Genomic DNA, 72,089 nt, shown 5'->3' with positions numbered 1-72,089 from the left:
ATAAATAGGGAAATGCATAAACAGAGAAATACATCAACTTTGTGTGTGCGTTCAGTATGGAATTCAGATTTGTATATGTTTGTGTGAGAAAGTGAGGTCAGCAGCTGTGGAGTTTCTAGCTTGGCAGGATGTCAGTGACATTCCTGTGTGTAAAAGTGTGCGTGTTTGCATGTATGTGTATGATTGCATGTGTGTATGGGTCTTTGTGTTGGAGGGAAGCCTGCAGACTTGAAGGAAATCAAACCAAGTGCCAAGATGGGCTAACAGAGATTCCCTCCCTGACCCTGAGTGAGGGGGAGGACAGACCGACATGGACACACACACACACACACACACACACACACACACACACACACACACACACACACACACACACACACACACACACACACACAAATTGGCTCGTCCTATGGGCTGAGGTGGAAGACTGGAGTTCGCTCCCTAGAGAGTGAACTTTTATAAAGGCCAAAATCTCACATGAAATGATGTGCAAAACTAAGTTAGCTGTACTATACATGCTGTATATGTCCCTAGCTCCATTAAAATACCATTAACTAGGGCACTACACTACATTGCAGTGCTTGAGGCGTCACTACAGACCTGGGTTCGATCCCAGGCTGTGTCACAACTGGCCGTGACGGGGTCGGCGCATAATTGGCCTGCTTCGTCCAGGTTAGGGGAGGGTTTGGCCGGGGGGGGGGCTTTACTTGACTCATTGTGCTCTAGTGACTCCTTGTGGCGGGCTGGGCGCCTGCAGGCTGACTTCGGTCGTCAGTTGAACGGTGTTTCCTCCGACACATTGGTGCGGCTGGCTTCCAGGTTAAGCGGGCAGGTGTTAAGGAGCGCGGTTAGGCGGGTCATGTTTTGGAGGACGCGTGACTCGACCTTCGCCTCTCCCGAGCCCGTTGGGGAGTTGCAGTGATGAGACAAGTTTGAAATTGGGTCGCAATTGGATATCACGAAATTGGGGCGAAAAAGGGGGGTAAAATACAACAACTCAAAAAATAGGCTATTTAACTGTTTCGGCTCTCTAAATCATTTATCAAACTTTCTCACTCTGTGGTTAACAGGGACATTCCAGCTACATCACACATCTTGACTGGTCCCCCGACAACAAGTTCATCATGTCCAACTCAGGAGACTACGAGATCCTCTACTGTGAGTAGACACACCTTCGAATGATTGTCATGCTTAAGTGAGACTACAGCGTCATTGATGGAACCTCATGCTATGATACTGATCCATGAAGGAATATTTATCCTTTTTCTTTTTATAAACTTTTTTAAATAATCGGGCTTAACCAACGTACAGTACAGCTCATGAAAGTCATACTTTTTGCATTACACTTGTATTGTGCAGTATCCCCTTAAACTATTCCCTGACTTGGTTCTATCCTCTTTGCAGGGGACATTCCAAATGGCTGCAAGTACATCCGTAACCGCTCTGAGTGTAAGGACATTGACTGGGCCACCTACACCTGTGTGCTGGGCTACCATGTCTTCGGTCAGTACCTGGGTTATATGGATATGGTGGGATTGGTTCTTCTTTTCGGTGTGATTCATCCTCAAACACTTTGTCACTGTTCTTGGCTGTGCTATGCTAGATTTCTGTGTTTTTTATTTTCACTGATGTGGGTTTATAAGCTTCTGTGGTTGCGTGGCTGCAATTTATGTTTCTATGAGTCCTACTACTGAACAGAGTGTGGTTTGGGAGTTTGCACATCAGCAATTTATCGCACGCACTCTCAGACGTTCTGCCTATTGCCCCTGTTTGCCCCTCTATTCTTTCTTATTCAATTTTTTTTTAGATGTCGTACCCAAGTTTGTAGCAGTGAAAGGAAATCAAGAGCTCTAATTTGAATAACAGAAATTTAATGTCCTTCCATTCCAACTCTGGTTCTGCTACCAGAATTGTCCCTGCTGTGCTTTCACTACTGGTTTTGTTCCACTGCAGCATGGTGTGGTATCTCTCTATCTCTCAATCTTTCTTTATTTCTCTGTTCCTCTTTTTTTGTCTCTGTCTATCACTTTTTCTCTGTCCATCTCGTTCTCTCTCTCACTCACTCACTCACTCACCCCCCCCCGTTTTTTCTTTCTCTCTATCGGAGGGACTCAGGCCCAGAATAATAGCCCCACATTAACCCCCCCACTCCATATATTTCAGTACTTTATGAGGCTATAAATATAGTTAACTCTTGACTTTCAGATTTCCCAGTTCTCAGCCAGTAGATTGTCTGAGGCTGCGACCAGGGGTGTAATGATCCGGCCCCAAAATTAAAGTAGGCAACAAGCCTTGTTGTAATCTGATAGCCAGGGGTTAATTGAATCGGAATTGGGAGGTGGGGAGCCCTCCTTTTTGCTGACCATTCGAAACCAAAAGCTGTTTTATTGCTATTAAAGTATAGGTTGTGAATGTCTTATTGTTATTTTCATTAATTCACCCAGTATGCCAGTGCAATTTTGGTTTCATGTAGGCTTATTGGTATGAAAATAAACACAACTGAACAACTTGCTATTTACATGTCCTGTTTTTGGCTTCAAAGCCAATAACAATTGTAGGCTATAGCAAATGTGCATTTTAATGCAGTGACAGAATAATAATTGAGATAATGCAAATAATGAATGATTACTTAGTTGGGCTAACTTTGTTTAGCTTCTTGCTGTAGGTCTACTTCATCATTCTCTGCTTGCATCCCTACCCGTAGCCTACCTGCCTCTGCTGTAATATTCTAACAGGTCAATCTTGCTGGCCAAACATCATTAAATATTGCTAAGTTATTTAGCTATAGTGTGGATAAAGGGCTGTTTTTATTTTTATTTAACGAGCACCCAAATGGTGCAACTGCTGCGTAGGCAACACAATAATCCGACAGAGACGAGCTTCCTCAGGGAAACATTTGCACGAGCCACCTTGTGGTTGGCTACTATGTTGCAATATCAATATTCTCGGAGCCTCCTTGTTGATACAAAATGGTTCAATAGTCTCCGAGCCGCCTTGTTCTTTAATGCGATGTTTCAATATTCTCAGAGCCGCCTTGTTGATACAATGCTTCAATATTCACCCAATTTTTCCCTTCCCTGGTGAATAATGCCGAAAGGCGAATGCGAAAATGAGCTGGGCACACACATTATGAGGAACATCTCTGAATGCATCGCAACAAGACAAGGGTGGTGGGAAGGGCACGAGACGATGACACTGTCATAATACACTGTATGCGCCATTCAACAAAGGTGGCTTTAAATAGCCTATAACAGGGGGTCGGCAACCTTTTTCATGTGGAGTGCCAATTTACAATTGATCCAGTGGAGGTCCCTCAGAGGAAGGGGAGGACCGTTCTCCTCAATGAATTTCATAAAAATAGTGAAACGTTAAAGTTATCCTTTTTAGATCAAACTATACTAGATATATTCACATCACCAAATAACTGATTAAAACACACTGTTTTGCAATGAAGGTCTGCAGTAGCCTCAGCGGCACCATGTTGTAGCCGGAGGACAGCTAGTTTCCGTCCTCGTCTGGGTACATTGACTTCAATACAAAACCTAGGAGGCTTATGGTTCTCACCCCCTTTCGTAGACTAACACCGGAATTATGACAACTTCCGGAGGACATCCTCCAGCCTCCAGCCTATCAGAGCTCTTGCAGCATTAACTGACATCTTGTCCACCCAATCAAAGGATCAGACAATGAGTCTAGTACTGAAAACATAAGCTACAGCTAGCTAGCACTGCAGTGCATAAAATCTGGTGATTAGTTAACTCAGAGAGAAAGACAATAGTTGAACAGTTTTGAGCAAATGAATTTCTTAAATGAAGGAGAAGCAAGAGAGGGAGTGAGGGCGAGCTATATTTCATTGTATTTTTTAGCTTTCGGTTTTATTAATTTGTTGTCACCGAGGCCCGTCGGTGTAAATGCTAAACTGCTTGCTGTACACTACTGCATGATTGTAGTGGGTTTACTAACGCGTTAGTTCTAGTAGCTATGTTCACTATGATGTTAGCTAATATGGTGACAACTATGTAGGCTGTATGTAGCAGTTGTGATATGAAGGTTTGGCTTGGAAAGGTTTTTTTCGCCTGGTCACAGAATAGCGCATAGATGTGAGAAGGAATTATACAACGAGCAAAGAGATCATGCCGTTTGTATGTGGTTGCTGTGTAAGTTAACTGTGTTTGGGGGTGTATTTATTCAGCTGATTCTGTTAAAACGTTTCTTAAACGGTTGCAAACTAAACTGGGACAAACATACCTGAATTTGTCCAATAGAAACTCTTGTTTGCAACTGTTTGGACTAATGATTCCACCCTAGATCAGCTAAATGCAGGCAAGAGTGTGCAAGGTGGTATTGAATGCGTCAATGTCTGTCACCTTGATTACACATTTTTTTTATTTCGACCTGTGCACTTATGTTGTAAACTTTCATTCATAGGCTATTCATCATGATGGGTATAAGGACAATTTGAATGTCATGTAGTAGCCTAAACCTGTCAATATCTGGAATGGCGGTATTGAATGTGTCACTGTTTGTCAGCTTGATTACAACATTTTTCTCTCGACCTGTGCACCTACGTTGTAAACTTTCATTTGTAGGCTAGGTTGTAGCAACCTCATGGTGGGTATAGGGAAAAGTCAATAATAGCTTAAACCTATCGATGTAACATTGAGCTGGGTGAAAGGAATATGAATGACAGTCATACAATATTCTGTAATGGAAATAAGGCCATGTTCATGAAAAAAACATTTGTTCTCCCTAATCTTAAATGGCACAGAATTGATCCTTCCATTTCTAAAGATCTGAGTGCCAGTTATGAGCTTCATATAAGCGTTGTAGGCTTCCTAACTGTGCCCAAAAAATGTCTAAATGCCCACAAGCGGAATAATTCTAGCTGGCTACTAGACAGAGGCGCTGTCCATTCAGCACCTTGCCATGGTGCTCCACTATGCCTACGCGTTGTACCGAGGCGCTGTCCATTCAGCACCATGCCATGGTGCTCCACTATGCCTACGTGTTGTACCGAGGCGCTGTCCATTCAGCACCATGCCATGGTGCTCCACTATGCCTACGCGTTGTACCGAGGCGCTGTCCATTCAGCACCATGCCATGGTGCTCCACTATGCCTACGCGTTGTACCGAGGCGCTGTCCATTCAGCCCATGCCATGGTGCTCCACTATGCCTACGTGTTGTACCGAGGCGCTGTCCATTCTTTGGTCAATTTGTTTTTTGTCTTCATGCGTCCTTGTCGATTGTAATCCTAAGTAAGTCCTTTTTATTTCAATGCATGTGTAGGATTTATCTGGCAAAGTTTGCATTTGTGGTCAGCTGTTTTATGCTCCGGTTACTTTTACATCGATGTCGGCATTTGAAGTCGGCCTTGTTGTGACCTGATGGCATGTATTATGCATATTTTTCATGTGGCACTGTATGGGGTGTTCCACAAGTAAATTATTACATTTGAGGATGAGTTGTGGTTGACATTGTATATGCCGTCCCACAGACATTCTAACCGAATATTGCTGTGATAATTAATGGCTGGGGTAATTTTTGCTCTCCAAATAGCATTTTAGAGTTTTTAGTTATTAGCTTAATTTACTAAAATGACGGCGGTTGGTGGTGGGAGTATTCCTACAGATTTTTTTAATTTTTTTTATCATCTTTATTGAATAAATTACATGAATACAAGAAAGGTGGCATCCTAAATGGTGCCACGTTGAAAGTTACTGAGCTTTTCAGTAAGACCATTCTACCGCCATTGTTGTCTTTGGAAATTGCATGGCTGTGTGCTCGATTTTATACACCTGTCAGCAACATGTGGCTGAAATAGCCTGTCAGCGACATATGGCTGATACACTAATTTGAAGGAGTGTCCACATACTTTTGTTTATATATATATATATATATATATATATATATATATATATATATATATATATATATATAGTGTACAATTATCTGTAAGGTTCTTCAGTTGAGCAGTGAATTTGAGAAACAGATTCAACCGCAAAGACCAGGGAGGTTTTCCAATGCCCCTCAAAGAAGGGCACCTATTGGTAGATGGGTAAAAAATAAAGCAGACATTGAATATCCCTTTGAGCATTGTGAATTTATTAATTCCACTTTGTATAGTGTATCAAGACACCCAGTCACTGAAAGCATACAGGCTTCCTTCCTAACTCAGTTGCCGGAAAGGAAGGAGAAACTGCTCAGGAATTTCACCATGAGGTTAATGGGGACTTCAAAACAGTTAGTTTAATGGCTGTGATAGAAGATATACAACAACATTGCATTTACTCCACAATACCAACCTAATTGACAGAGTGAAAAGAAAGAAGCCTGTACATAATAAAAATAATATTCCAAGGCACTAAAATAAAAATGTGGCAAATATATAACCTTTGTCCTGAATACAAAGCACATGGGGCAAATCCAGCACATCACTGAGTACCACTCTTCATATGTTAAATCATGGTGGTGGCTGCATCATGTTATGGGTGTGCTTTCATCTGCTTTTTTTGGATTAAAAAAAACTAACAAAATAGAGCTAAGCACATGTAAAATCCTAGAGGAAAACCTAGTTCACTCTGCTTTCCAACAGACACTGGGAGACATTCACCTTTCAGCAGGACAATAGCCTAAAACACAAGGACAAATATACACTGGAGTTGGTTACCAAAACGACATTGAATGTTCCTGAGTGGCCCACTTACAGTTTTGACTTAAATTAGCTTAATTCGATGGCAAATACTTGGAAATGTATTTTTTATTTTATTTTCTATTTAGCAATGCTCAACAACCAGCTTGACAGCGCTTGAAGAGTTTAAAAAATAATAATGTGCCTATATTTTTTAATCCAGGTGTGCAAAGCGCATAGAGATTTAACCAGAAAGACTCACAGCTGTAATCGCTGCCAAAGGCCTTTCTAACATGTATTGAATCAGGGGGTTGAATACTTATCTAATCAAGATATATTAGTGTTTTTTTTTTTACTTACTTTTACAAATGTTCTAATTTTTCTTCCAATTTGGCATTACAAAGTATTTTGTGTAGATCGTTGACAAAAAAATGACAATTAAATACATTTTTAATCCCACTTTGTAACACAAGTGGAAAAAGTAAAGAGGTGTGAATACTTTCTGAAGACACGACATCAAACCCGATACTTCTTTAGTTCTGTAGTATTTCACTGAAAGGGGTTCTAAATTCTCTTCATGACAATTAGGCATAGGATACAATTTTACTTTTGACAAAACAAATTCACTTTACTACAGTACGGTGTCACGCCCTGACCTGAGAGAGACATTTTGTTTCTCTATTTTGGTTAGGTCATGGTGTGATTTGGGTGGGCATTTGAGATTTGTAGTTCTTTGTTCTATTCTATGTTTTCTACTTCTATGTTGTCAGGTTCTAGTTTTGTATTTCAATGTTGGGTTTTGTTTGGGATGATCTCCAATTAGAGGCAGCTGGTCCTCGTCTCTAATTGGAGATCATAGTTAAGTAGGGTTTTTTTCATTTTTTTTTCATTCAGTTTATTTTATGTATGTATTGCAGAGTTTTACAGTGAAAATAAAATGTGGAACGACACACGCTGAACTTCGGTCCGCTCCTCCTTTCGACAATCGTGACATACGTACACTTTCTGACAGTTGTGCACAGAGTAGATTTTTTTTTTTAATACAGTGTTTAGTTTCTCCATGGGTCAGGTTCACCACCGTATAATTAATCAGATATCACTTCATAAAAAGACTGTTCCAGTTAATATTTAGATGTCCGAAATTGTCTGATACCCGATCATTAGGTTCCGTCACCGTATATTAAAATCCCCACATACACTACCGGTCAAAAGTTTTTGAACACCTACTCATTCAAGAGTTTTTCTTTATTTTTACTATTTTCTACGTTGTAGAAATGAAATAAAACGTATGGAATCATGTAGTAACCAAAAAAGTGTTAAATAAATCCATATATATTTAATATTTGAGATTGTTGAAATATCCACCCTTTGCCTTGACGACAGCTTTGCACACTCTTGGCATTCTCTCAACCAGCTTCATGAGGTAGTCACCTGGAATGTATTTCAATTAACAGGTGTGCCTTAAAAGTTAATTTGTGGAATTTCTTTCCTTAATGCATTTGAGCCAATCAGTTGTTGTGACAAGGTAGCGATGGTATATAGAAGATACCCCTATTTGGGTCCATATTATGGCAAGAAAAGCTCAAATAAGCAAAAATAAATGATAGTTCATCATTACTTTAAGACATGAAGGTCAGTCAATGCGGTGTGGGTGAACAGATGATCTCTGCATGGGTTTTTCCCACCGTAAAGCATGGAGGAGATGTGATGGTGTGTGGGTGCTTGGCTGGTGACACTGTCTGTGATTAATTTTGAAATCAAGGCACACTTAACCGGCATGGCTACCACAGCATTCTGCAGCGATACACCATCCCATCTGGTTTGGGCTTAGTGGGACTATCATTTGTTTTTCAACAGGACAATGACCCAACACACCTCCAGGCTGTGTAAGGGCTATTTTACCAAGAATTGGAGTGATGGAGTGCTGCATCAGATGACCTAGCATCCACAATCCCCCGACCTCAACCAAATTGAGATGGTTTTGGATGAGTCGGACTGCAGAGTGAAGGAAAATCGGCCAACAAGTGCTCAGTATATGTGGGAACTCCTTCAACGCTGTTGGAAAGTGTTCCAGATGAAGCTGGTTGAGAGAATGCCAAGAGTGTGAAAAGCTTTCATCAAGGCAAGGAGGGGCTATTTGAAGAATCTGAAATATAAAATATATTTTGATTTTGATAACCACTTTTGGTTATTGTATTATTCTACAATTAAAAAAAATAAGGAAAAACCCTTGGAGTAGGTGTTCCAAAACTAATGACCGGTAGTGTATAAATACTGAATATCTCACACATACATATCCCGTTAGTTTAATAAATGATAGCTTTTTCTTACTTGCCACACATTTTGAGTAAACTGTACATTTATCACCTTTTTTTGTCCAATAATAATTAATTGATTTCTGCAAAGTCATTATTGTCTGCAAAGTTATTGTAAGCTTTTTTAAAAAGATTATTTGCCTAACTTCATCTTTTTATCTTGGTTTTGGATTGGGAAGTGTGAACAGCGTTTCACTCCACCTGCTTTGGGGGGTGGGGTATTACCACACACCCCACTTTGCCATACCCTAGGTTTAGCTGAACTGACACCATTGGCTGTAACTGATATGCAATCTCCATTCTCAGGGGTCCTATGTGTGTGTGAAGTGATCACTATTTCTGTATGTGCATGCATATGTTTTTGTACAGACCCGTGAGAGAGGGAAAGTAGGATAGGGAGTGTATTGAGCATGTTAGTGTGCATGGAGAGGTGTATGAAGTCTCTCTTATAGTGTTGGGCTGCCCCCTGGTGGTATGCTTTTGACATGACTTCATGTACGCGCACATATGGGAAGTACACACAGGTTCACTGCTCAGACTCCATATTTGATCTGTGATAGTGGGGCAAAACCACCAATATGTGTGTATTTGTGTCTTCCAGGAGTGTGGCCTGAGGGTTCCGATGGCACAGACATCAACGCCCTGATCAGATCCCACAACAGGAAGGTGATTGCTCTGGCTGATGACTTCTGCAAAGTGCACCTCTTCCAGTACCCCTGCGCCAGACCCAAGGTAAGCAAGCCCTGCCCCTGAGCACCAGCCCCTTACTGAACACTGCTCAGTGCTACCCTCCTTGTACTATGCATATACTGTATATAGTATAACATACTGTAATATTAGCTTCAAATCATAATATAATGTGCTGGCATGCGTCTCCTCCCTCCGCAGGCACCGAGCCACAAATATAGCGCCCACAGCAGTCACGTGACTAATGTGACCTTCATGCACAACGACAGTCACTTGGTGTCCACGGGTGGGAAGGATACCAGTGTCATGCAGTGGCGTCTGGTGGAGAAGACCCCCTCATTGGTCCCCAGCGACTCTTCCCTCTCTCTGGGGGGAGGGGCTCCTGCATAACTCCAACCCCCGCGCCACCATCTCAGCGGTGCCCCTGACGCCCACCCCCACCGAGCCGGCCGTAACGCCAATCGCAACTCCAACTCCGCCCTCCGTCCTCGACCTGACCTCTGACCCCCCAGCAGCCATCGTCACGCCTCCCCCACCACCCACCGAGCCCACGACCAATGGACGGCAGGAGAGCTCCCCTGGAACCCCTCCCCCTCCGGGCTGACCCCACCCCACTCAGAGTCTACCCCGCCGCCCTCCCACAGCACGCTGAGCCCCAAGGACAGCCTGGACCCCAGCGACGACACGGCCACTCCTAGCGACGAGGGCCGCCCTTTCACCCCACCCTCGTAAAGAGCGTCACTTGTGATGCAGCCAAGTGCGCTCTCCTGCTCAGCACTCCCCCCTGGAGGCACCTCGATGTCACTGCGTCTCTCAGGAGGAGCGCAGCAGGGTTCAGTATTTGCTGTTCAGGTTTCCTTTGTTTTTCTTTTTGGTTTCTTTTCATGCTCTTCTTTTTGTTTTGTTTTGAAGTCTGTGTTTAATTGGATAAGAATGGAGGGTGTAAGTGAGACAAGCAGTGATATTGGTGGCTGATGTTTTTTTTTTTTTACGCTGCCACTCGGCCTTGTGTGAGGAGAGAATGTTGTGTTTGTTCGTAGTCATACGGTTAAGTCAAGTCTGCAGATGAAAGCTCTGTGAGAGAGGGACACACAAGCACACAGACGTGCAAACGCTAGCACTAATACACAAAGGCACACAAAATCACACTCCAACATCACTCCTTGATCAGACAAACAGATGCAGGATCATTTACGCAGTTCTATTATCAGTGTAATGTTGCTATCATAGATACTCATATAGTACTTGATACCAAGTATTACTTATGTCTTTATACACAATGCTACAAGAGCCTAGTGCCTCTTCCCTGAGCCTAGCTAATGCCAGGCAGGTACCCCTGGCTAATGCTCACTCCTCAGTCCAGCCCTTTGTCAATACTCATCATATGAGGCTATGTTGCCATAGGAACTTAAACCTAATCCTAGCTCAATAATGCAACAACCTGCAATAACACACCATAGCATACTGTGTGACCACACACAACCAGTTATATACATGCAGCTAATGGCACACACACTCTATCACTCTGGACTTTCAATCAGGTGTGTGTGTGTGTGTGTGTGTGTGCGCGGGCGCCTGCAGACTGCTTCATGGCAATAAGCTGTTCTCTCTGGTAGAGTCCCTGCAGGAAACTCATCCATCCAGCCTCGCTGTAAAGGCAACAAAAGGACTCTGATGAATAATGGTCCATAGGATATCCTGTGGCCATGGACATTATGACCACACTGAACCACCAGCGACACACGTACCCCGGTGACTCTCTCACCTGCTCGCCCTACCTTAACATGATACCATTTTTTTAGCGTTTCTCTTCATTTTCATTTAGGATTTAGACCTTTTTAAAAGCTCATTCTGGGGAGTGTTCCTTCTCTGCTCTATGGACTGAGATGTTTTTAAGAAAAAAGAAAGACGTTTTTTTTAAGTCTTAAATGCGTGCGAGCCGCCGTTTACACGTTTGTGTCATTCCGGAGGAGGGTGTGCCCAGCTTCCCCCCCCCCCCATTCTGCAGCAATTCAGGACGGGATCACGCTCACAGGAATACACAGCCGAAAGTGAGAGAGACTCTTCTCTTCTACACAGTCTTATCTTTATCCCCTCAGTGGGAATGCGCTGGTACATTTCCACAGAGAGGGAGAGAGACTGAGAGAGGGAGAGAGACTGAGAGAGGGAGAGAGACTGAGAGAGGGAGAGGGACTGAGAGAGGGAGAGGGACTGAGAGAGGGAGAGGGACTGAGAGAGGGAGAGGGACTGAGAGAGGGAGAGGGACTGAGAGAGGGAGAGGGACTGAGAGGGGGAGAGGGACTGAGGGGGAGAGGGACTGAGAGAGGGAGAGGGACTGAGAGGGGGAGAGGGACTGAGAGGGAGAGGGACTGAGAGAGGGAGAGGGACTGAGAGAGGGAGAGGGACTGAGAGACTGGGAGAGGGACTGAGAGACTGGGAGAGGGACTGAGAGACTGGGAGAGGGACTGGGAGAGGGACTGGGAGAGGGACTGGGAGAGGGACTGGGAGAGTCTGAGTCTGAGTGAGAGTCTGAGTCTGAGTGAGAGTCTGAGTCTGAGTGAGAGTCTGAGTCTGAGTGAGAGTCTGAGTCTGAGTGAGACTGAGAGACTGAGACTGAGACTCTTCTGTTTTTCAGCTGGGAATAGAGGGTAGAGAATGTTGTTTTTTTTTATATTTTTTTTTAAATGCCTGTCTATGACTAGGGCGAGAGAGTCCAAGGCTTTCTATGACAAGGAAGACTGAAGAAAGGTGGAAGGGATATGTACTAAGGAATACTGTATGTGTTGCAATGCACAGTAAAGGTTTAGCTAGTTATACAGGATTGAATGATGGAAGTATTTTAACAGGTTTGTCACTATCAGAAGGAAGAGTGAGGACTGTATAAAAGGCATGTGGTGTAGATTAATCATTTTTTTATATCCTCTCTGTCAGAGAGAGAGATGAGTGAGGGACTGTAAGTAAAATGCATGTCAGTGACAGGTTGGTAGGTGGCATTGACAGGGTTGTAGTGAAGAGGTAAAGACATTGGTAATCTTAGTGAAAAACTGCATGAGGGCATGGTTGTATCAATGTTGTGCTAATGTTTTTTAACGTTGTCCTCAAAGATGTAGACTTCCAGCTGGTCCACAAAGAACCTCTTTCTCTTTTTAGAATATCATTTTCAGATTTTTTTGTTGTGTTTTTTGCAAATCAACAGCTTGTGCAACTGGGAATTCTTTAATGTAGGTCGATTTAATGTAGGTAGATTTTATCTGTAGTTTGTCCTGTAGTTCTGTAGTTGTAGTGAACATGGGATTGCCTTCCCGGAATGCTCTGCTTCTTTGAGTGCATAGAACGTGAACACGCTTGTTTAACCCCGTACAATATCTCATGACCTCAGAATACGCCTCTTACAATGACAGGTGTCAATGCATAACTCATACCCTAGGACAGGGTTGTATAACTCATTCCATGGAGGGCCTAGTGTCATCAGGTTTTTGTTTTTTCCTTTCAATTAAGACCTAGACAACCAGGTGAGGGGGAGTTCCTTACGGGTAATCAGTGACCTTAATTCACCAATCAAGTAAAAGGGCGGAGCGAAAACCCACGCCCTCGGCTCTCAGTGGAAGGAGTTTGACACGCGTCCTAGGATATCTAGAGTCTCTCCAGAACGCTAACACACCTGTTTTCAGGCCGCCATGTGGTCTTGCTAGATCTTCCCATCCAATACTCATCCAATTTGTACATTCAGGTGTGGCTACTTTATGTATATAATGGTATGCCTGTGTGTATGTATGTGGTTTATTCATCTTGAGATATACAGGTAACTGCCAAAATAAATGAAACGCCAGCATAAAGTGTCTTAATAGGATGTTGGGCCACCACGAGCCAGAACAGCTTCGATGCACCTTGGCATAGATTCTACAAGTGTCTGGAACTCTATTGGAGGGATGCGACACCGTTCTTCCACAAGAAATTCCATAATTTGGTGTTTTGTTGATGGTGGTGGAAAACACTGTCTCGGGCGCCACTACAGAATCTCCCATAAGTGTTCAATTGGGTTGAGATCTGGTGACTGAGACGGCCATGGCATAGGATTTGCATTGTTTTCGTGCTCATCAAACCATTCAGTGACCACTCGTGCCCTGTGTATAGGGGCATTGTCATCCTATGGGGGGCATAGCCATGGTAGCCAAAATAATGGCCTGACCAGCATTTCAATATACTTTGTATCCCTCAATTACTCAGGTGTTTCCTTTATTATGGCAGCTACCTGTAGAGCCACTGAACCATTACTCAATACTTTCTTTCACCACTAGGAGGCACCATGCAGCTCACCCACAGGCCAAGCATGTACATACATGCAGTACAGTGTGGAATAATGGCTCTTTGAGTCCTCATAAACCATGGTCCCAAATGTGCTCGTCTTCCCATGGCAGGTGTTATGGTGGGACAGTGAACTGGCTTTGAGAGTGCCTCCGCCCACAGTCTTTCTGGGGACGTCGCTCCTCTTGTTATTCCAGGATATTCATGGCCAACTCACCTCACCCCATTTAGGCTCGGTAGTGGTCTGCCTACCAGAGTCCTACATCAGATATGTCCTTTGAATGTTGCTCTGACGAATTGCCTTGCCATAATGACGGGGGTGGGGGTGAGGCGTGTTTTGCCTGTGTTGGTTAAGGGGAGGGAAATATTTTCGTTAAGGTAGGGAGGGTTAGTAAGGTGTGGGAGATATGGACACCAGGGCATCCTATGTACTGGGCCCTGAAAAGGATCTGATATTTTTGAGAGACAGAGCGGTCCATTTATGTCTATTCAACCATTCATCTTTTGAGGGGAATTTTTCAGAAGGGCTTGTACAGAATCATGTTTTCAAGTTAGATGGGCTAGTATCCAAAACACACAAAGGAAAAAGGGGAGCAGAGAAGTGAGTTTAAACACAAAACTCCTTGACTGGTCTGAAACCTCATCCCTGTGAATGTATGTCTAAGTGTCCTGGGGGGGGATGTGGTGAGGAAGGGAGATTGGTACACAGGGGGTTGTCTTCCCCCAACACTCCTCTGCAAAACGGCTGGCACACCCATGCCAACCATCCTAGGGAGCATTGAGTGGGCATATATGTGTGCCCACTCTGTGATTATCAAGTCTTTGGGTTGGGGGAGGGCAAAGACAAGTGCAACCTTTTTGTGATATTCAGAATAAACGGTCATCGCCATCCGTGATGATGGTGATACTGATAATGTTGAAATTATATAATGTTGGTAAGATATGACTGACAAATGTTTCACATGACAATGTTTGAGCCAATCCGTCTCTCATGCATTCCTGTCAATAGACAGAAAAATACTGAAGATTTCAAAAAAAATGTAAATAAACATTTTAAAAAAGAAAAGCTTTTATGTTTGAGTATTTTCCCCACTCAATTTCCACTGATTTCTATGTTGATCTTGGTCTGGATGTTTTGTGTTACAAAAGGGGTAACTACAGTAAATAATTCCAGTTTACTCATTGTATAACATTCGTCACTATCATCTGAGTTTGACAAAGTTCAAGTTGAATCCTTCCCCAAACGTCTGGTGTTCTGTATCGATCTGAACCCTATGATACCTATCCTGGTGTGTGTGCGTGCATGCATGCGTATCCGTGTGTTTGTATAGTGAAGAGGTTATTCAGCTCACTGTCTACCCTAGTCGATTCTGGATGTGTCTGTCTATAGTTTGTTCCATAGAGTGAACAGAGGTCTCTGGCCGTGGGATTAGACTGGGGGTAAACAGTGGACATAGCAGAGGTCTCTGGCCGTGGTATTCGACTGTGTGGGTAAATCGAGGACTAGTGCCATGCTGATTTAGCATGTCAGGAGGTTCTTGCTGACTGACACATAGATAAACAGACCCACAGACTGCCAGGCAGCCCACACAGAGGAGCAAAGACTGCGTGTCTACCGCAGTGGATGGAAGGATGTCCCTTTTTAGCATCTTGATTCAGAACAACACATTTGCAAGAATGGCTTAGCATGACACCTCATGAATAAAGTGACTGTGCGTGCCTACATAATAAAACACTGATGAAATGACTCCTTTCATAACTGCATTTCAGACCAGAGATTAGTGGATAAAAACTGTCCCATGACTTTATTTCATGTGACTTTACATCATCGAAGTTGTGTATATTGCACTTTACGAACACATTAATGAATCACCAAACGCTAAACAGCAGATCGGACCACAAGCCCTCAAGTTACTGTCGGCTGATTTCACAGATCCTTTCTCCATCTGTCTTGCTCTCCTTCCTCCGCCTGCCTGCCGTGGAGTTATTGGTCCCTGGAGTCAGTTCTAGGCATTGCAGCGGTCATGATAGCAACACGTCCAGCCCGGTCGAGAGCAGAACTCAAGCCTAGCACAGCCCTTCTCCCCAGAACCTGTAGAGGAGACACAGAACTTAAAAAGATACAGTAGGATCTAGGATTTTATCAGAATATGCAGCAGGATCACGGCCTTAAAGGCCCAGTGCAATCAAAAATGTGATTTCCTCCTGTGTTATATATACTGCATATTTCCACACTGAGGTTGGAATAGTACTGTGATAATGACCTTTTAGTGTAAGAGCTGTTTGAAAAGACTGGCAGAAATTTCAGCCTGTTTTGGTTGGATGGCGTTTTGGAATGCCTGGTGTCATCACCAGGCAGTAAATTAGTTAATAGACCAATCCTCTCTGCCATTAACAGCTAGTTTTCAGTTTTCCCCTCCCAACTCAGACCACTCCCAGACAGTACTAGCAAAATTCTTGCTTGAGAAAGTGCTCTTTGGTAAGAAGCTATTTTTGTTTCTTTTTGACCATTTGAATCAATCGGTTAATTGTTACCCAGAAATAATTTGACATTGAGATAAAAACGGCTGCATTGGACCTTTTTAATCAGAAGATGTAGTAGGATCAAGGACTTTATTATCACGAACACAGTTTGATTCAATAAGACTTATTGTTAGGTTAAAGGTGCACTATGCAGAAATCGCTCCCCCGTTTCCTGGTTGCTAAAATTCTAATGGTTCGAGCTAATTTTAGTTTGTGACAAAACAAGCAAGTATAGTGTTGAGAATCATTGTACCATTCAAACTGCTGTGAAATATATTTTCCATAATCCCCCAAAAAGTATTTTCTTTCAGCTGTTTGAAGCTAGTGGAAAAAAACGAAAGTAAGTAAAAGACGCAAAAACGAAACTTAAGAACGGGAAGCATAGAAATAGCGCACAAAGAACATTTCTATATGATTTTGGTCGGGTCGGCCAAAAAGTTCCATATTGCAGCTTTAAATATTTTATCACTCATGTTTTCATATCCCCAATTCAATAACTCATTATTATGTCGCTGATTTTGTTTGATCAAAAGTCCATGCTAATTGGATGTTACCCTTTTGAAGGTCCAAATGTTGTATTTACTCTGTATTATGCAAGCCAATGGCATGATGGGCATATCTTACAGTTATTGTCATCAATTGATCAAAAGAGCCAGCCTTGGCTCTAACAAGCAATATTGCTCAGTCCTGGGCTGTTTCTGAAACGTCACTAGCTGTCAAATCCTTGCTTCCCCTGTCCTTGTTTCCTCAATTCCTTGCCTCCCTCTCAAAAACGCCAATGAGCTTATGGGAAAAAGAGATGAGGAATTGAGCAAACAAAGATGAAGGTTTGACAGCTAGTAACATTTTCAGACACAGCCCTGGTATTGCAGGGCCAAATGAAGGACTACGGTGGTGATACTCACTCCTGATGTAGCAGGCCTGCTGTGTTTTGCTTGAGCACTGTAGGAGCTGGTTCCTCAGCATCAGGAAGTCCTCACCGTAACACTCAATGTTGTAGTCCGCTATGGGAAGGGAGAGAGGTTCAGAGTTCTTTCTCATTAGTGAATACAGTATGTTTAGGCTCGTTCAAAGATCACAAGAGACATGGTTACATCACAACCTACATAAGGACTCGAATTTGATCTGAGAAAGTACTACAATCTCATGCCAGCACTGTTATGAATGATGCAGAGCAGGAATTCAGTAATGTGAGTGTGCATGCGCATGTCTGTACTTACATTTGTGTGTGCGAGCTGCTGTGTGTATGTGAGCTTTTGGGTCATGTGTTTGACCTCAAAATACCCAAGAAAGGAGATCTAAGGGAGTGTAAAAACTACCTCAGGATAATGTTGGTCAACACCAGTGAAAGTGTTCAATCACATCCTATATAAGTTCAGGAGTAAAAAAATGTCTTTAACAAGTCACATAATAAGTTGCATGGACTCACTCTGTGCGCAATAAGAGTTTAACATGATTTTTGAATGACTACCTCCTCTCTGTACCCCACATATACAATTATCTGTAAGATCCCTCAGTTGAGCAGTGAATTTGAAACACCGATTCAACCACAATGGTCAGGGAGGTTTTCCAATGCCTTGCAAAGAAGGGCACCTAAAATAATGTAGACATTGAATATCCCTTTGAGCATTGTGTTAAATAAAAGTTTAAATTCAACAAAAGAAGTCCTTAATTACACTTTGGATGGTGTATCAATATACTCAGTCACAACAAAGATACAGGCGTCCTTCCTAACTCAGTTGCCGGAGAGGAAGGAAACCACTCAGGGATTTCACCATGAGACCAATGGTTCCTGAGTGACGTATTACAGTTTTGACTTAAATCGTCTTAAAAATCTATGGCAAGACTTGAAAATGGCTGTCAAGCAATGATAAACAACCAACTTGACCAGAGTTTTAAGAATTCTTAAATGAATAATGCAAATAATGTACAATCCAGGTATGCAAAGATTTACTCAGAAAATCAAAAGGTATGAATACTTTCTGAAGGCACTGTAGGTCCGACAGGCATGCTTACCGGATCATTCAAGAAACAAACCCAAAAAACAACAGGCATGCAGTGAACCGGAAGATCTGGACTTTGCGGATGACCGTGCTCCACTGTCTCACAAACACAAAAAAATGCAGGACAAGGCTCGCCTCTTGCAAGCAACATCAGCTTAGATCGGACTTCAAATCAACATCAACCGATGAAGTATGTGAAAGCAGGATTCGGTAAAGCCAGAACAGCATAAAACCTAAACCAACGACTGAGATTTCTAATCAATGTGAAGGCCATCTTCCTTAACAGGTCTAAGACATGAAGAACCACCAGCAAGCAGCATGCTCTGTTAAAAATTACAAACATTCATCAGCCAATGTCTCAGAAGCTTACTTGGAATTCATTGGACATATACCATCAGAAACATCTGACTGTGGGAGAACACAAAACAAGTACCTATTGAAGCACAAACAAAGAGGAGGAAGTGGTGCTGGTTAGGCCACACTGGTTAGGCCACACTGGTTAGGCCACACTGGTTAGGCCACACTGGTTAGGCTACACTAAGAAGAAACGTGCATCACCAAACTAGACTCTTACCTTTAGCCCACAAGTTAAATGCAAGAGAGAAAGGCCCATGACCACTTTCATCTACACCTCCACCTGCATCTTCACAGAGCAAGAAATTAAGACTGAGCGACTGATATGGCAACAACAACTGGCAAAGGACAGAAGGGGTTGGAAGCAGTTCGGCAATGACCTATGTTCAGCAAGGAACTTAAAAGCACTAGCTAAGTGAAGTAAGTGTGACTTACCTGTGCACAGAGGGAGCAGCAGAAGCAGGACCAGGTAGGCTCTCATTGTTGGTCTCAGCAGAGGAGTTCTCTTAGCAATAGAGAAGTCTGAGGTTGAAAGTCTATGACAGGTTGAGTGCACCTCTGCTTTTATACTGTGTCGTGTGCTCAGACAGGAACACATACACCCACGCAGTCACATGCACTCAAACAGATGCGGCGTACACACATTGTATGTCAAGGGTTGGATAAGGGGGGTGGATTTCAGGATTAAAGAATGGTGTCTAAAATGTGTTCCATGTAAGGACATGGTATCTTATTTCATCACATGACTGTTGCATTATCCGTTGGAGGCTTGGAGCACTATTATAAGACTTCACCGCTGTTGGTTGGCCTAGCTCATTGTCGACAAGCAACACTTTATTAATAACTTTCATGAATTAACATTAAGTACGTATAGATCATGAATATAACTATTTATAAATGTTGATAATACGTTGTAGGACATACTGTATGGATATTTGTAATACATTAGCAGATATGTTTCAGTAGAATTACCAGTGGTAATCTACGAAAATTCATCACCCACAGCATTAACTAAGGGGTGGCAGGTAGCCTAGTGGTTAAGAGTGTTGGGCCAGTAACCGAAAGGTCGCTGGTTCGAATCCCAGAGCCAGCAAGGTGAAAAAATCTGCCCGTTCTGCCCTTGAGCAAGGCAGTTAACCCCCAACAACAACTGCTCCCGGGGCACCTCTCTGATTGAGTGGTTGGGTTAAATGCGGAAGACACATTTCAGTTGAATGCATTCAGATGTGCAACTGAGTTGGTTTTCCCTTCCACTGACCCTTTGGTAGGGCATATCTTCAGCAGCTCAGTATTTTGACCACTGTCACTCACACACGGATAAAAATAGGGCAACAATGGCTCTTTAAATATGTCACTGAATGTATAGATTTTATGGGGTCATAGAAGGTCACCTCTCCCACGTCATAGTCCAGACACATGCTCCCCCTCCTGAGTGTCCTCTTCAGAGTGAGGCGGGTCCAGGGCATGGTACAGGCGCTGTACTGGCCCCCATCCCTCAGGGCCATGGAGCCAGAACCCATTTGAGAGAGAGAGCCATGGGGACGCCGTGTTGAGGTTCAGAGTCACTGGGGCTGGATGGAAACACAAACAGGTATGCTATACAATTTATATTTTAATGTGTGGTACTCGAAAACGTCTATTGATCCGGTCTAGTACTCACTGTATTTCACCTTCTCTCATATCTTGAACCTCAGGTTGCCCAGGTGTTGGGCCACGTCTATCAGTGCCCCTAATACAGGCTTTGAATCCTGCTGGGTACAATTGGCCCTGAAGCAATTATAACGTGGACATAAATAACCGTTCCTATAGCCGATACTGCGCCACCTTTTTTATACGTGAGGTGAGGTCCTCAGGACTAATCTAAAACCCACACAGGTTCTTTAAAAGGTTCTTTAAAAGTGGGGCATGAGAACAAACAGGCCAGGTATAACACAAACATATAATTTATTCACAAGGACTAGTAGAAAGCTTTGATGCATATTTAACCCCTTATTTTTGTTGGCACAAAACTACCTACATACTTCCATTCATTTGTATGGGTTACCTTCAGACGAGTCCCGTGACACTTGTGGGGAGAACACCATCGTGTTCATGAGAGTCATCTTTCCATATAGTGGTCATATTAGTTTGTAGGTCAAACCGTTCGGACGCTACAGACGTTTTCGGTATGTCTCATGGTCTGACAAACACCGCTATAGCTCGGCCGCCTTCCGCCACAGATGTGGAAGGTGGCCAACATAGGAAAAATAGCATCTCTAGCTTAAACGTTCTTCTTTTGCTCTATAAATGCCAATGCAGAATTCAACTGTCTCGTCTCCGCTGACCTCCTGAAATCCTTTCTTGCTGGACCATCTCTCGCTCTCTCTCATCGTTGCAGACCTCCAACCAGAATAGAAGAGCTGCTGTTTTGCTCGGCCTTCCACACTTCCTGAGGGAGGATCCATCCAACTTCATCAAGATCTGTCAGGTGTGTGTGTGTAACTACTATAAGTTATGAGTTCTCTGTTTAGGCACACACAGCCCTGATTTTTCCCTCTCATAAGTGAATAAGCTTTATATCAACATTGGTATATCATTTAGCTTATTCTAACATTACCATATGTATTGGAACTAATCCACTCAGGGCTATGTGTACATTAGTAATTGGTTATTTTTGTGTCACGCTGTAGCCCACTGATCCAGGAGAGCAGAACACAAAGGGGGTTGAACATCGGTGTACTAGTCAGGACTGAAGATGGTGGAGAAGATGCGTTTTTGATCAGAACGTAAGTGCTTCTCTCACCCTTTCCCTCTTCTTCTCACACACTCTCTCACACAGTCACTCTCTCGCACTAATAGGCACTATCTCTCTCATCCTCTCTCTCTCTCTCTCTGTCTTTCTCACTTCTAACCAGAATAGAAGAGCTGCTGTTTTACTCGGCCGTCCACACTTCCTGGCGCAGGATCCATCCAATTTATTCATGACCTGTCAAGTGTGTAATCTGTATCTGTTTCTCTCTCCCTATCACTCTCCCAGGCTCTCTCTCTAACCCTAACCCTCTATCTTTCATTCCATTTCTGTGTCTTTCTGTTATAATGTGATTATATGAATTAATTATATTTTGAAGTCAATCATGTTGCTTCGAGTCAAACTTGTGATTGATGGCATCAGGAGAGTCTGCCAGAGACTGTGGAAGAACTGCAGTCAATACTGAAGAGCAAGCTCGATTTGGAAGGTGACGTCGTACTTCAATTCGAAGATCCATTATTTGAAAATGAGCAACCCTGAAGGTAATGCTTAAGACACCACCTGACTCTGAGCTTTCAGACAGTGGCACGTTGGACACTGGCAGTATTTTGTCCTTATCAGACTCTCTCTCATCTTCCGACCGTGCACAGCAGTGGCCTGAGCCATGCATCTTCCGACCGTGCACAGCAGTGGCCTGAGCCATGCATCTTCCGACCGTGCACAGCAGTGGCCTGAGCCATGCATCTTCCGACCGTGCACAGCAGTGGCCTGAGCCATGCATCTTCCCCACCTTTAACTATGACTTTGAATTGAAGCTCAGACATGGAAATTAGGATTATGGAATGGATACCTTTTGCCAGTCTCCAAGAATATGAAGACAGAAATTCTTGACAAAGTAGCAGGTGTTATGTTTGACGTCAACCCATACCCATCACAAAAACAAGTAGAAGCTGTTGCCAAAGCTCTGGTGGAGAAACACCCATGCCTGAAAAAGTCAGGACCATTTATGAGGATGGTCTGCCTGGAAATTCAGCCTGAACTTCAATATGGGAACTATCGTCAGAAGTTGCACATAACAGGATGTCCTGAGCTTATGGTGAATTGTAACAAGAGGTCAAGGGTTGAGGGCAAAGACAAAAGAAAGTAAAAAATAAAAAATAAACAAGCGATCAGAGGTGAATTTCTTGCCAGATATTCCTCAAGCAAAAACAACAAACACTCTTGAAGAGGAGAGAAACAGTTTGCTAGAGAAAAAGAAAAAGCGGATGAGCTGCTGATGGGAAACACGTTTGCCCTACTGAGAAAGGACATCATTCAGGATGAGCCACTTGTATCTGATGTGAAAACCAGATGGCCAGCTTTGTTTACAGAGAGAAAGGTAGGCTAGTGTCCCCCTTTTCAAACTGCCTGCTGTGTTACAATCCCTTCCCAACAATTTGTACAGTTTGTTGCATATATAGTATGATAACTATTTCTTCATATTTTGCTCTATAAGTGTCAATGCAGAATTCAACTGCCTTGTCTCCGCTGACCTCAATAAATCCTTCCTTGCTGTACATGCCCAGATTTCCTGGAGTTGTACAGAGCACAGGCTCCAACAAAGGCCGAACTTCATAGTCTTATACGTTCTCTTGATCAGAACGTAAGTGTGTCTCTACCCCAACCCCTCTCTCTCTCGCTCTCTCACACTCTATCTCTCTCGCTAATACACACACACACTTTCTTTCTCTCTCATGCTGTCTCTCTCACTAACACCCTCTCTCTCACTAACACCCACTCTCTCACTAACACCCTCTCTCTCATCATTGCAGAACTCCAACCAGAATAGAAGAGCTGCTGTTTTGCTTGGCCTTCCACACTTCCTGAGGGAGGATCCATCCAACTTCATCAAGATCTGTCAGGTTTTTGTGTAACTTCTATAAGTCCTTGGTTTTCTCTTTGGGCACACACAGCCCTGATTTTGCAATCTCATACTCCTTGCTTGCTGTCCAATACATAAGGTAATTCATAAGTTAATAAGCTTCATTTCCACATTGGTAAGTCATTTAGCGTATTCTAACAACACTATAAGTGTTGTGACTAATCTACTCAGGGCTATGTGTACACTAGTAATTGGTTATTTTGTGTTGTCCTGTAGCCCACTGATTCAGAAGAGCAGACCACAAAGGGGGTGAACATCAGAATACTAATTGTGACTGAAAATGGTGGAGAAGATGCATTCTTCAAGGAAATCATCTACGTTGTAGTGACCTTAGAAGAGCATATCGTCCTCCATGAGCTGCGGGTCGTCCCCAACGCCTTTGCCGTTATGATGGGTCTTCTCTATGCCCTATACCATAAAGTATACCTTCAGATGCCATCATGAGCCTCGGTATAGACAGCTGCTCTGCAAGGGTTCATGGCCTGTGGAACAAGTTGTGCAAGTGTACTGTCTTTGGGATAGGGGGCGGTATTTTCACGTCCGGATGAAAAGCATGCCGAAAGTAAACTGCCTGCTACTCAGGCCCAGAAGCTAGGATATGCATATAACTGGTAGATTTGGATAGAAAGCACTCTAAAGTTTCTAAAACTGTTAAAATAATGTCTGTGAGTATAACAGAACTTATTTGGCAGGCGAAATCCCGTGGACAAACCATCCGGAACTCGCTCCACATTCATTTTATCCGTTATTGAACACATTTTATCCGTTATTGATTATTTACATTTTAGGATACCTAAGGATGGATTAGGAAAGTTGTTTGAAATGTTTGGACAAAGTTTACAGGTAACTTATTAGACAATTTGTCGTCATGTTGGGCGAGTTGGAACCGGTGTTTTTCTGAATCAAACGCGCCAAATAAATGGACATTTTGGGGATATAAGAAAGGAGTTTATCGAACAAAAGGACCATTTGTGATGTTTCTGGGACATATTGGAGTGCCAACAGAAGAAGATCTTCAAAGGTAAGGCATGAACTATATCGTTATTTCTGACTTTCGTGTCGCACCTGCTTGGTTGAAATATGATTTTCATGTGTTTGTATGGTGGGGTGCTGTCCTCAGATAATCGCATGGTTTGCTTTCGCCGTAAAGCCTTTTTGAAATCTGACATGGTGGCTGGATTAACCATTATTTTGACATATTGCATGTGTATTTTCAAGAATGTTAAATATTTCTAATAATTTAATTTGAATTTCGCGCTCTGCAATTTCACCGGATGTTCCGCTAGCGGAACGTCTAGCCATAACAAGGACTCCTTATTGAACAGAAAGACTATAGTTACACACACCTGACAGATATTGATGTAGTTGAATGGATCCTAAAAACGGACTAATCGTTTTTTGACCATCCACAGCATTATGGAGCATTATGGAGAACTTCACTGCATGTTTAAACTGAGCGCATTCTTGTTCATACTCCTTATTTTGAAAATGGTTAGAGTTCCAAAAGTGCAAACGCTATCAACAATCTTTTTACAAGCTAAGTTGAGTCTGTTGTGTCAACGTTGGTTTGGTGTTTGTAGCTGTAACGGTCAAAGAGCATTGGCATATCCAAATATCACCCATTGAAATTGAACTTTTGTGGAAATGTATTTATAGTTTTCTATTTTTTGCTTTTATGCTAACTTAAAAACGGTTTCAGTTCAAAAACTATACATTATATTGTATGTGGACACCCCTTCAACTTAGTGGATTCGGCTATTTCAGCCACACCCGTTACTGACAGCTGTATAAAATCGAGCATACAGCCATGCAATCTCCATAGACAAACATTGGCAGTAGAATGGCCTTACTGAAGATCTCAGTGACTTTCAATGTGGCACCGTCATAGCATGCCACCTTTCCAACAACTCAGTTCGTCAAATCTCTGCCCTGCTAGAGCAGCCCTGGGCAACTGTAAGTGCTGTTATTGTGAAGCGGAAATGTCTAGGAGCAAGAACGGCTCAGCCGCAAAGTGGTAGGCCACGTAAGCTCACAGAATGGGACTGCAGAGTGCTGAAGCGCATAATGCGTAAAAATTGTCTGTCCTTGGTTGCAACACTCACGACCGAGTTCCTAACTGTCCCTGGAAGAAACGTCAGCACAATAACTGTTCATTGGGAGCTTCATGAAATGGTTTTCCATGGCCGAGCAGCCACACACAAGGTCCCCGATTTGGTGGAGGAATAATGGTCTGGGGCTGTTTTTCATGGTTCGGGCTAGGCCCCTTGTTAAGGGAAATCTTAACGCTACAGCATACAATGACATTCTAGACAATTCTGTGCTTCCAACTTTTTGGCAATTGTTTGGGGAAGGCCCTTTCCTGTTTCAGCATGACAATGCCCCTGTGCACAAAGCGAGGTCAATACAGAAATGGCTTGTCGAGATCGGTGTGGAAAAACTTGACTGGCCTGCACAGAGCCCTGACCTCAACCCCATGGAACACCTTTGGATGAATTGCTGACCTCACTAAAGCTCTTATTCCAACATCTAGTGGAAAGCCTTCCAAGAAGAGTGGAGGCTGTTTTTGCAGCAAAAGGGGGACCAACTCCATATTAATGCCCATGATTTTGAAATTAGATGTTCGACGAGCAGGTGTCCACATACTTTTGGTCATGTAATGCAGTATCAAAAAGGTCTATACCAGCACACTATTCCAGACCGTACTGTTTAATCAGAACAGACCGATTTTATTGGATCATCCACATACCTGCTGTTCCCAAGAATTTCACTAACGTTTAAATTGAGATGATCCAGCCGATCCACCCCCTTTGTTTATTCTCCTTATATTCTCTTTTGTAGCTGCGCTCTCTAGCAAGTAACAGAAGTGCATGTTGAACTGTGAATTACTGAATAAGATATCATGCTTGTAACGTTTTTAAAAGTAACATGTTTAATTTGGAACGATGTACTCTCAGTGGTCAGTTTACGAGGTACACCCATCTATTACCGGGTCGGACCCCCCTTTGCCTCCAGAACAGAGTTCTTCGGGGAATGGATTCTTCAAGGTGTGGCATTGAAACGTTGCTCAATTGGTATCAAGAGACCTAACGTGTACCAGGAAAACATTCCCCACACCAGTACACCACCAGCCTGTACCTTTGACACCATGCAGGATGGGGCCATGGACTCATGCTGCTAACACCAAATCCTGACTCTGCCATCAACAAGAACGTCAGACCAGGCAATGTTTTTTCCCCTACTAAATTGTCCAGAGTTGGTGATCATGTGCCCACTGGAGCCGCTTCTTCTTGTTTTTAGCTGATACTAGTGGAACCCGGTGTGGTCATCTGTTGGATGTTTTTTGTTTGTCGCACCATTCTTGGTAAACCGTAGACATTGTTGTGCATGAAAGGCCCAGGAGGCCGGCCGTTTCTGAGCTACTGGAACTGGCATGCCTGGCACCGACGATCATATCACGCTCAAAGTCGCTTAGGTCACTCGTTTTGCCCATTCTAACATTCAATCGAACAGTAACGGAATACCTCAATGCCTGTCTGCCAGCTTTATATAGCCACATGACTCACAACCTGTAGGAGTGAACCATTTTCATGAACTGGGTGGTGCACCTAATAAACTGGCCATTGATTTACAATATAGAACATTTTGTTGGTAGTAAGAATTTTGTATAATAATTTAAAATGGAAAAACTTGAATTGTGGAATCAATCGTTGTTTTGTATATCAGTTCATAAACCAAGTGCCATGGGATTGGACAATCGAAGATGTCTTCCCAACTTTTTGTAACCTGTGTGGCGCAGCATATTCGTCCTCAAATGGAACTGGTACATGTTTTTATTCATGCCAATTTTAACCATAGTCTTTATTGTAATATGTTGGTCAATTCAGTCTTATGTAGCAACATTTGAAATGGTGTTTTTTACATTGAATAAAAGTAGTCTTCAGACCCTTTTCCACATTTTTGCTATGTTATTATTCTAAAATGGGTTATATTATTTCCCCCCATCAATCTACACACAATACCTTATTATGACAAAGCAAAAACAGGTTTATAGAAATTTGTGCAAATTTATAAAAAAATAATAAAACCGAAATATAACATTTACATAATTATTCAGAACCTTTACTCAGTCTTTTTTTGAAGCACCTTTGGCAGCGACTACAGCCTTGAGTCTTCTTGGGTATGATGCTACAAGCTTGGTACACCTCTCAAACTCTGTCAGTTTAGATGGGGAGCATCACTGCACAGCTATTTTCAGGTCTCTCCAGAGATGTTCAAGTACAGGTTGTGGCTGGGCAATTCAAGGACATTCAGAGACTTGTCCCGAAGCCACTCCTGAGATGTCATGGCTGTGTGCCAAGGGCTGTTATCCTGTTGGAAGGTGAACCTTCGCCCCAGTCTGAGGTCCTGAGCGCTCTGGAGCAGGTTTTCATCAAGGATCTCTGTGTACTTCTGCTTCGTTCATCTTACCCTCAATCCTGAATAGTCTCCCAGTCACTGCCGCTGAAAAACATCCCCACAGCATGATGCTGCCACCACCATGCTTCACCATAGCGGTGGTGCCAGGTTTCATCCAGACGTGACGCTTGGTATTAAGGCCAAAGAGCTCAATCTTGGTTTCATCAGACCAGAGGATCTTGTTTCTCATGGTCTGAGAGTCTTTTAGGTGCCTTTCGGCAAACTCCAACTCCAACTCTGGTCACTGTCCCATAAAGGCCTGATTGGTGGAGTGCTGCAGAGATGGTTGTCCATCTGGAAGTTTCTCCCATCTCCATAGAGGAACTGTGGAGCTCTGTCAGAGTGACCATCGGGTTCTTGATCACCTCCGTGACCAAGGCCCTTCTCCCCCGATTGCTCAGTTTGGCTGGGCGGCCAGCTCTAGGAAGAGACCTGGTGGTTCCAAACTTCTTCCATTTAAGAATGATGGAGGCCACTGTGTTCTTGGGGACCTTCAATGCTGCAGACATTTTTTGGTACCCTTCCCCAGATCTGTACCTTGACACAATCCTGTCTTGGCGTTCTACAGACAATTCCTTTGACCTCATCTCTTGGGTTTTGCTCTGACATGCACTGTCAACTGTGGGACCTTATATAGACAGGTGTGTGCCTTTCCAAATAATGTCCAATCAATTGAATTTACCATAGCTGCTCCAATCAAGTTGTAGAAACATCTCAAGTATGATAAATGGAAGCAGGATGCACCTTAGCTCAGTTTCGAGTCTCATAGGAAAGGGTCTGAATACTTATGTAAAAAACTGTCATTGTGGGGTATGTGTGTAGATTGATGACATTCTTTTCATCAATTTTAGAATAAGGACTTAACGTAGCAAAATGTAGAAAAAGTCAAGGGGTTTGAACATTTGCCGAATGCACTGTATCATACACTACAGTTGAGGAACAATGGGAAAGTAATTGTGCTTTGAAAGTTCTTAAATTTGTAATCCCACTTTTGAGAAAACGGCCCTTGAATATACCAAACAAACAAAGATTTCAAGACTAAAGGCTGGTTTAGTCTATCGACATGTCTGTAGACAGTTGTCGCAGTGACATCAAGAACATACTATTCTCATCCGACATCAAACATCATTGTCGTTATGAAATAGTATAAACACAAAAACAATATTATATATTGTGTATTTTCTGAAGGCTGAAATTGAAATTGTAACCAGCTTTATATTGCTTGTTTGAGAAAGGGTGATACTTTGAACAAGGTTTAATTTTCATTTAACCAAAAATGAGAGGTTGTAATCTGAATGAAGGCAAACGGGCAATTTCTTAACATAGGATGAGCCTTCATTAATAATCTGCGGAAGAACCATTAAGTATAACTTTTGTCTTAGTGAAGCTTTTAGTGAGGTTCAATGCTTTAATATTTGATCATTTTAGCCCCCCAAAATCATATTCATTATATAAATAGGCATGTTTAATTTTGTCTGGTTTACCATTCCAAATCAAATGAAATATGTGTTGCTCATATAATTTTATCAAACTTATCTGGAGTAGACAGTGCCATAAGTAAATACGTGATTAAAGACATGATTAAAGAGTTAATCAGTGTGATTTACCTATAAATAGACAAGTATTTAACTCTCCATGGTTGCAAGATCTTGTCTGTTTTGCCTAACTTTCTATTGAAAGGATCTTTAGGTATATAAATACCAAATATGTCTACTTCACCATCAGCCCATTTTATTGGTAAACTACAGGGTAATGTGAATGTTGTCTTTTAATGATTCTATACGTAACATGGTACTGTTAATTAGGTTTTAGTCCAGAGAGGCTAGAGAAGTTATCTAGATCCTCAGAGACTGTGCAGTGATTGTAACGGTCATCGTATGTAGTGGACCAAGGTGCAGTGGGTTGAGTGCTCATTTTAACGTTTATTGAACACTTAAATGACAAAACAAGAGAACGAACGAACGCACAGTATTGCAGGCTAACACAGCAGTGCAAAAACAACTTTCCACAAAAGACAGGTGAAAACAGGGCTACCTAAGTATGACTCCCAATCAGCAACAACGATGTACAGCTGTTCCTGATTGAGACCCATACCAGGCCAACAAAGAAATACACAACATAGAATAATCCCCCAAAACCCCAGAACACATAAAACAAACACCCCTCTTACATAAATACATAAATGCATAACACAACAAACCCCGAACCACATAAAACAAACACCCCCTGCCATGTCCAGGTACCATTTGGAACTCCAATTTGAGCAGCAGCAGCTGAAAAATGAGCTCCTACAAATATTGAAATTTACATGGTTTTTAGAGTGAAGTACATCGGAAAAAAGCAAAAGAAAACTGCAAGACTGAATAGGAGAAAAAACAAGCAACAAACAAAGAAGATAGGCTTTTGAAAATAACTATTTTTCATAAAATTGTAGTTATCTTAGCTAGCTGAATTGTTTACCAGTTGCTAAGCAGTTGCTAGGGACTCTTTTGGAAGAAGCTAGCTAGCTAACGAAGAACAACAAAGAATATCTAGTTAACAGAAGAAAAGAAAGAGAAAATCAGGACAGAAGAAAAAGGATATCAAAGTGAAACAGTTCTCTAAAGACACAAGAGCCAATAATACAAGAAACAACACTTCTGTAGCTTGTCAACTATGTGTCTGTCTATCCCTGTTCTCTCCCCTCTGCACAGGCCATACAAACGCTTCACACCGCGTGGCCGCTGCCACTCTAACCTGGTGGTCCCAGCGCGCACGACCCACGTGGAGTTCCAGGTCTCCGGCAGCCTCTGGAACTGCCGGTCTGCGGCCAACAAGGCTGAGTTCATCTCAGCCTATGCTACCCTCCAGTCCCTAGACTTCCTGGCGCTGACGGAAACATGGATTACCACAGATAACACTGCTACTCCTACTGCTCTCTCTTCGTCTGCCCACGTGTTCTCGCATACCCTAGAGCATCGAGCCAGCGGGGTGGTGGCACTGGAATCCTCATCTCTCCCAAGTGGACATTCTCTCTTTCTCCCCTGACCCATCTGTCTATCTCCTCATTTGAATTCCATGCTGTCACAGTTACCAGCCCTTTCAAGCTTAACATCCTTATCATTTATCGCCCTCCAGGTTCCCTTGGAGAGTTCATCAATGAGCTTGACGCCTTGATAAGTTCCTTTCCTGAGGATGGCTCACCTCTCACAGTTCTGGGTGACTTTAACCTCCCCACGTCTACCTTTGACTCATTCCTCTCTGCCTCCTTCTTTCCACTCCTCTCCTCTTTTGACCTCACCCTCTCACCTTCCCCCCTACTCACAAGGCAGGCAATACGCTTGACCTCATCTTTACTAGATGCTGTTCTTCCACTAATCTCATTGCAACTCCCCTCCAAATCTCCGACCACTACCTTGTATCCTTTTCCCTCTTGCACTCATCCAACACTTCTCACTCTGCCCCTACTCGGATGGTATTGCGCCGTCCCAACCTTCGCTCTCTCTCTCCCGCTACTCTCTCCTCTTCCATCCTATCATCTCTTCCCTCTGCTCAAACCTTCTCCAACCTATCTCCTGATTCTGCCTCCTCAACCCTCCTCTCCTCCCTTTCTGCATCCTTTGATTTTCTCTGTCCCCTATCCTCCAGGCCGGCTCAGTCCTCCCCTCCTGCTCCGTGGCTCGACGACTCACTACGAGCTCACAGAACAGGGCTCCGGGAAGCCGAGCGGAAATGGAGGAAAACTCGCCTCCCTGCGGACCTGGCATCCTTTCACTCCCTCCTCTCTACATTCTCCTCTTCTGTCTCTGCTGCTAAAGCCACTTTCTACCACTCTAAATTCCAAGCATCTGCCTCTAACCCTAGGAAGCTCTTTGCTACCTTCTTCTCCCTCCTGAATCCTCCTCCCCCCTCCTCCCTCTCTGCGGATGACTTCGTCAACCATTTTGAAAAGAAGGTTGAATATATCCGATCCTCGTTTGCTAAGTCAAACGACACCGCTGGTCCTGCTCACACTGCCCTACCCTGTGCTTTGACCTCTTTCTCCCCTCTCTCTCCAGATGAAATCTCGCGTCTTGTGACGGCCGGCCGCCCAACAACCTGCCCACTTGACCCTATCCCCTCCTCTCTTCTCCAGACCTTTTCCGGAGACCTTCTCCCCTTCCTCACCTCGCTCATCAACTCATCCTTGACCGCTGGCTACGTCCCTTCCGTCTTCAAGAGAGCGAGAGTTGCACCCCTTCTAAAAAAAACTACACTCGATCCCTCTGATGTCAACAACTACAGACCAGTATCCCTTCTTTCTTTTCTCTCCAAAACTCTTGAATGTGCCGTCCTTGGCCAGCTCTCCTGCTATCTCTCTCAGAATGACCTTCTTGATCCTAATCAGTCAGGTTTCAAGACTGGGCATTCAACTGAGACTGCTCTTCTCTGTGTCACGGAGGCTCTCCGCACTGCTAAAGCTAACTCTCACTCCTCTGCTCTCATCCTTCTAGACCTATCTGCTGCCTTTGATACTGTGAACCATCAGATCCTCCTCTCCACCCTCTCCGAGTTGGGCATCTCCGGCGCGGCCCACGCTTGGATTGCGTCCTACCTGACAGGTCTCTCATACCAGGTGGCGTGGCGAGAATCTGTCTCCGCACCATGCGCTCTCACCACTGGTGTCCCCCAGGGCTCTGTTCTAGGCCCTCTCCTATTCTCGCTATACACCAAGTCACTTGGCTCTCTCATATCCTCACATGGTCTCTCCTATCATTGCTATGCAGACGACACACAATTAATCTTCTCCTTTCCCCCTTCTGATAACCAGGCAGCGAATCGCATCTCTGCATGTCTGTCAGACATATCAGTGTGGATGACGGATCACCACCTCAAGCTGAACCTCGGCAAGACGGAGCTGCTCTTCCTCCCGGGGAAGGACTGCCCGTTCCATGATCTCGCCATCACGGTTGACAACTCCCTTGTGTCCTCCTCCCAGAGTGCTAAGAACCTTGGCGTGATCCTGGACAACACCCTGTCGTTCTCCACTAACATCAAGGCGGTGACCCGATCCTGTAGGTTCATGCTCTACAACATTTGCAGAGTACGACCCTGCCTCACACAGGAAGCGGCGCAGGTCCTAATCCAGGCACTTGTCATCTCCCGTCTGGATTACTGCAACTCGCTGTTGGCTGGGCTCCCTGCCTGTGCCATTAAACCCCTACAACTCATCCAGAACGGCGCAGCCCGTCTGGTGTTCAACCTTCCCAAGTTCTCTCACGTCACCCCGCTCCTCCGCTCTCTCCACTGGCTTCCAGTTGAAGCTCGCATCCGCTACAAGACCATGGTGATTGCCTACGGAGCTGTGAAGGGAACGGCACCTCCATACCTTCAGGCTCTGATCAGGCCCTACACCCAAACAAGGGCACTGCGTTCATCCACCTCTGGCCTGCTGGCCCCCCTACCTCTGAGGAAGCACAGTTCCCGCTCAGCCCAGTCAAAACTGTTCGCTGCTCTGGCACCCCAATGGTGGAACAAGCTCCCTCACAACGCCAGGACAGCGGAGTCAATCACCACCTTCCGGAGACTCCTGAAACCCCACCTCTTTAAGGAATACCTAGGATAGGATAAAGTAATCCTTCTAACCCCCCCCCTTAAAAGATTTAGATGCACTATTGTAAAGTGGTTGTTCCACTGGATATCATAAGGTGAATGCACCAATTTGTAAGTCGCTCTGGATAAGAGCGTCTGCTAAATGACTTAAATGTAATGTAAATGTAATGTCCTGTCCAAACTACAATAACAAATAACCCCTTTACTGGTCAGGACGTGACAGTGATCCAGATTATGGATTTAAGAGAACTTGATTCATCGGCATACATTTAAGCAGTGGATTTCCAAACCCTATAGTAATAATAATGATAAAATACAGATTAACCTGATTATTGTTTGATATGATTTTAAGAGATAATTTTGATGGCCATAACAAATAAATATAGTGGACATCCTTGTTTAACTCCTCTGGACAATTCAATACTTTCTGAGAAGTAACCATTATTTACTATTTTACATCTGTGGTCGCTATATATAACTATAATCCATTGTACAAGAGATTCTCCTAAATTAAAATATCAAATTAAAATGTATATATAAATTCTACTTTAACTGTATCAAAAGCCCTTTCGAAGTCTCTTATGAAGACCTGGATTCTTTGATGTTTCATAGTTATCTACTCTTACAATTTATTGCCGTATGTTATCTCCAATGTATTATCCATTTAAAAGCTTGTCTGATAAGGATTAATAATATCCGGTAAAACCTTTTTAACTCTTAACCGGCCTTGTAAGTGTTAACCTGTTTAAAAGTCTTACCCACATCGGACACGGAGAGCAAGTCATCCGGAACAGCGGAGGCTTTCCTGAATGACTCTGTTGTTTTCCTCGAAGCGAGCAAAAAAGGCATTTAGCTTGTTTGGGATTTCTGAGTCACTGGGCAACTCACAGCTGGGATTCCCTTTGTAATCCGTTATCATCTGCAAGCCCTGCCACATTCGATAAGCGTCGGACCCGTAGTAATAGGATTCCACTTGTCTCCTACATTGTCCTTTTTCATGTTTGAAGGCTAATCGGAGGTCATAGCAGGAATTCTTGTATGCCTTGATGTCCATGTCCCATTCCTTGTAACCAGTATCTCTCTAACCTTTAACCCCAAACCTAAAGGGAGGGTGAAAAAATGTCTATGGCGGCGGCTCTGGTTCCGGGTGTAGTACCCCCACCGCCCACTGATCCTCCCACTTCTGTTTGTCCGGAGGAACCAGACCATGGATCATCTTCGGAGGCTTTGGACCGCCAACCGCCGCCGAAGACTCTGGGCTGCAGACCACCGCTGAAGACTCTGGGCTGCAGACCACCGCTGAAGACTCTGGGCTGCAGACCACCGCTGAAGGCCAAGTGCTCACAGCAGGCACTGGCTGTACCGGGTTATGGCTGCGCACTGGGGGGCGAGTGCGGGAAGCAGGAACAGGATGTACTGGACTGGGCAGGCGCACTGGAGGCCTGGTGCATGGGGCTGGCTTAGGAGGCGCCAGACTAATAACACGCACCTCAGGGCAAGTGCGGGGAGCAGGAACAGGAAGTACTGGACTGGGCAGGCGCACTAGAGGCCTGATGCGTGAAGCTGGCTTTGGAGGCGCCAGACTAGTAACACGCACCTCAGGGCTAATGCGGGGAGCAGGAAAAGGACGTACTAATGGCCGAGTGCTCACAGCAGGCACTGGCTGTACCGGGTTATGGCTGCGCACTGAAAGGAGAGTGCGAGGTGCAGGTACAGGACTTACTGGACTATGGAGGCGCACTAGAGGCCTGATGCATGGGGCTGGCTTTGGATGCGCCAGACTAGTAACATGCACCTCAGGGCTAGTGTGGGGAGCAGGAACAGGACGTACTGGATTATGGAGGCGTACCGGAGAGAGAGTGCAAGAGGCAGGCACATGCTCACCACAATAAGCACGGGGAGTTGGCTCAGGGCTCACCCCTGGCCCAGCCAAACTACCCGTGTGCCCCCCCAAAAAAATGTTTGGGGCTGCCTCTCGTTCTTCCCCGGTAGGCTCCGATATCTTTCAATAACTTGCCCCCAAGTCCAGTTTCTCCTCTCCATCCATTCCATGTATCACCAGGTGTCCATCTCTGCCTGGGCACGCCGCTTAAACCAGTCATGGTGGGTAGTTCTGTAACGCGGGTCGTACAAAGGGGACCAAGGCGCGGCGTGTGAAGTGCTCATATTTAACTTTTAATGAAACACTAACAAAATAACAAAAACGACCATCAACAGTTCTGTCAGGTGAACATACAGGAAACAACTACCCACAAACAACAGGAAAAAACACCCTTACTAAATATGACCTCCAATTAGAGGCAACGAGGAACAGCTGCCTCCAATTGAAGGTCAACCCAATAAACCCCAACCTAGATATAGACAAACTAGAAATACAACATAGAAATAGAGAACATAGAACAAACACAAAACACCCCCTGTCACGCCCTGACCACTCTACCATAGAAAATAACAACTTATATTGGTCAGGACGTGAAACTTTCGGAGGAGACTCTCAAACAAAGCTTATCAATCTTATTCTCGAGTGACTGGACATTTGCACATTAAAATGGAGGGTGCCAGTTGATTTTCTCTTTATCTCAGTCTCACCGGGACACCAGCCCTTCTTCCACGTCTACGCCTGCGGCACTTTGGTGGCTCAAACAAAGGAATAGCTGGTGTAAACAAGGGAACAGCCGAGTCGGATTTGAAGTCAAATTCGAGGTTAGTAACTGTCGTTCTGATGTCCAAAAGTGCTTGGCGGTCATATGGGATAATAGTATTCATTTTCTGTACAAAATCAGCAAAGACAAACAGTAAATAGCAAAGTCGAGTTGGAGCTTGTAAGATGTTGAATTTCTCAGTCGGCGCCATTTTTGTGTTGTTCTGAGCTGGTGTACCTACCATAAGGTAGCTGGGTTAGGGACTGAATGTGGCATCTGACTTTCACTTTGTCTGTCTTATTGATGATGCTGTTTGGAATGTTGGTAAACCAAACTGTACCAGTGTTTGGGTGTTGACATGCTCCACTTAAATATTAAGGGTTGGATTATAAATAAACAAAATGTACATTCTTCGAAAAAATTTGTTATCTAGAACCAAAAAGGGTTATTCAGCTGTTCCTGTAATATTGCCTGTGTGTAGCTGGTGTAGAGGAGTCAGGCGCAGGATAGCAGATATGAGTAATAAACGTAATTTACTCAAATATTTACAAAGACAACGCAATAATTAGAGCCCACAATAACGGACCGTATTACAAACAATCACTCACAAACAAACATGGGGGAGGGTTAAATAATGAACAAGTAATTGGGGATATGAAACCAGGTGTGTAAGACAAAGACAAAACAAATGAAAAGAGGATCGGCGATGGCTTTAAGGCTGGTGACATCGAACGCCGCCCGAACAAGGAGAGGGACCGACTTCGGCGGAAGTCGTGACAGTCCCCATAGGAAAACCCTTTGAATAACCTCTTTTGGTTCCAGGTACAACCCTTTTAGATTTAATCTAGAACCCTTTCCACAGAAGGTTCTACATGGAACCCGAAATAGTTCTATCTGGAACCAAAAATGGAACCCTTTTGGAACTCTTTTCTAAGAGTGTAATTTTATTGAACATAACACCAAGAAGTAGGGAATTCATGAAACATTCTCTCAATAAATTAATTAACAGGAAAGTGCCCCAGACAAAGTTTCGGGAATACACATTGGTGTCACAGACATCACTGTCACCACTAGAGTCACTGTGACAGACTTTACCAAGACAGACACTTTGGTGCGTGATCGTAAAGTAGTATCACCAGATAATATCCTTAGTGAGCAGGTGTCACAGTCACAAACACCTTCTCAGGGCAGATTCTCAGTACTCCAGGGTTAGTGCCATCGGAGTTAAGACAGGGAGAGAAGTAGGGGAACAGTCTCTCTGTGAACCTCTGTTTGAACATATAGATGAGTGACATGTCACTGGAGTCATAGAAGGACAGCTCTCCTTTCTCATAGTCCAACTTGACCCTGACGTTCTGGGGTTTCCTACTGAGGACCAAAGGGGTACCCAGGGGGGCGGTTCTGGCGCTATACTCCTCCCCGTTCCACAGCCCCATCGCCCAGATCCCACCCTCTGGGCTGACCATCACATTGCCCTTCCTGGCCACACCCTCTTTGGCCACTCCCAGGGTCCAGGCCTTCTTAGGCCCCACCTCCACCTCCCAGCTGTGAATGTCTGAGTAGAAGCCTTCAGAGCCCAGCACGCTCACTGAGCTGTCGAAACGCTCCACGTTATCAGGCACAGGCTGGGACGATCGTCTGTCGCTCACCTCCAGGAGTACCTCAGAGATCAGTAGATCAGGGTGGGCTGAATTCACATCCAGGGTCACAGGGGCTGGGACAGAGGGAGTGGCTACGTTAGTTGGACACCAGCTCAGATACATGGATGTTAGTTTACTGTATTTCTGGCTGTATGAACAGAACATGAGTCAGCAGTTTGTCATTCAGGAATCAGAACATTCATCAGTTTTTTTTCTTTGTCAGTAGCAGACTAGCTCAGAAAGCTGACATTTTATTGTTACTTCAGTCGTGATTCATGGCTATGAATGACTGACACTGGAGCCTGGATATTGTACTATAATGTTTAGTAACTGATCATTTTGCCGCGTCATTGAAGCAAGTCAATGACCTCAAAGACGTGGACTGTTGCTTATAAAACTTTGTACTCACTGTATTGCACCATCTCTTGCATCTTCTTCCACACCTTGAACCTCAGGTTTCCCAAGTGTTGGGCCACGTCTATCAGTGCCCCCGATACAGGCTCTGGATCCTGCAATGTATACTTGGCCCTGAAATGACAGACAGTACAGACATTGTATGATAATAGTGTTGGTGACTGATCAGATACTTGACTATTGATGATTATTCTAATGTTGCATACCTGTCTTTCAAGTCCTTGTACATCTGAAACAAGAACACATGTGGACCTCAGTACAGAATAATATCTTTGTTTGAGAAAGCCTCAGTACAGAATAATATATTTGATTGAACAGTTGTGACATGCAAAATAAAGTGTGACCTGTAGAAACGAGATGTTGTCTGTATTCATCTTGGTCTGTATGTCTGAGATCCTCCCGGAGAGTGAGGCCATGTTGCTGGCAAGACGGGTGATCCTCTCGGTCAGTAACCCTGTCTTCATCCCTTCCTCCTGTTTCAAAGCTGCCAGTCTGGCGGCTTCCTCATCTCTCAGGAACTGGTGGAGGTTCGCAAACTCACTCTTGATCTGTCCTGCTGTGGTTTGGGCCTGGGTCTGGAAGATGGAACGGTACAGTAAGATATATATTACATAGATACATGTCTATGTAATATCTTTGTAGTAGGCCTATCTTTGTAATATTGTGTCATTTAGCTAGCGACATACCTTGATGTATTGGGCTGCACGCTTTCTTGAGGCTCTCGCTTGCTTTATGTCCAGTTCCAGTTTCTCAGGAAGGTTGTAGAGCAATGAAGTGATTTCCCTCTGGGTTGATAATGGAAGTGGGGATAGTGGTAGAGAGGTAGGGAGGGGTAACAGTAGAAAAAGGATGGATTCGAAGTAAAAATACTTTAGACTTTTCTCAGCTATTCTGTACAGGTACTTTTATCTAATACCAAATGCAACTCGGTTAGCAAGAGGAAAAGACTGCAAGTAGATCTGTATTCCAGCTATAGCACAGTACCTTACGCCATTGCGCTTCCTCCTTCACTGGCTGGTGTTTATGCTTGGCATGCTGCTCGGTCTCCACACACACAGCACAGACAAGTTCCTCACATTCCTCACAGAAAAACCTGAGCTTCTTATTATGTCTGGCGCACACCACAAGACCCACTGCTCTCCCCCCACTCCCCTTCTTCTCTGCTCTCTGCAGGTAGGCCTCCACTATGTTCCTCAGTTTCATATTGGACATGGCGGGCTGGATATTGTCTATGGAATTCCTTCCCCTGCAGACTGGGCACTCACGCTGCTTTTGTTGAATCCATGTTGGTGTTTCCAGGCAGCTGCGGCAGAAGCTGTGTTGACATTTCAGACTCACTGGGTCCTGGAAGAACTCAAAGCAGATAGGACAGCTGAGATTTTCCTCCATAGCTGCTGTAGGTCCCTGCTGGGTCATCCTCTTCCTCAGATACAGTTAGGAAAAGGCCATACTCTTCAGAATACAGTATGAAATAGCCACTGTCATTACAGCCGTGTCCTTTATCCCTTTCTATTCCTCTTCACCAACCCACTACAGGGAAGTTAGGTTTATAATGCTATCTAATACCATTTAGGCCCTACCTGTGATCAAAGTTTATCCTGCTTATCCGGTTCATTCCAGGACAGAGGTCATGTAAGATAGCAATTAAATAATTCCTTTGGCACATGTTGTTGTATCTCAAGTACTGTTAATATCTCAGCCTTTCAACAACAAAAACCCAACAAACAGCCAAGCTGTCATATATAAAAGATACAAAGTACACCGCAGTTTAGATGCAGTCTTGTAGGAACGTTTGATGAAAATAAGGTTTTAGGACTTATTATGTTATGAGACGTATCAAAATAATATCTGATTGGCACTGATTTGACACTGATGTGCTAACAGTCTGAGCCATAATTACCAGTCTGACACATTGTCAAATCAACGTAAAAAAACTCATACTCCAAGAGGTGACTCTGGTCTGTTGTGATTGGCTATAAATTACATGAATTTTGAGAGTAGAAGCAGTTAAAGAATTTCATCAACCCAGCTCCATCTGAACTGCAACCTGACATAACAGGCCCCGTCAGGCTCAAAGTAGCTTCACATGTTAGCAGACCCTCAGCTGGTGACTATTACATATACTGCATATACTGAGCAAAAATACAAACACAATGTGCAACAATTTCAAAATGTTTACAGAGTTACAGTTCATATAAGGAAATCAGTCAATTGAAATAAATTAATTAGGCCCTAATCTATGGATTTCACATGACTGGACAGGGGTGCAGCCATGGGTGGGCCTAGGATGGCAGCTTATCGTAGAGAAATGGATGTTCAATTCTCCGGCAACAGCTCTGGTGGACATTCCTGCAGTCAGCATGCCAATTGCACACTCCCTCAACTTGAGACTTCTGTGGCATTGTGTTGTGTGACAAAACTGCACATTTTCGAGAGACCTTTTATTGTCCCCAGCACAAGGTGCACCTGTGTAATGATCATGCTGTTTAATCAGCTTCTTGATATGCCACTCCTGTCAGGTGGATGGATTATCTTGTCAAAGAAGAAATGCTCACTTACAGGGATGTAAACAAATTTCTGCACAAAATTTGAGTGAAATATGCCTATTGTGCGTTATGGAACATTTCTGCGACCTTTTATTTCAGCTCATGAAACATGGGACCAACACTTTACATGTTACGTTTCTATTTTCTTCCACTGTAATATATTGTATGCCATTTAGCAGACGCTTTTATCCAAAGCGACTTCAGTCATGCTTGCATACTCTTTACATACGGGTTGGCTCACAGAGATACCAACTGACTCTGACATTGTCCATAGTGTATCAACAATACCAAGGTGCCATAACATTACTTCAAAAAGTACAAATAGATCTGAATAGAACTTTGTGTAGCTGACATTGTTGTGAAAGCTATCAAACGGGGCTGGTAAAAGACTGCTATATGGTTGCTGTATTGTAGTCAATCACAAGGGATGATGACTACAAAATAAAGGAAAGTGTCTTAATAGGGCATTGGGCCACCAGAAGCCAGAACCGCTTCAACGCACCTTGGCATTGATTCTACAAGTTTCTGGAACTCTATTGGAGGGATGCGACACCATTCTTCCATGAGAAATTCAATAATTTGGTGTTTTGTTGACGGTGGTGAAAAATGCTGTCTCAGGCACCGCTCTAGACTCTCCCATAAGTGTTCAATTGGGTTGAGATCCGGTGACTGTGACGTCCATTGCATATGTTTTACATCATTTTCATACTCATCAAACTACACAGTGACCACTCGTGCCTTGTGGATGGGGGCATTGTCATCCTATGGGGGGCATAGTCATGGTAGCCAAAATAATGGCCTGCTCAACATTTTTATACATTACCCTAAGTATGATTGGATGTTAATTGCTCAATTAACTCAGGGACCACACTTGTGTGGAAGCACCTGCTTTCAATATTCTTTGTATCCCTCATTTAAGTTTCCATTATTTTGGCAGTTACCTGTATTTAAGAGGCTATTAAGTTAATATTGATTACTTGGCAGATGAAATCCCATGCTACTTTTTAGGGTACAGCTCTAGGCAGACAAGCGAGCATCAAATCAAATAAACTTTTTTACAAAATACTGTCTAGTCACATTCCTTTTAAATAGGATACCTAAAAGTTTCTGATGCAATCTATCACAGGCTCTTTCTTCCTCTCTGTCTTCCAACTACTCTTTTTCTTTATCTCTCAACCAAAATTATTATTTTCCCTTCTCTGCCACTGATACCTAATTGTACCCAAATGTTCCATTCCACCCCTGAGTAATTTCTCTGTCCCCAACTGCTCCAGATACAAAGGCTTTCGTCAAACGTTGTCTGGTGATTCCACTGGAATGGTAACTTTAATTTCTCTTTGGTAGTATTAGGGATCTATTAGGGTGAGGTTCATCATTTGTCTTCAGATCATTTGGCGTAACTAGTTCCAACTGAGATACTTATAGAATCCTGTTTTGGGACACAGGAGAATGGAGTAGGCATTAAGCTGACAATATCTTGATACAGTGGACGATCAGACAGACACATTGATGAGTCTAGGCCTGAGAGGACTCCTATTGGAGACCACAGGGTATGTTCTGGCCTCGTTTAAAGTCTAAAAAAGATCACGCAACTCTCTCAACTAAGTGTGAATTCTGCAATGTGACACAGATCAAGGCCTCATTATTCCCCCCTACCCATCCGCTCTCGTCTACTCTCCCTCTCTTTCCTTTGTTCTTTCCCTGCGTTCCCCATCACAGGAGTCCTATTCCCTAATACCAGCCCTCAGTAGTGAACAAGGCTGCACTTCTGTAAGGGGACTGAAATAGTGAAGCCTGTGGTTCATCATAATTGATGGAGGTGGCTGCAATAGGACTGAGGTCTTATATAAATCCGACATCCTGTTGAGTGAGAGACTGAGCGAGGACCTGTGAAACACGAAATGACTGACTAGGTGTTGGGATTTGAGATAAAAATGTTCATATGAGGTGACAGTATAGCACTTTTATTTGAGGGTATTTTCATATATATATGATTTACTGTTTAGAAATGAACGCTTTATATATCTATTCTCCCCCCCCCCCCCCAATGTAAAAACGACTAAAATGTAAATTGTAGATGTCATAGGTTTTTGGACACATTTCACTCAGTGTATTAAAGTAGTCAAAAGTCCCATATTCCTTGCACACAATGACTACATCAATCGTGTGACTCTACAAACTTGTTGGATGCATTTACAGCTTGATTTGGTTGTGTTTCAGATTATGTTTTGTCCAATATTAAGTGAATGGGGAATAATGTATTGTTATTTTGGAGTCACTTTTATCGTAAGAATAGAAGATGTTTGAACACCTTTACATGAATGTGGATGTGACCATGATAATCATGAATGAATCATGAATGATGATGAGTAACAAAGTTACAGACGGACAAAGACCCCCCCCCCCAACACTCCCCCATTATTGTTCATGGTGAGAGGTTAGCAGGCCTTTTTGTAGCCTCTAACATTCTCACTCATCCTTATTCATGAATCATTCGTGATTTTTCTTAATCATTGCATTATCTGGATTTATTTAGAGATGTTCAGAAACATCTTATCTACTCACATCGAAAGAACATTACTCCAGTCGTCATTCACCATTCAGTTCCTATTGGAACCCAACACACAACCAAAAGAAATTGCAAATGCATTCAACGAGTTTGTAGAGTCACACGCTTGATGTAGTCGTTGCAGGCTAGGAATATGGGACCAAATACTACTTTGACTGCTTTTTTCGTACACTATAAGTGAAATTTGTCCATATACTTATGACATCTTCAAATGGGGGGACTAGATCTATAAAGTGCTTTCATTTCTAAATGGTAAATCAGATATGTACTGTATGAAAATACCCTCAAATAAAGTGACATTCTGTACTGTCACCTCATATAAAACATATACATGCAACAGCATGTGTTCACATACATACTGTTGGATTTTAGCTTGAAATATACTTATTCATGTTGCCATAGTAGAACTTATTGGTTACTTTACATGTATAATGAATGTATATGTTGGGGTCAATGGAGGGCGGATAATAACTACGTGTATGGAAAGTAACTGAGTGAAACAATGGGGGAGGCAGGACATACTTGTTATTGTTCAATCTCATGGATCCTATGGAGGGAGGCAAAGGGCAGCAGTCTGGTTTCAGTGACTGATAAAGTAGGACAGCCGTGGATTAGGGAGGAGCGAGGAATTCAGTCAGATGAAGTGAGAAGGAACAGTCCTATCCCAAACATATTTCCACACCCACGAAGGTTCTAGTCTGAGGCAGAGCCATGACTACACCAGTAAGAGGAAACCAATTAAGTTCCTGACTTAGCAACAGACACGTACTGGCTGTCTAGATGGGCAAGGAGTTGACTCCGCCTAGTAGGAGGGTATAAATATATGTGCTTGTGTAAACATGTCTTTGCACCTGTTTGACCCAGTGGGTGAAAAAACATACTTTTTCCTAGTCATCCGTTTGAGTTTTTACTCTGTTTAGAACCTAACAATCCGTAGGGGAGTGTATCTCTCTCGCTCGCTCTCTCTGATATCGGGATGTCAGCAGTACTGGCTGAGGAGTGACGTAAAGCCCAACCTGGTACAGCCTAATACTTGTTGTGTGATGGCCTCCAATGCAGTAGTCCCAGCACCTGATATTGTCACACCATAAGCTCCAACTCCTTAATCAACACCTGTCAACGTAGAAACAATCAATCTAAAATACACTTAGCAGCACTGCTAGAAAGTTAAGCTACAATCAGCAACGTGTGTGTGTGTGTGTGTGTGTGTGTGTGTGTGTGTGTGTGTGTGTGTGTGTGTGTGTGTGTGTGTGTGTGTGTGTGTGTGTGTGTGTGTGTGTGTGTGTGTGTGTGTGTGTGTGTGCAGTTGTGAAAGTGTGTGCCTCTGTTTTAGCTGACGTGTGGGTCTGGGGGAAAATGGTGAAAAATGGAGTGGAGAATGATGGAGTGGAGCTTTCTTCCATACAGTGGGCAGAAGACAGAAACATTGTTCATGTGGGAGAGATGGGGAACAGTGAATAGATCTCCTGGCCACACTGGGCAGTCTCAGTACTGAAGCACCAAGAGGGAGAACTAATGAAGAGTTTTAGGAGGAGAACTACTACTGTATGTGGTCTTTCAAAGTTTTGCTCTGTTTCTCCTCTGAATCATTGACGTATGTCTGCCCTTGACAAGCTAACACATGCTGTTTAGGGGGTATCTACTGAGCTGCTCATGTCATGTCCCCCACTCATATTTTGAAGCCATAACTGCTTAGTTGAGTTCATTTGCAGTTATGTATTGGCACAACCAGCTGTCTTCAAAGCAATTTATTTAAATTACATCTATTACTTTTGTGTTGATGCTTTGAATCCCCTCGGTTTCAGAGTTTAATGTAACTGGTTATTGTTCATAAGTTTCCACTGCTGGAGCAATAATGAGAATCAGAGTCCGATATGTTCTTCTGGAATGCTTTGTACTTTATGTTAGGTGATGGGAGAGGCTACATGAATGACTGGATGAATACATTGTAAATACATTGTAAATCTGGTGCTTTATTTACTCATGGGATGCATTACTGTAAAATATTCCACTGAGACACTGGGTTTGGGGTGTCACTGCACAATTAGACTGCTACCAATCTCAGTTCCTGACCCTGTTCTTTGAAGGACTGCAGCCAACCAACCAGTAGAACACACTTATCTCCGAGGGCCAACTGATACACAACCCCTCTTGTCAGATATCCCCACTAGCGATTCATCACTAAGCAACCCCACCAACCAAATGCTGTGTACACTGTGCTTTTCCCATCATACTGAACCCATTCCAACACACACACACACACACACACACACACACACACACACACACACACACACACACACACACACACACACACAAAGCAATAAAGAATAGTATGATAATAATACATCTGAATCCAATTGGATCCAGACCCAAATCCCTGGCCCTTTGCCACTGTGCTGTGGACATGCACAGCCAGCATTTCAATAGAATGTTAGCCCAATATATAATATTGAATACTTTCAGCAGCCCAGTAAGAGAACTGGCATTAAGTGAAAGGCTTGTTTTCTTTCTCCGCCTGTGAATCCAGCTAGAAGTTTATTAACATGTTGAAATGAATTGTGGCCATGGGTGAGAGGCTGGGCAGGACACTCACTAATAGATGGACATTTCCAATGTCTGGGGGAAAGGGGAGAAAAACAATGGCGAGAATTTCAATTGCAGCTCACGCCCGAAACCGCAAACCCCCGGATCTTATGAACAGTGTCCATGAATAATTCACAGTGAAATATTAGGTCATATTTTATTGAAAAGCTTTAAGTTTAGCCAAGACTGGGCTATGTATCATCCACAGTTGCCAGGGTTGAGAGCCATGAAGTGGAGCAGAACTGGCCACTGGAAACAAAGTGTAATAAAGCTTTGATGCATGGCTGTTGCTCTACCAGTTGTTGGTTTGGATACAGTACAGTTCATAGAAGGATCAGTTCCCACGTTACACAGTTAGAAAGCTTCAGATAAACAATATGTGTCTGTAGCAGTAAGAAACAGGTGTTTGACATGATAAGAAGTATCTCTCCATGGCCTGGGGTGGTCTAGCGGCTCAGTTGTTGAACGTCGCCGATAGAAATGCCATGAATAGAGCCGACATGATATCATGTTCCACGTGTCGGAGAGGCAAGTTTGTTCTATCTGAACGTTCCAAAATGTTGTGTCCTGCTGAATGCGCTCCTGGCGTTTAGTGTAAAGAGGCATGCTTTCTATTGGCGCTTTAGCACACATTTTTAAAAACCACTTGAATGATTGTGATTGCTGCCTAAATATACACAACCAAAATGTGATTATTTTTCATGAAATGGCCATAAATAAACTGCGGTATAATTTTCGAAAGGGCTGAACTCACCTTTCTGGTAAAAATAGTTTCAATTGCTGAGGTGTGTGTGTGTGTGTGTACTCACTTTTGAGGACACAAGCTCAAGTACATTGTACAAATATTATGAAAATATAAAAAAAGTGGGCAATAGGGCTTGAAATTACAAATCGAATTATAACTAAGATTTCACCTTTCTCATGACTGTATAGTACATATGATCATACTTAGCGACAGTACACTATAGGTACCATTTCATAGAACTTGCGACAGATACTTTTCTCCTAAACATCCACTGAGCGGCGCAAAGACACCATTCAAAATGTCTGCAGACTCGTTACAACTTCAGCTTTAAGCACACAGGGATTTCATCCATCTGTGACCAAGAGAAAATGGTCTTGTTTCAATTCTATGAAATCATTTTGTATTTTTTCATGTTGATCTCGAAATCCGGCTGAGAATATCACAGCAAGATGAAACCACAACTGTTGGATTCGCTAGACTGTCGCCTTTCATATGCCGTTTCCTTAGGCTGAGCTCCTGCTTAATGCCAGCCAAAAATAGAGCCCTCAGAGTGACGGTGATAAGTGTAGCCTGGCAAAAGTAAACCCAGCACAGGACACAGAAATATCTTTGGGGTTGTTTATTCTGAAAACTATCCCTGGTAATGGAAACGGAATCCATTGGAAAGTTAGTTTAATCCTTTTAAATAGACTACAATAATAAGGAATTACTTTAATGTCTCAGCTAACCTGCTTACTGAATAAGCTTGAATTACCAGAAACAGAAGTGCAATGAGTCAAACTCTGGACCTTCTTCTTTATCCGTGAATCCAATCACTAAACAAAGTGTATCTAGCCAAAGTGCATAGAAAAATGGTAGAGGCCCATTTCTGTAAAACAAGAAAACAAAACAAACCTCAAACTAAATTAGCCTTCTTAGTAGTTCACAATAACCTTGTTAAAATTACATTCTTGCATGAAATGAAAGAATACATCTCGTCTTTAAACAAATAAATGATTACAACACTGTCCATGTGCTACTACAGATGCACACGTTGGACAGGTCAACATCACGTTCTCCCCTCTAGCATTAGGAAAACAATAAACACCATGAATGTCATTATCACAGCAATGATAATAGTTTCCCTCAAAACTGAAGATTACTATAAATAAATATTCAATTTGAATTGTAATTCTCACTTTAGATATCTTGTTAAACTCCAACGTGGTCCGAGAGTAACTGGATGTAACTAGCAGTAGTTAGCCACCAACACCCAATTACAAATCTGCAAACATCAACAGTAAACGAATACAGCTAGGTGCTTTTACCATCTGACTACATAAGGATAGAAACAGAGAGAGAGAATAAATATCCCACATGAAAAAATACTATAGAATACTATAGCAATTATTATAGAATGCTGTAGTAAACTGTTGTATACTATAGAATATTATACTACACACTGTAGTATCCCTCGATCACGTGTGGACTCCCGAGTGGCGCAGCGGTCTAACGCACTGCATCTCAGTGCAAGAGGCGTCACTACATTCCCTGGTTTATTCCAGGCTGTATCACATCCGGCCTTGATTGGGAGTCCCATAGGGCGGCGCACAATTGGCCCAGCGTCGTCCGGGTTTGGCTGGGGTAGGCCGTTATTGTAAATAAGAATTTGTTCCTAACTGACTTGCTTAGTTAAGTAAAGTTTAAATAAAAAATTAAATAGTACCTACTATAGATTGCTGTAGAATACTATAATAAATACTTAATGATTATCTGCAAAAAAAACTATATAGTAAATACTACACTAATTAATTTGCATATATCCTGCCCATTCCCCTCCCCCATATCCCAATTTGTGCCACCCATAAGTTAGAAACCTACATGCCAAGTATATACCATATTGTGTTCCATTCATGTTATAGAAAAGAGCTGAGTGCTGAACTACAGTATCTGTTCAGACTCCAGTCCTACATATGTACCTACATGTTATGGGACATTTGCTCTTTTAGTATTTCTCTAGTAGGTTTACTGAAGGAGAAACCCTAAAGCAAAACCACTATATTACAGTCTGCAAAAACACTGCTTCAAGACTTCTGTGGGAGTATAACCTAGGTTAAAGTTAAAGTAAATAAATTCATGGATAAGAAACTTGAGTTCTGTAATTTTTTATATTGATTGATTTTAGCCTTGAAGTGTTTCAGAATGGTTGAGACTGGTACTTATTGAACCTCTGTATTGAACTGGCGGTAAACAGCTGCTGTCTAACAGCAGGAATACTGTAGTTGTCCATTTAGAAGATGAGGTAGAATAAAGTTCAGGGGATTTACACTTACTCTGGACTGCATGAGTTGATATGCATAGTACAGAATCACATTCTCTCCCACATGAAAAAATACTGTAGTATACTATGGTATGAAAACTACAGTATTCGTTTTAGTGTTTTGCAGACAGTATTGTAGTATTTACTGTAGTATACTGTATTATTTACAGTTAACTATTGTATAAATAGCATATACAATAGTAATTCATGTAGTATATTTGTTTATTGTAATATAGTGTAGTATTTACTGTAGTGGTTTTGCAGACATTACCGTAGTATTTACTATAGTGTTTTTGTTTGTTATCTTTGACATAGAAGTGGAGACTTTCTCCTTGAGGAATCCTACTGGAGAAACACACAAAGAGCAACTTTTCCATAACCTGTAGGACTGTGGTCTGCCTTGGGCTTCAGGGCTTCCGTACACTCTTCCGTACACTTTTCTAGCAACATGTGTCATGGTCTTTAGCACATGCACATGCATTAATGAATGTGTCTGCCTGAAAACATGACTATGCCATCCATTTATCAATTGGACACTTGTACAGGGACCTTCAGAATCTGTCAGGAGAAAAGCAAGATGGAGAAAGAGTGAGGAAGAGGAGGAGAGCGTGGATGTTAGAGAAATAAATAGAGACAGAAAAAGAGAGAGGGAGTGAAGAGAGATTGTTATAAAGATTGTAGAAATGTTAAAAATAATGTAGGAGACTAACACAATAGATATGGTAGGAGAAAATTCAAAGAAAAACCAACCGGATTTTTTTGTTGTTGAGAGCCCATGCTCTTCCATTAGAACGTATAGGGAAAAAATGTAATCCAGCTCCCAGTATGCAATTCCTATGGCTTCCACTGGATGTCAGTAGTCTTTGTTCAAGGTTTCAGGCTTGTTTCTTCCCAAACGAGGAAGAATTATGAGTTTTAGTACTGGGATACAGACTTGGAAATCAGTCTGTCCAAGCGCGACGAAGAGGACGTGTATCTGCTAATATCGTTTTCCTATTGAACATACTTCTTTCCGTATGAAATATTATAGTTTAATTACATTTTAGGGTACCTGAGGATTAAATAGAAACGTATTTTGGATTGTTTTAACAAAGTTAAGTGGTAGCTTTTTGGATTCCTTTCTCTGCATGTTGAATGAGTGGATTACTCAAATCGAAGGCGCCAACTAAATGGACTTTTTGCGGTTTAAAAAATAAGGAATTTATCTAACAAATTGACACTACATGTTGTAGCTGGGACCCTTTGGATGACAAATCAGAGGAAGATTTTCAAAAAGTATGTGAATATTTACTCGTTATTTGTGAATTTCTGAAACCTGTGCTGGTGGAAAAATATTTTGATGTGGGGCGCCGTCCTCAAACAATCGTATGTCATGCTTTCGCTGTAAAGCCTATTGTAAATCGGACAGTGCAGTTAGATTAACAAGAATTTAAGATTTTAACTGATATAAGACACTTGTATGTTCCTAAATGTTTAATATCCATAATCTTTATGATAATTTATCGCGCCAGCGGGACGCCTATCCCAGAGAGGTTTTTAATGTCTCTTAGCTGCTTTTGCCACCCCTCTCTGTTCGATGTCTGAAAATCTGGGCTTTACACAGAACAGTCTGCTTTGAGCGTACAGAAATGGGTGCAGTTATCCTAGGGCCTGAAGGCAGATTGTGTGAACAGTTTCAACACACTCAATCTGATTGGCAGTGAATAAATCCTACAGCAAACCCTTTAATCCAGGTATTTACTGTTTCTATTCCCTCCCTACCTACCTCCCCTCCAATTAAAGCTCCACCACCATATTTAACAGTAGGCATGGGATTCTTATCTGCTTATGCATTCTCATTTCAACACCAAACCAACCACTTGTGTGCATGGCTAAAGACCTAATTTTCATGTCATCCAACAAATGTAAACGGCATTGGCACTTGGATCGAAACCGGTGCTATGGTCCGATTACATAAACATAGAGCTCTTTAACCATGAACACCAGTGGTGAACTGAGAATGCATAAGTAGATAAGAACCCCATACCTACTGTAAAATATGGTGGTGTTATGGGTAGGGTTGCACATTTTGGGGAATATTCAGAGGGGGAAACTTTCCGTGGGATATAACGGGAATAAATGGGAATTAACGGAAATATATGCAAATTAATATTAATACCATTTAAATATAGATGTTTTTTTCACTGGGTATATTTACCATATCATATGGAGACAGAAACATAAACATTTTACCTTATCATAAGTATACATACTTGCAAATGATTAAATGCTTCTAATAGAAGGAAAAAAACGATTTAGTTACGAATTGAACTTTAATTAAATGAGTTGACTCTTCACATGGGATGATTTCACTGAACAACAAAATAAATATTGAATGATCCCCAATGATCCATCGCATCTCCCAAAAATGTTTTCTACATACGTCTGTAAAATGGTAGTCTAGAAACTAAAGCTTTGGTTGTCTTCCTCTCAGGCTTCCATGTCTTCTCCCTGGACCTCCTCAAAGTCCACCTCTTGAACATTAGACTCTGAGGCCTCATCTTCACTGTCACTTTCCAACCTTGTTGGGGATGGCTCGTTGTCAGGCTCAAAAAGCCTCAAATTTGCCCGGATGGCCACCAATCTTTCAACCCTTGTGTTGGTCAGCCTGTTGCGCGCTTTGGTGTGTGTGTTCTCAAACAAGGATCAGTTGCGCTCTGAGGCAGCTGATGTTGATGGGATTTGGAAGATGATGGAGGCAACAGGGGAAAGAGCCTCAGATCCACAAAGTCCCTTCCACCAGGTCTCTGATGAAATTTGTTGATATATCTCCATCCCAAAGCCCTTGCTTGAACGTGTACTCATCCAGGTCAAGGTGGCGAGACACAGTAGTGATGACACCATAGGCCTTGTTGATCTCTGCACCAGACAGGTGTGCTCTTGCCAGCGTACTTGGGGTCCAACATGTAATCTGTGGCGTGTATGGGCTTCAGGCAGAAGTCTTCACGCTTTTTGATGTATTTCAGAACTGCAGTTTCCTCTGCTTGGAGCAACAGTGAAGTGGGCAGGGCAGTATGGATTTCTTCTCTTACATCTGCAAGCGGAGTCTGAACATCAGACAGGATGGCATTGTCTCCCTCAATCCGTGCAATGGCTACTGCTATAGGTTTCAGGTTGCTCACTACTCTCTCCCAAAATACATCATCCAGGAGGATCCTCTTGATGGGGCTGTCCATATCGGCAGACTGTGATATGGCCATTTCTTGGAGAGACTCCTTCCCCTCCAGGAGACTGTTTAACATGATTACAAACTGGGTGTTGCTGGGCAGCTTCAACGTGGTGCTTTTATTCTTCTCACTTTGCTTGGTGAGATGGATTGCTGCTATGACTTAATGACCCTTCACATACCTAACCATTTCCTTGGCTCTCTTGTAGAGTGTATCAATTGTTTTCAGTGCCATGATGTCCTTGAGGAGCAGATTCAAAGCATGAGCAGCCAGCCAATGGGTGTGATGTGAGGGTAGGACTCCTCCACTTTAGATCAAGCAGCCTTCATGTTCGCAGCATTGTCCCTCACCAGTGCAAATACCTTCTGTGGTCCAAGGTCATTGACTGCCTTCAGCTCATCTGCAATGTAGAGACTGGTGTGTCTGTTGTCCCTTGTGCCTGTGTTCTTAATAGAATACTGGTTGAGGGGTGGAGATGATGTAGTTAGTTATTCCTTGCCCACGAACATTCGACCACCCATCAGAGATGCTTGCAATACAGTCTGCGTCCTCTATGATTTGCGTGACCTTCACCAGAACTCTGTTGAACTCTGCATCCAGCAAATGAGTAGATAAAGCATGTCTGGATGGAGGGGTGTATGCTGGGCGAAGAACATTCAGAAATCTCTTCCAATACACAATGCTTGTGAGCATCAGAAGTGAACCAGTTGCATACACAGCTTGAGCAAGACATTCATCGGCATTTCTCTGACTACGTTCCTCCATTGAGTCAACAAAAACTTCTGATTCCAGGAGGACCATGAGCTGTTGCTATTGATAAGGTGTCTGATTCATCATTTTCACCTCGAATAGAAGTAGAGGGACTTTTGTCAGAGGTTGCTTGTTGTGAGCGCTGAGGGAACTTTATGCACTTGGCCAGATGATTCTGCATCTTTGTTGCATTCTTCAAATATGATTTGGCACAGTATTTGCAAATGTACACAGCTTTTCCTTCTACATTAGCTGCAGTGAAATGTCTCCACACATCAGATAGTGCCCGTGGCATTTTCCTGTAAAGATTAGAAAGAAATGAATAAAAAAATAACTCCTTTGTAAGATAAATGTTTTAAAATGAAACATGTATGGAAACAGGTGAATTAACACCCCTCGGTTAGAAGGCTCAAGCAAGCTAAAACCCATATGGTAGCAAAAACTAACTAGCAGAAATTGTTAACCTCTATGGGCTAGGTACTCAACAGCCAGTGTAATCCCGTGGCGCGATATTCAAATACCTTAGAAATGCTATTACTTCAATTTCTCAAACATATGACTATTTTACACCATTTTAAAGACAAGACTCTCGTTAATCTAACCACACTGTCCGATTTCAAAAAGGCTTTACAACGAAAGCAAAACATTAGATTATGTCAGCAGAGTACCCAGCCAGAAATAATCAGACACCCATTTTTCAAGCTAGCATATAATGTCACATAAACCCAAACCACAGCTAAATGCAGCACTAACCTTTGATCTTCATCAGATGACACCCCTAGGACATTATGTTATACAATACATGCATGTTTTGTTCAATCAAGTTCATATTTATATCAAAAACCAGCTTTTTACATTAGCATGTGACTAGCATTCCCACCGAACACTTCCGGTGAATTTACTAAATTACTCACGATAAACGTTCACAAAAAACATAACAATTATTTTAAGAATTATAGATACAGAACTCCTCTATGCACTCGCTATGTCTGATTTTAAAATAGCTTTTCGGTGAAAGCACATTTTGCAATATTCTCAGTAGATAGCCCGGCATCACAGGGCTAGCTATTTAGACACCCAGCAAGTTTAGCACTCACCAAAGTCAGATTTACTATAAGAAAAATGTTATTACCTTTGCTGTTCTTCGTCAGAATGCACTCCCAGGACTTCTACTTCAATAACAAATGTTGGTTTGGTCCCAAATAATCCATAGTTATATCCAAATAGCGGCGTTTTGTTAGTGCGTTCAAGACACTATCCGAATGGTAAAGAAGGGTGACGAGCACAACGCATTTCGTGACAAAACATTTCTAAATATTCCATTACCGTACTTCGAAGCATGTCAACCGCTGTTTAAAATCAATTTTTATGCCATTTTTCTCGTAAAAAAGCAATAATATTCCGACCGGGAGTGGTGATTTTCGTTCAAAGAGAGCGAAAATAAAAACATCTCTTGCCCTCGTGCACGAGCCCCAGTCTGATGGTCCTCTGACAGGCCACTATCCAAACGCGCTAATGTGTTTCAGCCAGGGGCTGCCTTGATATCATTCAGCTTTTTCCCGGGTTCTGAGAGCCTATGGGAGCCGTAGGAAGTGTCACGTTACAGCAAAGATCCTAAATGTTCAATAAACAGAGGCAAGAAGCCCAAGGAATGGTCAGAGAGGGTACTTCCTGTTTGGAATCTTCTCAGGTTTTTGCCTGCCATATGAGTTCTGTTATACTCACAGACACCATTCAAACAGTTTTAGAAACTGTAGGGTGTTTTCTATCCAAAGCTAATAATTATATGCATATTCTAGTTTCTGGGCAGGAGTAGTAACCAGATTAAATCGGGTACGTTTTTTATCCAGCCGTGCAAATACTGCCCCCTATCCCCAACAGGTTAACAAATCAGAAATTATTTAAACACACTTTGCTGTAGGCTACTATTTACTAGTTAACAAAAAATCATATCATATGAAATATATTCACCCCACCCAGTATTGTAATCAAATCTTACCAGAATGCATGTAGTCCTTGGCTCAGTTAGTGTAGTAGTGTGGGCTCAATAGCATCTCATTAATGTGCAAGATCTTGAGAATCAGCTGTACATGAGATGGAAGAGTGCACTGCACATGTAATGGAAGAATTCACTGTGCGTGCAGAGGGTTGCAATTCCATAAAATTGGGGATAGTTTAACCAACATATGCCACAAGATCTATCATTTCCTTGTGTATCCCACAAAAAAGGTTCACTGTTTATAAGCTAACTTTTTTGATGAATTTAATCAAAATTCCCACAATTCCCAGGCTTAACATCCCATGGAAAGTTTCTGAAAAAAATCCAGACATTTACCGGAAAGTTTCCAACCCTTTGCAACCCTAGTTATGGGTCTGTTTTGCTTCCACTGGTCCTGGGGGACCTTTATGTAAGTTACCTGTACATTCCCAAGAAGTTAGAGGACCATGTCCAGACCTTTTTTAGGACATTCTCAGGACTTTAATTGTACTCGTCCGTAGGACATTGAGTGATGCTCTCAAGGGAACGTTCTCTGGGGGCCCTTTGTGTAGTTCCCTGTAAGTTCCCAGGACGTCACTGAGGACCATGTCAGGAGGCTGAAACTTGGTTGCAACTGGATCTTCCAGCACTACAAATCCACAAAGAAATAGTTAATTCACCACAAAATCACATTTTGCAATGTTCATCTCAGTATCCGGACTTAAATCCCATTGAAAACCTCTGGTTTGAATTGATGAGTGCAGTCCATAAGTGCAGACTAAGGATATCAAGGATCTGGAAAAGTTCTGTATGGAAGAATGGTCTAAGATCCCTCCCAATGTGTTCTCCAATCTCATAAAACATTTGAGAAAAGGCTCAGTTCCGTTGTCGTCGCAAGGTGAGGTATTGAAAGATTTTGAAAAAAAGGGTGTCAAAAATGTGGATCCCTATATTTTTGAGACATACAATTATTACTTGTTAAACAAAATGTCTTAGTATAAAATATTCTAATCCTCCCAAAAATGTTTGCATATAATATAGTTGAGTATAGCAATTATTTGTTTTAAACAGTCATTTTTGCTCATCTTTATTAAGGGTGTCAAGAATTTCGGACCCCACTGTATGCCGTGTTCGTGGTGACTTTCAATTTAAGTAATTTGCATACTGTCAGCCACATTTGATAGATTAAACTTTTACTATAGCCTATAGGTAGACACGCCATAAAGTCAATTTTTTTGTAGTGTTCAAGCAGAAGAGTTGTAATGCCTTCCTCGACAAGGACAAACATAACACGCAGCACCCCTTCTACAGGCATGTTGGGGGAAGGTTCTTGAAATGTAAAATCCAATCAAAATGTAGTCGTTGGAATGCAGCAGACCATTCCAGCCGTTTCGGCTAATACAACATTTTCCAGACATCCAAAGCAGGCGTGACAGCAACGTGATTTGGAGTTATGGCTAAGCAAGACTGTAAAGCAAGTAACAGCATACTTTTCATGCGATGGTAACATCAATTGGTGATGTAAATTCACATACGTGAGGGTAGCCAAGCCTATCCATTTAACATGTAGCTAGCTACAGTGCCTTGCAAAAGTATTCATCCCCCTTGGAGTTTTTACTATTTTGTTGCATTACAACCTGTCATTTAAATATATTTTTATTTGGATTTCATTTGATGGACATACACAAAATATTACAAATTGGTGAAGTGAAATGAAAAATGTACTTGTTTCAATTTCTTTTTTAAAGCAGTAAACTGGTGCATCCATATGTATCCATCCCCTTTGCTATGAAGCCCCTAAATAAGACCTGGTGCAACTAATTACCTTCAGAAGTCACATAATTTGTTAGATTGCACACAGGTAGACTTTATTTAAGTGTCAAATGATCTCAGTATATATACACCTGTTCTGAAAGGCCCCAGAGTCTGCAAAACCACTAAGCAAGGGGCACCACCAAGCAAGCAGCACCATGAAGACCAAGGAGCTCTCCAAACAGGTCAGGGACAAAGTTGTGGAGAAGTACAGATCAGGGTTGGGCTATAAAAAAATATCTGAAACTTTTAACATCCCACGGCACACCATTAAATCCATTATAAAAAAAATGGAAAGAATATGGCACCACAACAAATAAGAGAGGCAACACATTAATAAGAGAGGCAACAGATAACTCTGAAGGACCTGCAAAGCTCTACAGCAGAGATTGGAGTATCTGTCCATAGGACTACTTTAAGCAATACACTCCACAAAACAGGGTTTTACGGAAAAGTGGCCAGGAAAAAAAGCCATTGCTTAAAGAAAAAAATAAGCAAACACGTTTGGTGTTCGCCTAAAGGCATGTGGGAGACTCCCCAAACATATGGAAGAAGGTACTCTGGTCAGATGAGACTAAAATTGAGCTTTATGGCCATCAAGGAAAATGCTATGTCTGGCGCACACCCAACACCTCTCATCACCCCGATAACACCATCCACACAGTGAACCACGGTGGTGGCAGCATCATGCTGTGGGGTTGTTTTTCATCGGCAGGGACTGGGAAACTGGTCAAAATGTAAGAAATTATGGAGCTAAGTACAGGGAAATTCTTGAGGGAAACCTGTTTGTCTTGCAGAAATTTGAGACTGGGAGGGAGGTTCACCTTCCAGCAGGACAATGACCCGAAGCATACTGCTAAAGAAACACTTGACTGGTTTAAGGGGAAACATTTAAATATTTTGGAATAGCTTAGTCAAAGCCCAGACCTCAATCCAATTGAGAATCTGTGGTACGACTTAAATATTGCTGTACACCAGCGGAACCCATCCAACTTGAAGGTGCTGGAGCAGTTTTGCCTTGAAGAATGGGCATAAATGTGGCTAGATGTGCCAAGCTTACAGAGACTTACTGCTGTAATTGCTGCAAAAGGTGGCTCTACAAAGTATTGACTTTGGGGGGGGGGTGAATAATTATGCACGCTCAAGTTTTCAGTTTTTTTTGTCATTTTCCTTGTTTGTTTCACAATTAACAATATTTTGCATCTTTAAAGTGGTAGGCATGTTGTGTAACTCAAATGATACAACCCCCCCCCAAAATCCATTTTAATTCCAGGTTGTAAGGCAACAAAATAGAAAAATGCCAGGGGAGTGAATACTTTTGCAAGCCACTGTAGCTAAGCAAAAAAATTGTATCGTTTAGCTTGCTTCATCATAGATATGGATTTTGGAAAGAGCGTGATATCGGCAAGTAGCTAGCTATATTTCGAGTCTAAGCACATTCTGCTAATCAAATGGCAACCCTGACTATTTGCATTGTCCCCCCACCCTCTTCTACTCTGCTGTTACTCTCTGTTATTATCTATGCATAGTCACTTTAATAACGCTATCTACATGTACATATTACCTCAATTACCTCTGTACCGGTACCCCCTGTATATATCCACACTATTGTTATTTACTACAGCTCTTTAATTATTTGTTATTCTTATCGCTTACTTTTTTTGGGAGGGGGAGGGTATTTTCTTAAAACTGCATTGTTGGTTAAGGGCTTGTAAGTAAGCATTTCACTATAAATTACACACCTGTTGTATTCGGCGCATGTGACAAATAAGATTTGATTTGGTAATGTTGTCTGTCTGACTACTGTCATCACCACTATAACTGGCAAGCAAATCAAACAAAATGTAGTGGTTACTAGCTAGTTTATCTACTGACAGTTAGCTTGTTAGCTAGCCAAAAATGATAATCTGTCATTAGCTATCTATGTATATCTGTAGTTGCTGATCTAGCAGCAAGCGTGATTAATTGTTAATTAACTGTCGTAAAACATGACGTTGAAAAGGGAACAATATTAGCCTGCTTAGGTACGTTGGTTAAAGAAAAAAGTGCATAACTTACAATAATGTTTATGCAACTTTACAAAGTTTCTAGATAGCTTAGCAAACATCTCAGCAAACGGGACATCCTGAGGACATTCGGCAATGTTTCGATTAGGTCCCTTACGGGTTTCGGTGCAATGTTATCCCACTGATGTTCTGAGAACATTCTAAGAATGTCACATGATGGTCCCACGGGAGCGTTCTCTGGGGGACCTTTGTGTAGTTCCCAGGACATCACTGAGGACCATGTCCGGACCTTTTAGGATGTTCTCAGGACTTTAATTGTACTTGCCCTTAGGACGTTGAATGATGATCCCAAAGGAACATTCTCTGAGGGACCTTTGTCTAGTTCCCTGTAAGTTCCTAGGACATCACTTATGAACATGTGAGACCAATTTTAGGACCTTTTTAGGATGTTTTTATAGTTCCCGGTTGGTCCCCTGAACGTTCTTCGGAAGTTGTGTCATGGTCCCCTGGAGGGTTTTGTCACGGGATGGTCCAGGTGTCCCAAACCATTATAAGTAAATTAAATTGTAAAAACAAAAAAAGATGCATTGTCACATACAACAGACAGGTGCAGTGAAATGTGTTGTTTTATACGGTTAGCTACTGTAGTACTGCACTCATAAAGCAAATTGGGGTTAAGCACCTTGCTCAAGGACAAAAAAAAACAGTTACTGGCCCAACGCTCTAACCGGTAGGTTACCTGCCACTGTATGGTAAGGCGGTTCTAAGGTAAGTGGTACGCTGTTAAGCTAAAATAGTGTACAACTCTTTAATCAATGACAATATGATTATAATTGACATGATCACACAGTACTGACTTTTCAACATGACCCCATCTGGGATTTGAATTCACAACCTTGGGATTTATGATATGCAGATTTTTCTGTAGCGCCACAAAGTCTGTATATTATCTGAAGTCCCCTATACATTAATTACCTATAGTAAATCTCTGAACTTAGCAAAAGAGTGCCATCAGCACTGCTATTATACACTGCTCAAAAAAAATTTAAGGAACACTTAAACAACACAATGTAACTCCAAGTCAATCACACTTCTGTGAAATCAAACTGTCCACTTAGGAAGCAACACTGATTGACAATAAATGTCACATGCTGTTGTGCAAATGGAATAGACAACAGGTGGAAATTATAGGCAATTAGCAAGACACCCCCAATAAAGGAGTGGTTCTGCAGGTGGGGACCACAGACCACTTCTCAGTTCCTATGCTTCCTGGCTGATGTTTTGGTCACTTTTGAATGCTGGCGGTGCTTTCAGTCTAGTGGTAGCATGAGACGGAGTCTACAACCCACACAAGTGGCTCAGGTAGTGCAGTTCATCCAGGATGGCACATCAATGCGAGCTGTGGCAAGAAGGTTTGCTGTGTCTGTCAGCGTAGTGTCCAGAGCATGGAGGCGCTACCAGGAGACAGGCCAGTACATCAGGAGACGTGGTGGAGGCCGTAGGAGGGCAACAACCCAGCAGCAGGACCGCTACCTCCGCCTTTGTGCAAGGAGGAGCAGGAGAAGCACTGCCAGAGCACTGCAAAATGACCTCCAGCAGGCCACAAATGTGCATGTGTCTGCTCAAACGGTCAGAAACAGACTCCATGAGGGTGGTATGAGGGCCCGACGTCCACAGGTGGGGGTTGTGCTTACAGCCCAACACCGTGCAGGACGTTTGGCATTTGCCAGAGAACACCAAGATTGGCAAATTCGCCACTGGCGCCCTGTGCTCTTCACAGATGAAAGCAGGTTCACACTGAGCATATGTGACAGACGTGACAGAGTCTGGAGACGCCGTGGAGAACGTTCTGCTGCCTGCAACATCCTCCAGCAGGACCGGTTTGGCGGTGGGTCAGTCATGGTGTGGGGTGGCATTTCTTTGGGGGGCCGCACAACCCTCCATGTGCTCGCCAGAGGTAGCCTGACTGCCATTAGGTACCGAGATGAGACACTCACACCCCTTGTGAGAACATATGCTGGTGCTGTTGGCCCTGGGTTCCTCCTAATGCAAGACAATGCTAGACTTCATGTGGCTGGAGTGTGTCAGCAGTTCCTGCAAGAGGAAGTCATTGATGCTATGGACTGGCCCACCCGTTCCCCAGACCTGAATCCAATTGAGCACATCTGGGACATCATGTCTCGCTCCATCCACCAACGCCACGTTGCACCACAGACTGTCCAGGAGTTGGCGGATGCTTTAGTCCAGGTCTGGGAGGAGATCCCTCAGGAGACCATCCGCCACCTCATCAGGAACATGCCCAGGCGTTTTAGGGAGGTCATACAGGCACGTGGAGGCCACACACACTACTGAGCCTCATTTTGACTTGTTTTAAGGACATTACATCAAAGTTGGATCAGCCTGTAGTGTGGTTTTCCACTTTAATTTTGAGTGTGACTCCAAATCCAGACCTCCATGGGTTGATAAATTGGATTTCCATTGATTATTTTTGTGTGATTTTGTTGTCAGCACATTCAACTATGTAAAGAAAAAAGTATTTAATAAGATTATTTCTTTCATTCAGATCTAGGATGTGATATCAGTTAATCTGTCTATTCTCTCATTGATTTCATTTACTTATTTCAGCAATTTGAGTTTGGATTTTCAGTGTAGTTGTCTAATGTTGGTGGGGTATATTATTCTGTTTTAATGTTACTCCTGAATCACTATGATAAACATGATAGTTTTTCTTCAGGGAAAATTGAACAGAGCTGAGATTTACTTTGAAGTTTAAAGTGTAGGAATAGGCCTACAGGATAACTCATTCATTGATACAGACATGGTGGTGTAGCAGGAAGATTGGAATGCTGTGAACCAAGAGGTTGTGTGTTAAAATCCCAGTGGAGGAAATGTGAAATAATAATTACTGTATGAATAAACATACACAATGTAAGTATCTGCGTTCAATATGTAAGTTAAAAACCTTATCTTAAGTGCAATGTGTGGGTGTCCCTAGCATTGCCAAAAGACAATGAGCTGTGACTGGATCAGTGGTTCACCAATCAGGGCCTTGATGGTCTTGGCAACAGTTAAGGCTTGATGTGTATTGATACTAGGGCGTGTGCCCTGGGTAAAATGTTTCTTTTTTGGGGAGAATGTTTCTTTGCGACCATCAGGTGACGTCTTCAGGACAAACCAAGAACTAGACAAAAACTTCTGGGAGAGGCCGAGTGGCGCAGTGATCTAAGATTCTGGGTTCAAGTCCAGGCTCTGTTGCATCCGGCCGCGACCGGGAGATCCATGGGGCGGCGCACAATTGGCCCAGCATCCTCCGGGTTAGGGGAGGGTTTGGCCGGCGGGGATGTTCTTGTCCCATCACGCACTAGCGACTCCTGTGGTGGGCGCAGCGCACAGTGTTTCCTCCGACACATTGGTGCGGCTGGCTTCCGATTTAAGGGGCATTGTGTCAAGAAGCAGTGCGGCTTTGTTGGGTTGTGTTTCGGAGGATGCACGACTCTCGACCTTCGCCTCTCCCGAGTCCGTACGGGAGTTGCAGCGATGAGACAAGACTGCAACTACCAATTGGGGAGAGAAAGGGGTAAAAGTAACAACAACAAAAAATACAAATAAAATAAAACTTCTGGAGGACAATAATACAACTTCCCAAGAACATTAAGGGGACCATGACACAACATCCCAAGAAAGTCCTAAAAACATCCCTGGGACAAACCAGGAACTAGACAAAACCTCCAGGGGACAATGACACAACATCCCAAGAACATCCTGGAGATGTCTCCAGGACTAGGGCTGTTAAGGTGACCATGTGACTGCTAGTGAAGCGGTAACAAGTCATGACCACAGTCAAATATCACGTGACCATTTAGTCACGGTAACTAGACTTCTTGTTAAGGGAATTTTCAATTCCAATAATGCATTTAATCTTTAACTAATTCATCGAGGTTTGTAAGACCCTGGGTTCACTAATAATTGGGCAAAGTTTCAGATTTTATAAAAAAGGTTCACAGATCTTTATTCATGAGATCTCTAAAGTCAAAAATGAGGACCCAGTCCTTTTATAATACACACACATTCCTATCTTTAGACCACTCCCTGCTCAAACAACCAGTACTTTTCCACTAACCACAAAGAACCATAAATGTAGTCACATTCTTCAAGGCTTTCACCTCCCCTCCCCCGTTGGGACCCTCTTGGTTTGAAACCCTCATGTTTTTCTATAATCTACTCTACAACTTCACTCTGTTTACATCCCTACTAAAGAATATAACATCATAGTATTACAATACTAACAGATCTACCCACATCCTGGTTTTATCTTCTCATGATTCTCAAACATTTCATACTATCCTACAATTTCAGAGTGGAACACTTTAGTCGTTATTCTAACACATTCAAATTATTCTAACCCTTCTCCAAAACTGCACTATGATGCTGCTGATCGGTCTGCAACTGATGACCAAACTTGCTAATGGCTTGGTACACAGTGCTCTATTGTCCCTCTAATCACTCTGACATCAATGCAAAATCAAATCAAACACTTCATGAGAGCCCTGGCTTCTGAGTTTGAGCGAAATAGTATCACCTGTTGCTCAGCGAGAGAGGGGAAAAAATAGGAAAAATCACAAAGACGGGGGCAGCCAGGGCACGCGCCTAAGCCCACAGTCCCTTGATCGGCCACTTGAGAAAGGCGATAATGTGTTTCAGCCTGGGGCTGGGATGACGACATTCTGTTTTTTCCCGGGCTCTGAGAGCCTATGGAAGACGTAGGAAGTGTCACGTTAGAGCAGAGATCCTTTGTAATTGAATGAGATGGCAAAGAAGTTCAAGAAATGGTCAGACAGGCCACTTCCTGTAAAGGAATCTCTCAGGTTTTGACCTGCCATTTGAGTTCTGTTATACTCGGACACCATTCAAACAGTTTTAGAAACTTTGGAGTGTTTTCTATCCAAAGCCAATAATTATATGCATATTCTAGTTACTGGGCAGGAGTAGTAACCAGATTAAATCGGGTACGTTTTTTATCCAGCCGTGAAAATACTGCCCCCTAGCCATAACAGGTTAATGCATGGCATTAAATAGGTGTTCCTATACGCCCATTCTATAGGCTATGTTTTGCAATTGCGTGAGAAAGCAAAGTTTTGATGGCCTCTTTTAAAAAGAGGTAGATCCCATCAAATCAAATGTATTTATATAGCCCTTCATACATCAGCTGATATATCAAAGTGCTGTACAGAAACCCAGCCTAAAACCCCAAACAGCAAGCAATGCAGGTGTAGAAGCACGGTGGCTAGGAAAAACTCCATAGAAAATCCAAAACCTAGGAAGAAACCTAGAGAGGAACCAGGCTATGAGGGGTGGCCAGTCCTCTTCTGGCTGTGCTGGGTGACGGTTATAACAGAACATGGCCAAGATGTTCAAATGTTCATAAATAACCAGCATGGTCAAATAATAATAATCACAGTAGTTGTCGAGGGTGCAACAAGTCAGCACCTCAGGAGTAAATGTCAGTTGGCTTTTCATAGCCGATCATTGAGAGTATCTCTACCGCTCCTGCTGTCTCTAGAGAGTTGAAAACAGCAGGTCTATGACAGGTAGCACGTCCGGTGAACAGGTCAGGGTTCCATAGCCGCAGGCAGAACAGTTGAAACTGGAGCAGCAGCACGGCCAGGTGGACTGGGGACAGCAAGGAGTCATCATGCCAGGTAGTCCTGAGGCATGGTCCTAGGGCTCTGGTCCTTCGAGAGAGAGAAAGAAAGAAAGAGAGAATTAGAGAGAGCATACTTAAATTCACACAGGACACCGGATAAGACAGGAGAAATACTCCAGATAACAGACTGACCCTGGCCCCCCGACACACAAACTACGGCAGCATAAATACTGGAGGCTGAGACAGGAGGGGTCAGGAGACACTGTGGCCCCATCCGATGATACCCCCGGACAGGGCCAAACAGGCAGGATAATACCCCACCCACTTTGCCAAAGCACAGCCCCCACACCACTAGAGGGATATCAACAGACCACCAACTTACCATCCTGAGACAAGGGTGAGTACAGCCCACAAAGATCTCCGCCACGGCACAACCCAAGGGGGGGCGCCAACCCAGACAAGAAGACCACATCAGTGACTCAACCCACTCAAGTGATGCACCCCTCCTAGGGACGGCATGGAAGAGCACCAGTAAGCCAGTGACTCAGCCCCTGTAATAGGGTTAGAGGCAGAGAATCCCAGTGGAGAGAGGGGAACTGGCCAGGCAGAGACAGCAAGGGCGGTTCGTTGCTCCAGAGCCCTTCTGTTCACCTTCACACTCCTGGGCCAGACTACACTCAATCATATGACCTACTGAAGAGATGAATCTTCAGTAAAGACTTAAAGGTTGAGACCGAGTCTGCGTCTCTCACATGGGTAGTCAGACCATTCCATAAAAATGGAGCTCTATAGGAGAAAGCCCTGCCTCTAGCTGTTTGCTTAGAAATTCTAGGGACAATTAGGAGGCCTGCGTCTTGTGACCGTAGCGTACGTGTAGGTATGTATGGCAGGACCAAATCGTAAAGATAGGTAGGAGCAAGCCCGTGCAATGCTTTGTAGGTTAGCAGTAAAACCTTGAAATCAGCCCTTGCCTTAACAGGAAGCCAGTGTAGGGAGGCTAGCACTGGAGTAATATGATTACATTTTTTGGTTCTAGTCAGGATTCTAGCAGCCATATTTAGCACTAACTGAAGTTTATTTAGTGCTTTATCCGGGTAGCCGGAAAGTAGAGCATTGCAGTAGTCTAACCTAACAAAAGCATGAATTAATTTTTGTGCATAATTCTTGGACAGAAAGTTTCTGATTTTTGCAATGTTACATAGATGGAAAAAAGCTGTCCTTAAAACAGTCTTGATATGTTCGTCAAAAGAGAGATCAGGGTCCAGAGTAACGCCAAGGTCCTTCGGTTTTATTTGAGACGACTGTACAACCATCAAGATTAATTGTCAGATTCAACAGAAGATCTCTTTGTTTCTTGGGACCTAGAACAAGCATCTCCGAGTTTAAAAGTAGAAAGTTTGCAGCCATCCACTTCGTTATGTCTGAAACACAGGCTTCTAGCGAGGGCAATTTTGGGGCTTCACAATGTTTCATTGAAATGTACAGCTGTGTGTCATCCGCATAGCAGTGAAAGTTAACATGTTTTCGAATGACATCCCCATTTACATTTACATTACATTTAAGTAATTTAGCAGACGCTCTTATCCAGAGCGACTTACAAATTGGTGGATTCACCTTATGATATCCAGTGGAACAACCACTTTACAATAGTGCATCTAAATCTTTTAGTGGGGGGGGGGTTAGAAGGATTACTTTATCCTATCCTAGGTATTCCTTAAAGAGGTGGGGTTTCAGGTGTCTCCGGAAGGTGGTGATTGACTCCGCTGTCCTGGCGTCGTGAGGGAGCTTGTTCCACAATTGGGGTGCCAGAGCAGCGAACAGTTTTGACTGGGCTGAGCGGGAACTGTGCTTCCTCAGAGGTAGGGAGGCGAGCAGGCCAGAGGTGGATGAACGCAGTGCCCTTGTTTGGGTGTAGGGCCTGATCAGAGCCTGAAGGTACGGAGGTGCCGTTCCCCTCACAGCTACGTAGGCAAGCACCATGGTCTTGTAGCGGATGCGAGCTTCAACAGGAAGCCAGTGGAGAGAGCGGAGGAGCGGGGTGACGTGAGAGAACTTGGGAAGGTTGAACACCAGACGGGCTGCGGCGTTCTGGATGAGTTGTAGGGGTTTAATGGCACAGGCAGGGAGCCCAGCCAACAGCGAGTTGCAGTAATCCAGACGGGAGATGACAAGTGCCTGGATTAGGACCTGCGCCGCTTCCTGTGTAAGGCAGGGTCGTACTCTGCGAATGTTGTAGAGCATGAACCTACAGGATCGGGTCACCGCCTTGATGTTAGTAGGGAACGACAGGGTGTTGTCCAGGGTCACGCCAAGGTTCTTAGCACTCTGGGAGGAGGACACAATGGAGTTGTCAACCGTGATGGCGAGATCATGGAACAGGCAGTCCTTCCCCGGGAGGAAGAGCAGCTCCGTCTTGCCGAGGTTCAGCTTGAGGTGGTGATCCGTCATCCACACTGATATGTCTGCCAGACATGCAGAGATGCGATTTGCCACCTGGTTATCAGAAGGGGGAAAGGAGAAGATTAATTGTGTGTCATCTGCATAGCAATGATAGGAGAGACCATGTGAGGATATGACAGAGCCAAGTGACTTGGTGTATAGCGAGAATAGGAGAGGGCCTAGAACAGAGCCCTGGGGGACACCAGTGGTGAGAGCACGTGGTGCGGAGACAGATTCTCGCCACGCCACCTGGTAGGAGCGACCTGTCAGGTAGGACGCAATCCAAGCGTGGGCTGCGCCGGAGATGCCCAACTCGGAGTGGGTGGAGAGGAGGATCTGATGGTTCACCGTATCAAAGGCAGCAGATAGGTCTAGGACGATGAGAGCAGAGGAGAGAGAGTTAGCTTTAGCAGTGCGGAGAGCCTCCGTGACACAGAGAAGAGCAGTCTCAGTTGAATGACCAGCCTTGAAACCTGACTGATTTGGATCGAGAAGGTCATTCTGAGAGAGATAGCAGGAGAGCTGGCCAAGGACGGCACGTTCAAGAGTTTTGGAGAGAAAAGAAAGAAGGCATACTGGTCTGTAGTTGTTGACTTTGGAGGGATCGAGTGTAGGTTTTTTCAGAAGGGGTGCAACTCTCGCTCTCTTGAAGACGGAAGGGACGTAGCCAGCGGTCAAGGATGAGTTGATGAGCGAGGTGAGGTAAGGGAGAAGGTCTCCGGAAATAGTCTGGAGAAGAGAGGAGGGGATAGGGTCAAGCGGGCAGGTTGTTGGGCGGCCGGCCGTCACAAGACGCGAGATTTCATCTGGAGAGAGAGGGGAGAAAGAGGTCAAAGCACAGGGTAGGGCAGTGTGAGCAGGACCAGCGGTGTCGTTTGACTTAGCAAACGAGGATCGGATGTCGTCAACCTTCTTTTCAAAATGGTTGACGAAGTCATCCGCAGAGAGGGAGGAGGGGGGAGGGGGAGGAGGATTCAGGAGGGAGGAGAAGGTGGCAAAGAGCTTCCTAGGGTTAGAGGCAGATGCTTGGAATTTAGAGTGGTAGAAAGTGGCTTTAGCAGCAGAGACAGAAGAGGAAAATGTAGAGAGGAGGGAGTGAAAGGACGCCAGGTCCGCAGGGAGGCGAAGTTTTCCTCCATTTCCGCTCGGCTGCCCGGAGCCCTGTTCTGTGAGCTCGCAATGAGTCGTCGAGCCACGGAGCAGGAGGGGAGGACCGAGCCGTCCTGGAGGATAGGGGACATAGAGAATCAAAGGATGCAGAAAGGGAGGAGAGGAGGGTTGAGGAGGCAGAATCAGGGGATAGGTTGGAGAAGGTTTGAGCAGAGGGAAGAGATGATAGGATGGAAGAGGAGAGAGTAGCGGGAGAGAGAGAGCGAAGGTTGGGACGGCGCAATACCATCCGAGTAGGGGCAGAGTGAGAAGTGTTGGATGAGAGCGAGAGGGAAAAGGATACAAGGTAGTGGTCGGAGACTTGGAGGGGAGTTGCAATGAGATTAGTGGACGAACAGCATCTAGTAAAGATGAGGTCAAGTGTATTGCCTGCCTTGTGAGTAGGGGGGGAAGGTGAGAGGGTGAGGTCAAAAGAGGAGAGGAGTGGAAAGAAGGAGGCAGAGAGGAATGAGTCAGAGGTAAAATATATTGTGAAAACAATAGTGGTCCTAAAACGGAACCTTGAGGAACACCGAAATTTACAGTTGATTTGTCAGAGGACAAACCATTCACAGAGACAAACTCATATCTTTCCGACAGATAAGATCTAAACCAGGCCAGAACTTGTCTGTGTAGACCAATTTGGGTTTCCAATCTCTCCAAAAGAATGTGGTGATCGATGGTATCAAAAGCAGCACTAAGGTCTAGGAGCACAAGGACAGATGCAGAGCCTCGGTCTGACGCCATTAAAAGGTAATTTAACACCTTCACTCTGAGTGCAGTCTCAGTGCTATGATGCGGTCTAAATCCAGACTGAAGCATTTCGTATACATTGTTTGTCTTCAGGAAGGCAGTGAGTTGCTGCGCAACAGCTTTTTCTAACATTTTTGAGAGGAATGAGAGATTCGATATAGGCCGATAGTTTTTTATATTTTCTGGGTCAAAGTTTGTCTTTTTCAAGAGAGGCTTTATTACTGCCACTTTTCGTGAGTTTGGTACACATCCGGTGGATAGAGAGCCATTTATTATGTTCAACATAGGAGGGCCAAGCACAGGAAGCAGCTCTTTCAGTAGTTTAGTTGGAATAGGGTCCAGTATGCAGCTTGAAGGTTTAGAGGCCATGATTATTTTCATCATTGTATCAAGAGATATAGTACTAAAACACTTGAGTGTCTCCCTTGATCCTAGGTCCTGGCAGAGTTGTGCAGACTCAGGACAACTGAGCTTTGGAGGAATACGCAGATTTAAAGAGGAGTCCGTAATTTGCTTTCTAATGATCATGATCTTTTCCTCAAAGAAGTTCATGAATTTATTACTGCTCAAGTGAAAGCCATCCTCTCTTGGGGAATGCTGCTTTTTAGTTAGCTTTGCGACAGTATCAAAAAGACATTTCGGATTGTTCTTATTTTCCTCAATTAAGTTGGAAAAATAGGATGATCGAGCAGCAGTGAGGGCTCTTCGATACTGCACGGTACTGTCTTTTCAAGTTAGTCGGAAGACTTCCAGTTTGGTGTGGCGCCATTTCCGTTCCAATTTTCTGGAAGCTTGCTTCAGAGCTCGGGTATTTTCTGTATACCAGGGAGCTAGTTTCTTATGACAGATGTTTTTAGTTTTTAGGGGTGCAACTGCATCTAGGGTATTGCGCAAGGTTAAATTGAGTTCCTCAGTTAGGTGGTTAACTGATTTTTGTCCTCTGACGTCCTTGGGTAGGCAGAGGGTGTCTGGGAGGGCATCAAGGAATCTTTGGGTTGTCTGAGAATTTATAGCACGACTTTTGATGCTCCTTGGTTGGGGTCTGAGCAGATTATTTGTTGCGATTGCAAACATAATAAAATGGTGGTCTGATAGTCCAGGACTATGAGGAAAAACATTAAGATCCACAATATTTATTCCATGGGACAAAACTAGGTCCAGAGTATGACTGTGGCAGTGAGTAGGTCCAGAGACATATTGGACAAAACCCACTGAGTCGATGATGGCTCCGAAAGCCTTTGAGTGGGTCTGTGGACTTTTCCATGTGAATATTAAAGTCACCAAAAATGTGAATATTATCTGCTATGACTACAAGGTCCGATAGGAATTCAGGGAACTCGGTGAGGAACGCTGTATATGGCCCAGGAGGCCTGTAAACAGAGATATAAAAAGTGATTGAGTAGGCTGCATAGCTTTCTTGACTAGAAGCTCAAAAGACAAAAACATATTTTTTGTAAATTGAAATTTGCTATCGTAAATGTTAGCAACACCTCCGCCTTTGCGGGATGCACAGGGGATATGGTCACTAGTGTGTGTAACCAGGAGGTGAGGCCTCATTTAACACAGTAAATTCATCAGGCTTAAGCCATGTTTCAGTCAGGCCAATCACATCAAGATTATGATCAGTGATTAGTTAATTGACTATAACTGCCTTTGAAGTGAGGGATCTAACACTAAGTAGCCCTATTTTGAGATGTGAGGTATCACGATCTCTTTCAATAATGGCAGGAATGGAGGAGGTCTTTATTCTAGTGAGATTGCTAAGGCGAACACCGCCTTGTTTAGTTTTGCCCAACCTAGGTCGAGGCACAGACACGGTCTTAGTGTAGTCAGCTCAGCTATCCCCATTGACTGTGCTAGTGGCAGACTCCACTAAGCTGGCAGGCTGGCTAACAGCCTGCTGCCTGGCCTGCACCCTATTTCATTGTGGAGCTAGGGGAGTTAGAGCCCTGTCTACGTTCGTAGATAAGATGAGAGCACCCCTCCAGCTAGGATGGAGTCCGTCACTCCTCAACAGGCCAGGCTTGGTCCTGTTTGTGGGTGAGTCCCAGAAAGAGGGCCAATTATCTACAAATTCGAGCTTTTGGGAGAGGCAGAAAACAGTTTTCAACCAGCGATTGAGTTGAGACTCTGCTGTAGAGCTCATCACTCCCCCTAACTGGGAGGGGGCCAGAGACAATTACTCAATGCCGACACATCTTTCTAGCCGATTTACACGCTGAAGCTATGTTGCGCTTGGTGACCTCTGACTGTTTCATCCTAACATCGTTGGTGCCGACGTGGATAACAATATCTCTATACTCTCTACACTCGCCAGTTTTAGCTTTAGCCAGCACCATCTTCAGATTAGCCTTAACGTCGGTAGCCCTGCCCCCTGGTAAACAGTGTATGATCGCTGGATGATTCGTTTTAAGTCTAATACTGAGGGTAATGGAGTCGCCAATGACTAGGGTTTTCAATTTGTCAGAGATAATGGTGGGAAGCTTCGGCGTCTCAGACCCCGTAACGGGAGGAGTAGAGACCAGAAAAGTTTCGGCCTCTGACTCCGACTCGCTGCTTAATGGGGAGAACTGGTTGAAAGTTTCTGTCGGCTGAATGAGTGACACCGGTTGAGCATTCCTACAGCATTTCCCTCCAGAAAAGCCATGAGAAAGTTGTCCGGCTGCGTGGACCGTGCGAGGAGATTTATACTAACGTTACTATCTGTACTTACTGGTGGGACAGACGCTGTTTCATCCGTTCCTACACTGAAATTACCCTTGCCTAACGATTGCGTCTGAAGCTGGGCTTGCAGCACAGCTATCCCCGCCGTAAGGCGATCATTTTCCTGTATATTATGAGTACAGTGACTGCAATTAGAAGGCATCATGTTAATGTTACTATTTAGCTTCGGCTGTTGGAAGTCCTGACAAACCATGTCCAGATAAAACGTCCGGAGTGAAAAAGTTGAGTGAGGGGAAAAATATAAACAGTATTTAAAAAGTAAAAACCGTAAAGTTGTCAGGTAGCAAAGTAAGGTTAGCAACAAAACGCACAGCAGCACGTAAACAAGTCTGCAAGTTGTGACCGGAAATGACGCACAGATCTGGTCAGCTTTCTATAAGCTAGGTCTACTGTATTTATTTAAACTTTCCTAATATTAAGCACATTGCTTCGCTACAACCGCAGTAGCCTACCTGGCAATTCTAAGAACGTCACATTCACTATTCAAGTGCACACTGATGACGTCTTTTTCCCCCCTGCCCTGTTCCGACAGGTGCATGGTAATGGCCCATCATGAATCAAAACTAATTTCACACATGTTATTTTGTAAAGACAAGATTAAATTAGGTTAGAATAGTATCACTTGTGAAAGACTGCACACAGCTGGGCATCAAAGGCACATGCATTTTTCATGTGAAGTTTTCAAATCATAGTCAC

At 43.3% G+C, this 72,089-nt stretch overlaps 3 protein-coding genes and 1 non-coding gene across 12 annotated transcripts in view; 2 read left to right on the top strand and 2 right to left on the bottom strand.

The window, feature by feature from the left end:
- LOC106605231 (EMAP like 4) overlaps window positions 1-11,063 on the top strand; it is a 93,300-nt gene extending 82,237 nt beyond the window's left edge. For all 8 annotated transcript variants that reach the window (XM_045719997.1, XM_045719978.1, XM_045720008.1 and 5 more), the window contains 4 exons: window positions 1,071-1,158; window positions 1,405-1,503; window positions 9,546-9,676; window positions 9,833-11,063. In XM_045719997.1, coding sequence (XP_045575953.1) covers window positions 1,071-1,158; window positions 1,405-1,503; window positions 9,546-9,676; window positions 9,833-10,021 — 507 coding nt within the window. In that variant the 3' untranslated portion in view covers window positions 10,022-11,063. The remainder of the gene's footprint in view (window positions 1-1,070; window positions 1,159-1,404; window positions 1,504-9,545; window positions 9,677-9,832) is intronic.
- A 4,651-nt stretch (window positions 11,064-15,714) lies between these two features.
- On the bottom strand, window positions 15,715-19,448 carry LOC106605369 (uncharacterized). 2 transcript variants are annotated; one of them, XM_014200915.2, is made up of 4 exons: window positions 19,252-19,448; window positions 19,037-19,105; window positions 17,365-17,463; window positions 15,715-16,028 (listed from the first exon to the last, which is right to left on the bottom strand). In XM_014200915.2, exons 1-4 carry the CDS (start codon window positions 19,412-19,414, stop codon window positions 15,943-15,945), a joined length of 417 nt encoding a protein of 138 aa, XP_014056390.2. In that variant the 5' UTR covers window positions 19,415-19,448; the 3' UTR covers window positions 15,715-15,942. The 2 variants fall into 2 exon arrangements, with proteins under 2 accessions (XP_014056390.2, XP_014056380.1); XM_014200905.2 differs by lacking the exon at window positions 19,037-19,105 and having other exon boundaries at window positions 19,252-19,400.
- Window positions 19,449-37,057: 17,609 nt separating this feature from the next.
- LOC106605363 (nuclear factor 7, brain) lies at window positions 37,058-39,746 on the bottom strand. Its single transcript, XM_014200896.2, has 6 exons — window positions 39,172-39,746; window positions 38,874-38,972; window positions 38,532-38,762; window positions 38,394-38,416; window positions 38,183-38,301; window positions 37,058-37,847 (listed from the first exon to the last, which is right to left on the bottom strand). Exons 1-6 carry the CDS (start codon window positions 39,601-39,603, stop codon window positions 37,282-37,284), a joined length of 1,470 nt encoding a protein of 489 aa, XP_014056371.1. The 5' UTR covers window positions 39,604-39,746; the 3' UTR covers window positions 37,058-37,281.
- An 8,858-nt stretch (window positions 39,747-48,604) lies between these two features.
- On the top strand, window positions 48,605-48,657 carry LOC123726803 (U7 small nuclear RNA). The gene has a single exon (XR_006758951.1). It is a non-coding gene; the product is annotated as a U7 small nuclear RNA (small nuclear RNA).
- Window positions 48,658-72,089: the final 23,432 nt, after the last annotated feature.

The sequence above is a fragment of the Salmo salar genome, chromosome ssa01, assembly GCF_905237065.1.
Source record: "Salmo salar chromosome ssa01, Ssal_v3.1, whole genome shotgun sequence".
NCBI classification, from domain to species: domain Eukaryota; kingdom Metazoa; phylum Chordata; class Actinopteri; order Salmoniformes; family Salmonidae; genus Salmo; species Salmo salar.
Note: the sequence above shows the minus strand (reverse complement) of the source record. Positions and strands in the feature narration are given on the sequence as shown.

What these genes read in the sequence shown, in the direction of transcription:
- LOC106605369 (XM_014200915.2), bottom strand. Translation starts at nt 19,414, where the DNA reads ATGTGTTCCTGTCTGAGCACACGACACAGTATAAAAGCAGAGGTGCAC. An exon ending in GCTGCTCCCTCTGTGCACAG is followed by an intron (nt 19,106 to 19,251) that starts GTAAGTCACACT and finishes TGCTCTGTGAAG; the next exon opens with ATGCAGGTGGAGGTGTAGAT. An exon ending in GCAGGCCTGCTACATCAGGA is followed by an intron (nt 16,029 to 17,364) that starts GTGAGTATCACC and finishes TCTCCTCTACAG; the next exon opens with GTTCTGGGGAGAAGGGCTGT.
- LOC106605363 (XM_014200896.2), bottom strand. Translation starts at nt 39,603, where the DNA reads ATGACCCAGCAGGGACCTACAGCAGCTATGGAGGAAAATCTCAGCTGT. An exon ending in ACAACATCTCGTTTCTACAG is followed by an intron (nt 38,417 to 38,531) that starts GTCACACTTTAT and finishes TTCTTGTTTCAG; the next exon opens with ATGTACAAGGACTTGAAAGA. An exon ending in GCAAGAGATGGTGCAATACA is followed by an intron (nt 37,848 to 38,182) that starts GTGAGTACAAAG and finishes CCTCTGTCCCAG; the next exon opens with CCCCTGTGACCCTGGATGTG.